The following is a 72,089-nucleotide window of genomic DNA, read 5'->3' as shown; positions in this document are numbered from 1 at the left end:
GGTACCAGAGTCTCATTTTTTTTCGAGTTGTAAACTTAAAAGAAATTAGACTAAGGTGAACTTGAAGGTCCTTTCCAGTTCCAAATCTATGATGCTATAAAAATCCTCTTCTGCTTCCTAGTTGAACAGAAAAATCTCATCTGGATATGACAAGAGTGAGAGCACCAGAGGTTGCTATCTACTGATTGATTAGACCAAAAAAAGTATTTATCCAATACAATGGTAGGGAGTTTGTTTTTTTTAATGAGTAAGGAATTGTTTGCACCAGATTATCAAAATAATTGGTGCTGAAATCTTGGATCACTATTTGAACACTGGAAATTTTAATTAAACAATTTTGTGATGTTTGTTTTTATTGTACTTTTTTTCTCCATCCTAGAGAGCCTAATGTGGCATAGGTAGTTAAAAAAAAGCAGGAGGAAGGGGAAACGGGACAGGGAATAAATATTTATCTAGCATCTACTAACTTTATAAATATTATTTCATTTGAATTTCATTGTAATCCTATAATAAATAATACTACTATTATCATCTCATTTTATAATTAAAGAATATATAGTTAAGGAAACTAAAGTTAAGGGATTTGTCAAAGGTCTCAAAGATAGTAAGTGTCTGAAAGCAGATTTGAATTCAGGTCTTTGTAACTCAGGGACAAGGTCTCTATTCACTCTCAAAGATGCCAAGGTTGTCCACTGCATCCTGAGCCATTACCAGTCATCTTGACTTTTGTCCTGCAACTGGATTTCAATGATTGGAAGAGAGAGTGAAGCTGAAGACTGCACAACTCTGTCTCACTTAAATCCAATTCATGAAAGTCATCATCCCATGATGTCATTGGTCCTCTTCAAAAACAAAGGATGAACAACAGCTTCCTCAAGCTGCCATTGTTCCAATATTTGTTGTTACTCACTTGCTACTCAGCACTAGCCTAATGTGCTGAGGAGGTAATAGGGGAAGTAGTTGAGATGGTATTGAACTCCAAGAAGCTTATGATATAGTTAGAGGGGACAGATTAAGGCTTGTATGTGTGTGTGTGTGTGTGTGTATGTGTGTGTGTGTATGTGTATATAGCACATAATACTAAACCTTCCATAATTGAGTGAAAACTTGTGTGGTAAAGATTACAAACATTGCAATTTTAATAGAATTGAAAAAGACACTGTGGGCTCCCTGTGGATAAGGCTGAAGTATAAGAGATAAAAAGACCAGAGTTTTTCTAAGGATCATCTAATTCAATAACCTTTCACTTTATGAAGAAAGTGAAGCATAGAGAGATTAAATGACAAAGTTCAATTAGGTAACAATTGTAAGAGGTAATATTAGAACTCAAGTCTTCTGAATCTTTTTTTACAGAATCAGCAATTCTTAATGGAAACTTTAGGGGTGTCCTCTAAGATAATTTCAGGGAATTTATGAAATCAAAAATATTTTCTTAATAATACTAAGACATTTTAATTTCTAACAAAAAACAAAAGTTCTTGGTGGAAGCACAAAGATTTTGAAGAGTATAAAGGGGTCCTAAGACCAAAAAGTCAAAGAACTGCTATACAGTAACATACTACACTTTTCTGTTCTGTACTGTTTGTATACAGTAGGATTGGGAACACACACACACACACACACACACACACACACACACACACACACACACACACACATATATACTAGTTGGATATTAGGAGATGGAGACTTTTTTTACTGTTCCTCTTAATTGAGCTGCCCTGAATTGTTGATTAACCACGCCTTTCATTTATGCTGCTCTGTGGATAGACAGGAGAATCCCATTTAATTAAGGGGAATGTAGGGGATTTCTTGATCACTGGGTGAAAAGAAAGGAAACTTGATTGGCATCACTGAGGTTCCTGGAAGATAATGACAAAGTAGGAGAGAAGAAGAATGAAAAAATTGAGGGGACAGACAAGAATAAATATTTTTATTGGGGGGGGGGTGATTTTCTGCTTTATAATCAAACATTGATCAATCAGTGGGTCTACATGAGTATAAAAGAAAGTATAGGTAAATTGAATTGTCTATTAAATTTTAAAACCTGTTTAGTTTGGATTAAAAAAATAATTCAAGCTCATGCTTGGGTTTGAGATCATAGCACTTATTGTGCTATGCAGAGACAATTCTTTGTTTATTGATCCTGTACAACTCTTTATAACCCTTTTTGTGTTTTTTTGGCACAGTGGTTTCCATTCCTTCTCTGGGTCATTTGACAGAAGAGGAAACTGAGGAAACAGAGTTAAGTGACAGAGTCACAAGCTAGTAACTAACTATCTGAGGCCGGATGTGAGTTCAGGTTTGCCTGAATCCACTATGCCACTTTCATGTACTGTTTTATTGATACCAATTATCATTCTCAAACACATTGTCTTTCAGATTGTTGAAATAAGTCTTGCATTTTAGAGAACCATTGCCTAATGTAATTTTATAAACTTCAGGTATGCCTGCAGATGTCCCTTAAAGATGCCCTTTAAGGTCCTTTTTAGTTCCAAAATTCAGCTCATGAAACACATTTAGCATTAGAAATACTTGTGGTCCAATCCTGTCCCTGACCAACTGTGGAATTTGTGGGCAAACCATTTCAGTCCTCTGAGCTCAGTTTGTTCATCCATAAACTGGGAACAATAACATTAGTTGTTACTACCCCAGGCAGAGTTGTTTGTGAAGGTCAAATGAAAACTTACAAAAAGGTTTTTGGGAGCTTTAAAGCCTTAGATGATTGATAAATTATTTTGGAGTCCAACTCTCTTATTTTTAAAATGAGAAAATTTAGTCCAGAGAAATTAAACAATTTGCCAAAGTCACACTGTTGGCATTTTATCTTCAATTTGTGCATTCACTTTCAACTCAACTCAATTTAGCCAGCATTTGCCAGCTAGGGAAAGGCTTGGAGGTAGAAGTGAATACAAAGACAAAAACTGCTCCTTCCAAGGAGCATGTATTCTTCTAGGGGATATACCATTTGCACGGATAGGCAAAGGCAAGATAATCTGAAGATAATTTGAGTAATAATACAGGGGAAAACTCAACAACTGAGTCGAGACTTGAAGGTCATGACATATAGTAGAAAGAACCTTTACTCTGGAGTCAAGAGACTTGTGTTCAGATCCCTCCTGTAGTGTTTATTACTTATATGATCTTGGGTCAGTCCCTTAATTTCCTTGGACCTCAGTTTCCTTATCTGTAAAATGAGAGAGGTGAAGTAGATTGCTTCTGAGTTCCCCTGTATCTAAAAAACTAAGCAGAAATGAGGAGGTAATGCTTTCCACACATTCAAATCCCAAGAGCATTTTGGGGGACCTAGAAATGCTCAAGTGTCATTGAGAAATCTTAAACCTTTAACACTGAGTGAATTCTCTTACTTTTTCAGGTGGTTTTTCAAATTCTGCTTATACAGGGATGCTTACACAGATGTTCCAGATTCTAATGGGGAAGAAAAACCACCTTCAGATGACCCAATTTCAGGGTTAATAGCCTCAACAAGACTACTTCAAAACACTTCAACTTGACCAGTTCCTGAATGACCCTGCTAGGTTGTTGGGAGCTAAGTTTTTTTTTTTCAAGGCAAATGGATTTAAGTGGCTTTCCCAAGGCCACACAGCTAGGTAATTATTATTAAGTGTCTGAGCCTGGACTTGAACCCAGGTACTCCTGACTCCAAGGCCGGTGCTTTATCCACTACTCCACCTAGCCGCCCCCTAGGAGCTAAGTTTTTAGAACCTAAAGCAATACTTTTAAAAATATTATTCTAGTGCTTAATCTATTTGTTGACACGGTTCATGTAATGCTCATGAGATATCCTTATTAGGCCAAATAGACACTCACTAGACTCTAATTGGTGGGTACCAATAAGTCATGGTAGAAGTAGACAAGTAGGGAGTGAAATTCTTCTTTTCACTCACTGGATATTTGAATATTATAGGTTCAGTAACAGCAACAGCAGAAGAAGATATTACATAAGCATCGATGAACTGAAATCTAAATGACCTGCCAAAACTGCCTTCTATAAGACTGGGACCCAGTCATTCAATCCACTATTCCATGCTGTATCTCTTATTTCAAAGTCTCTTCATTTATGAACACAAAAAGCCATTTAATTCTTTTTTGAAGTAGGAGTTGTTAAATTGCTACTGAGAGTATTCTTAGAATTGGTCAATAAACTGTTTAACAGATAAGTAAAGTGAGGCATAGAAAGGTTGTGCAAGGTCACATAGGTAAAGCCAGAGTCAGGACTTTGAATTCAGGTTGGATGACTAAAAACCCACTAATCTCTTCATTATACCAAGCTTCTGACTCTTACGATGATTTTCCCAGTTGCTATGTACAATATATTCTAAAAGTCTTAGGGAAGTTTTAGTCATTAAGAGTTTAATAATAACAAATAATAAGGGCACACCTCAGAACTACAATATAAGAGTTGATTTAGTTTAGTCTGGAGTTGTGTTTGTGTGTGTGTGTGTGTGTGTGTGTGTGTGTGTGTGTGTCTGTGCATGTCATGGTTGATTTGGCATATTAATTGGCCTAGCTCAGACCATTTTCTTGGGTTTCTCCTACCCCCCCCCCAAAAAAAAGACATGGACTTGTGACTTCCTTCCAAAAAGTTCCATTCTTTAAGGACATCAAAAAGAAGATAGGATTCAGACAGACTTCACTGACTCACACAACTAGGTGAGGAACTAGCTCCTTGTGATGCTGTGGAAATCTCAACTGTAGAACATATTTTTAATTTAGCAACAGCTTTCCCTATTGAAGTTGAGACAAGAAACCAGATCAAGTTTCCATCCATCAGCTTCTTGCCTACCATGAGGAGAGGAAGCATCAAGTGTTGCTTAATCTCCCCCAGCAGATTAATGACAGTTGATCATTCATTCAGCACTCAGTTGCTTATTCCTTCCCCTAAAGTTTTACTTTCTGTGGAGAGTCTCCTCTTCTAAGCATGTATGTAGATTCTCCTGAAGGCATAAGATCTTGTTTCAATAGTCACCTTTACCATTCTCAGCAGCTTCTCCTCTGCTGATAAGGTCTAAGGAGTAGGGATTGAGTGGAGTGGTAGTGAAAGTGGAGACCCAGCAAAATTTTTAAAAAAATTCAATTCCTTGATTTTAGTGAACTCTCAGTAGAGATGTTTACTTTACCATTGCAGATTAGCATTTGCTTTCCAATTTAGAATCTTAGAGCCTGCCTGGGAGATGGAAAATAAGTTAACATTGCTCAATGTTTCATAATCAGCATGCATCAAAGATGTCATCATTGGAACTTGAACTAAGTCTTAACTCTAAGAGGCTAGTTACTTGAAGGAAAATATATGCAGGAAAATGTATGCTTACACCCCAAGTTATCAGCTTCTTGGATAAGAACTTAGTATTTGATAAAAAATTTGTTGGGAAAACTGGAAAATAGTATGGCAAAAACTAGGTAGAGACCCACATCTCATACCCTATACCACATATGTGTGTATGTGCATGTAATCCATCAACCATCATCCATCAGTAGGCACCATGCTAAGGGCTGGCACATAGTTGGGTAGTTCTTTAGCACTGTCATATTTTCCACTCACTCTTCTAAAGTGACTATTCAAGATAAAACTCTACTTTTTATTCTCAAATTCACAAAATGATTCTTTGCAGCAGCTAATTCACTACCAGAAACTAGAAACTCTGGAACTTGCCTTGTTGGAGTTCAATTAAATCTCTTGTTAATCTCAGGATGTAGTGAGATAACTCTTAGTTCTTGCCCATGCTATGGGCATGAGGGGTAAGATTCATAAACTTAGACCTAAAAAGAACTTAGAAATCTTTCAAGCCCAACCTGGTCATTCTACATAGAGCTGAGGGGTCTTAAAGGCCGCCCAGCCCAACTGTAACATTTGAAAAATCAGGACCATTGAAGCACAGAGGGATAAAGGGCCATGTCCAGGGTTACATAGACAGGAAAAAGGAGAGGTAAGTTTTGAAATTTGATCTTCTGGTTCCAGCAGGCAAGTCCACCAAGTTGTCTCTCTTCCACTACTTCAAGATGCCTCCTGACTTCCAAGATTTTACTTTTGGGATATGATCACATCGTTCCTCAATGGACTGATTTGTAGAATGTCCCAAAAGTCTTCCTGCAATTTAAAGTTTTGATAATTTTTAATAAGCTTAAATCTACAAACAGACTTTCGGCATACTCTTTAGAAAGACTTTACTTTTGGGCATATTTTATATCCAGAAATGGCAATTTATGTTATTTAAAATGTCAGATCTTGCTCAGCCTTGTGCTTGTGACAAAACACAAAAGGAGTAAAAATCCTTCCTACTAAACTAGGCAAAGTCATCACTTTTTAGCCATCATTAATTTTGTGGTCCTTAATATTCAATGTTGATAGTATTGATGATAACTATATTGATCTCTATTTGTCTTCTCTGTCTGTCTGTCTGTCTGTCTGTCTCTCTCTCTCTGTCTCTCTGTCTCTTATCTCTCTTCTCTCCCTTTCTGCCTTCCTCCTTTCCTCCCTTCCTCCCTCATTCCTTCTTTCTCTTCTCTTCTCTCTCTGTCTCTTTCTGTCTCTGTCTCTCTGGAACAGGGATGGGGAATAGGTGATTTGGGTTGACAAGACCAGTACTATAGGATAATGTTTTATAAATCTTGGAGAGGGGAAGGAATTGGTAAATCTAGTCCCAAGAGGAGTCAGAGAATGTCTTCTTCCCCCTGTAGTCAGAGATGTTGCAGATGTTTGAGCTTTCCCTTGGGGGATGGCCTGCCAAGGAGATCTTGCTTTGTTGATGAATTATGTTTCTGGATTGCTGTCTATGGTGTTTGTTACATTCATAGTGGACTTTCTCCAGAAGATTTTCTCTTCTTCTGCAATTTATATTATTGAGCTCTCAAAGAAACGCAGTTGGGGATTTTCTAACTGGCTTCCAGACTCATATTTAATTTGGCTTTATACAAGATGTTTGACAATCCTCTTACAGCACAATACAACTCCTGGCTGCTCTGGCTGCTTGGTGTGGCTAAGGGCAGGAATTCATAGTTTGTTAGAGCTGGAGGTTATGGTGCAGGACAGTGGTGTCAAACTCAAACAGAAATGAGATCACTATTCCATACATATAGATCCCTGCAGGCTGCATACAGACTTGGTTATAAAATGTAATATTATCTATGTTTCATTTTATTTTTATTCATTTTGTTAAATATTTTCCAATTATATTTTCTGACCACACTTGGGAATATTATAGACATATGTGACCTGGGGTCAGGTATTTGATCCCTCTGGTAATGGAGAGAATATTGTGTTTGCAATCAGCAGAGCAACATGAAAATCTTTCCTTAGAGACTAACTTTGTGCTAACAGGTCAATCACTTAGGATGCTGGGATCATGGACTCAGGACTGAAAGAGGCCTCTGAGGCCTTTATGTTAGAGAGGAGACAACTGAGTCCCACAGAGGTTAAGTGACATTTTCCTAATGTCCTAAATGCCAGGTGGGATTTGGTTCTTTCTGAACCTCAGTTTCCTTATTTGCAAATTAGAAACAATAACAACTGCACTATTTGCTTCATATAGTTGTGAGGAAAGGGCTATATAAATGGGAATTTTTATTATTAGCTAGTTCTATGTAAAAGAAAACATATTAGATAGGAAATGGTAATATTCATATGATTTCATAAATAACATGAATATCATATATAAAATATTATAAATTACAACATATCACTTTATTAATGGATTATTTTACAAATGAAGGAAAAGAGGCCCAGAAAGATTTCTGACTTGCCTGAGGCTATATAGATGAGTAGTAGTGGAGTCCATACTCAAAGCCAATTCTCCAGATTCTCAGAACTGCCTTCTTTTTTGTGTTGTTCCAGGTGTTCAAATGATTTGTCCAAATGAACAACTCATGTATAAGATCACCTTTAGCTGAGATTAGATAAGATTCCATTTGCTCTCATATTCAATATGTTTTTCTTGCTGCTTTCTTCTCATCTCTGTTACCTAGTATCTCATTTTTCTTTTTGGGTCTAGGACTTTTAAGATTATAGGTGGAGAGAAAAGATTAGGAAACATGTTTTTTATTTTCCTAATGAGAAAGCAGATCCATCAAAAATTAATTATGTTATCTTTTTATGTATTTTATTTATTGAATATTAAATTAAATAAATAGTATTAATATAACTGTTAGAGTATTTCTCTTATAGAAAATGCCAAATCTATTCCAAGAATTTTTTCCTATTCTTTTTGAGTAGAATTTTTTTTTTTAGTTATCATATTACCCCTGAATAGGCAAAGGACAAACATTATTCAACTGGGAATTAGTTATGGATCATATTTCTATACTTTGATAACTTGAAACACGCTCCCCAAATATTTAAAATTTATTCCTAGATTGACATGAGATGTAAATGTTTGAGTTTATAGGTAGAAATTTTACTACTACTACTATAAACCAATATTTCTGGTAAGTTTATAGGTTATTTATCTGAGTGATACTAGAAAGTGGCAAAGACGTTACAGGTAGACCCAAGACTAGTTTGAGAAATGGTAGCAAATAGGAAGAAGTTATCAGAAGAGAGCTATACCCAGCTCCCTGTCTCCACTTTTGCTCTGAGCATGACTTTCCATTGGTGTGATTCCTAAGCATTAACATCCCAGTCCATTCACTTCAGTCCTATGGTCCTTATTTTCCATTTTCATTGTCTTCCTTGATACCATTTCTAAGTACTTTTAGCTGGAGATTAGTATTTCTCTGAGTAAGTGAGGATGTGGAACATTGTATTGTTATCAGTACTTTTTCTTATACCCTTTCAGGGTACAACAATTTGTAAAGATTTTTATTACATGAAATATTCCATGTAATCCAGATTCCCTTTTGACATCTCCTCCTCCCTGCCCATGCCCAGATTCAGGTTGCTGTTTGGATTGACTTCTCTTTGTACTTATAGTTTTGATTCACTCCCTGATGTTTCTCCCTACTAAGTCACATGGCCCATGAATTCAAAGCAGATATTTAATTAAAATAGAATGGCGAGATAGTCACAAGGAATTGGATGGAGTATGAAATTCTCTCAAGTACCAGGGCCAAATGGCTGACACTCCACAAATGAGGTCTAAGTAGTCATCTCCCAAACAACCCTTCACACTCCCCAGGACAGGAGAAGTACAAATATTTCTTCTCTTATGGGGCCAGGCATTAAGGACTAATGTGTGGGAGCTGGCTCTATTTACTATGCTTTCTCCAATGCCAGAGCAGTAGTTTTGGGAATGCTGTCTTCTTGGCTAAAGAATTAGAGAATATTACTTGTCCTAGTAAAGCAGCTAGCGAGTGTTGACCTCTCAGCAAACAAAGCTTAAGATGTCCAGGTCACTCCATAACCTCTGCCTCTTCCTGTGCTGACAAGTTTCTACAGCAAGCTTCCACCCCTCAGCATGGTCTAGATGTAGCTGCCGTTTTGTCCCTTTTTTCATCGCATTGCCTGTTTGACTCGGTTATCATAACCATGCCATGAGACTCCCATAGCTTCTTTTGAGTGTCCTTCCAATAGTATTCCACACTGGGTGACATCACCTTGTGGTAACCTTAATGTACAGTCTTCTTGGAAATGTAATCCAGAGAATTTCCTCCAATGAAACCCAAGATGATGCTCTTCTTCCATCTTCACAGTCTGCTGTTGTATGCTTATCTTATTCACCTCCCCTGAAGCATTCTGGGAGTAATCCATGAAAACATGGCTCAGAGCTGGCACACCTAGTTCCTCAGGTTTCATATATTTTAGTCCTTGGAGATCATTTAACCCAGGGAATTCTTACTCTATTTTTTTTTTTTTTTTGTGTTTGTAACATGGACCCCTTTGGCAATCCCATGAAGCATATTCACCCCTTCTCAGAAAATGTTTTAAATAAATAAATAAAATTCAAAGAACAACAAAAAACCCAATTTATATTGAAATATGGTCATAGTAACATTCATATACAATTATTCAATATATGTATGCATGTGTATCTATTTCTATGCACATGCGCATATACATGTGAATACATGTATATTCCTCAACCTAGAGTTGGTGTGTAAATATACATATATATTAATTTACTCTAGTTTTAAAGCCTTTAATTTAGTCCAGCAATCTTATTTTATGGATAAAGAAACCAAGGCATGTAGGAATTTCCTTGCTCTAGATCCCACTGACAGTAAACTGAGACTCTAATTTAACTCCCAATCTAGTTCTCTTATTTAGCCCTTGCCTCCCCTTTCAGGGAACTGCAAGAATACTGGCCAAAGTCTTCTTACAAGGTAACTATACCTTGATCATGAGTTGACTGCAGAGGCATTTTTTTTACCTGATACCTCTATGTTTGATCTCCTGTACTACCTCTTAATGTCCAAGAACACCTTTAATCTTTAGCATGAAAGTCAGACTTCAAAACCAGTAGAACTTTCAAGTGTCTTCTTCCTCCTACATTGTGCATATTTTATTGTTTTTCCAAGTGAAATCTAGTAAGGCATGCTGGTTAACTAGCAGACAAAGGCAAGGTTCATTTGCATTAAACTAGACCAGCAAAGATTTCTGTTTCTCTTCAATCTTTTTAATAAAGTATTATTTTTAAAAAGCAACTTTAAATTTACTATATATTTTTGGTGTTCTTTGCTTTTTTAATTTTGAGTCCTAAATTCTTCCCCCCCCCCCCACCGTCACTGAAAAGGCAAGCAATGTACTGTTCTAGAGGTTAGAAGACATCATGATATAGTTTGAGGAATATTAGCTGGGACTTAGAGAACTGAATTCTACTTAAGGATCTGATATAAAGTAGCAGTTTTAATTTTGGTAATTCACTTAACCCCTCTGATTTGTTTCCTAACCTTTAATAAAGAGATAAAAATTCTTGTCTTGCCTCTTAGCAAGTATTGTTGTGAAGGTCAAATGAGATAAATGTGTGAAAACTCTTGAAAAATTGCAAAATGTTACACAAATGTCCTTTCTGTTCCCTTTATTAATTTCTTCACCTATGCATAGTCATTTATTAAGTGCCTATCTAGGGCAAAGCATTGCATATTATTAACACTGCCCCAGGTCCAAATATTATTTCTTTGTCTAATCCTTTGAAATGACAATTTTTCCTTCCTATGTCAATACCACTGGTTTTCTATGCATCAAATAAATTACATGCACACTATATCTGCTCTTCTCTCCTTCAAAATTCATTTTCTTACTATCTTTTCTTAAAAAGTAATTGAACCTTTGATTCATTAGTATTTCAAATTCCTGATGAGGGTTTCCCTCTGCCAATGCAAGTTGACACCTTTGCATCATAGAATCTTTGTTAGATAGACCAAATGAGAAGTTGAATGACATACTTAGGGTCACACACTGCAGTAGGAACAATCTCTGCAATCTAGAGTAGTTAAAGCTCTTTTCCTTCAACTCATCTCCCCACAAAAGGCAGGAAAGTTGTCCCCGAGACCTGATTGGTACAAAGGACTGAGGTTTGGCCTACTGAGTGACTTTCTGGTTGCTTGTGGAATGAAAGGACAGCTCTTAACTTTTTAGTTTTGGCGGATGTCCCAACTCAACAGGCATTTATTATTCACCAACTATTAACTGTTCTTGTAGTCACTCTATCTGACACTCTTTCTTGATGGTTAGATATGATTCTGCAAAGCGATGATATAGGTTATGCTTATTTGAATCAGGGCTGTATATTTGCTGAATGGTCCTTTCATGCTATAGCAAACAACTTTTTGAACCCCTGTAAGAGTCTATTTTTTCCCCCACATTTGAACTTGAAAGTACCAACGTGGCCTGGATTGGTGTCTTTTCAGCTGCATCTTTTTGTTTTGTCTTGAGGAATTTGGTCTCATGAGAGTTATTCCTAAGAGAATGTGTTAAATAAATATCTGAATTCTAATTAGTCAATTAATCAATGCTTTATGTTAAGTGCCTACTTTGTGCCAGAACCATGATGGGGATTGAAATGTAGAGAGAATAAAAATAAGCCCTACTCTCAAAGGACTTTCATCCTAAGTTGGGGGAAGGGTAGGGTTGAAAAACAAAAGTACATAAATTAATATAATTAATAAAGGCAAAGTAGTTAAATGGAAGATAGTTTGGGAAGGAGGACACTAATATTTTAGGGATTATGATTAATTCAAAATTCTCCCTATTGATTTATTTATAACTGAACAGGAGCTTATAGATATTATTTAATTCATCATTTTCCCTATTGAGTCAGTGAGGAATTAGATAATTGATTTGATTAACTTCAAATCAAAACAGCAATTTTTAATTGTGCACTTTGTTCAAGGCACTGAGAATTCAGACAAAAAAGTGATTCCTGCCCTCAAGAGGCTTGCACTTAAGTTATAAAAGATCATTATATAAAATGCTGACAGAAGTAGGGCCAGACTTCAGAATGATTGCTAAAGCAGACTCTTCTTAAAGTAGCATTGTAAGAGTCTGTTTTCCATGCCTTTGTTTCTCAACCACGACTTCAGAGATTTTAACTGAGAACAAGTGAATGAATGAAATTGCTGATCTCAAAGCAGACAAGAGAGAGGTAAACCTTTGTGGGGGGGAATAGGGAGCTTGGGAGTTTGAAACTGGCCTGTTTCTGTGTCAGACCTATTGCTGCTGCTCTGGGTAATGTCTTTGTTGGAAACCATGCACTTCAGGATCTGTAAATAAATCATGGAGATTATTTATTCCTGCTGTGTTGATGTGCTCATTTTTCTCCCACCATAAGGAAGAGAGAGGAACCCATTCCTGAGCAAAATTTTTGTAACCTAATCATGTCTTACTTAACAAGATGGCTTTGCCACTTAAATTAAAAAAAAATCAAAACCCAGTATTCCTTTTCATGTAAATTACTGTTGGGATAATCTTGTGCTTTGTAATTTTCTTTCCCCAATGACACTTCACAGTAGATAAACAAAGGGACTGCAAGTCCCAAGCCAGGAAGAACTTCTCCTGTTAAGGGGATGTTAGCCGATGGCAAAAATAAGGAAGGTAATTTGCCCTGATGATAGTACTTGAGTAACATCATTCCCTTTTTAACTTGCCTAGCCTTCCTTTCCCTTTCCTTCTCTCTTTTCCAGCTTGGAGAAGTTAGCACCATGTGTAAATAAATGTGACACCCCAGTAACTGTGAGCAAGAGAAAAATATTCAAAATTTAGTCAGAGGAGATCAGGGCTTATTTTCTTCCCCTTCCCATATCAGTGTTGCTTTTGAGATAGGGAAAACAGAGGAGAGAAGGTGTTGTTTTGACTACCTTAGTGATTAAGACTTTATAAATGCCCACCTTGTCTTTTTTTCTCATTGCCAGGATGTCTTTTGGGAAATTTCCTTCTTATGGCACTTCAAGTTTAGACACTCACTTTCAGAAACAAAACTGAACATATGATGCTAATGTATTTTTCTGTCAGACCACAAGCTTGCTCTTTTCTGATACTGTTTGGTCTCACAAACTTAACTAGGCTGATATAGGAGTCTTCGAGGTTGATCCAGAAATGGGTAGTATCTTTGGAGTTCTGAACCTACTTGCTCTTTAGTTAATTTTCTCAAATGTGAGTGTGTGGCTAGTTCTCTGGGGATGGCTTCACAATTTGCTTCTATCATCACAGACTCTATATCCCTCAGCCCAGGGATCCAGCTTGGAAATATGACACTTGAGTGGAGGATAACTCAACTGCCGTTGAGTCCTGTATTTAAATCCTTACCCAGACTCTGAATAGCTGTGTGATCATAAATAAGTCACTCAAGCTCTTCGAGCCTCAGCCTCCTCACCTGTAAAATGGAACTAATAATATAAGCTCTGACTACCTCAAAGGATTATCTGTGATGAAAAGTTAGATGTAAATGCATAATATTATTAATTAGTTATATGCTTGACCAATTTCCTCTTGTAGTTTCCATGGGTAAACAATTAGTGTTCTAACAACTTACCTCCAAACTTCATTTCAACCATAAAGATAGATATTTGTTTATAAAGCAGTTAGAGATTATAGGAACTACATAAACAGAGATCAGTGTTGTAAGGTCCACCACTGAGGACTTGGAAGCTAACCTTCCATAGCTCCATAGAATGTGAGCACTGAATTTTAGTGGCTAATATTCAGGCAAAAGCTATTATCTTGCCAATTTGGCATGGTCCAAGAAACTTGGGTTCCAAACTGCAGGCTGTTGAAGGTACATAAAACAGCATTTACATCTCAAGGATTCCCAGTGGTGCTTATCTGAGTGAGGAATTGTGTCTCTGTGTGTGTGTGTGTGTGTGTGTGTGTGTGTGTGTGTGTATGTGTGTGTGTAATTCCTGTTGGGAGGCTGGCTTTTTTGAACCAGTTAACCGAGCCAGATTACAAATTGACTCTGGTTAGTGTGAACATCATCTCCGTTCAGCTGCAAGACTCCCAAGTCACTTTTCTGGGTGAGTGCCAAAATTATCAGATAATTTTTTTTTCTAGTTGCAACTGGCTACTGGGTAATTCACCTTTTGGCTTCCAAGTTGGAAGCTAGTAACATAGGCAGCCTCCAAAATAACTGTTTTAAGTTCATGAGGAAAGTAGGAGAGTTGACATGGTGGAGATTCTTCCCAGAAATAATCCCATGTATCCAAAGAACAAGGAGCACCTGAAAGAAATGAATTGCTTGGATTCTGATTTTTATATTTTTGTCACTGTGGCTGGAACTTCTTTAGTTAATACCCAGTGAAAACTACTTATTTTTTTCTGTTTGAACAAAGTTCCTTTTACATTTGATTTTTACTATGAATTAAATATCAGTCCTTCACCATGAAGAGTTTAATGATTTTTTTTTTTTGGCAAGCATAGGCATAAGGTTTATTTCTTTGTCTGGGTTATTCATTTTGTGTCATCACAGAAGGTAGCTTAGTTTTATTTTGAGATTGGTTTATTTTCCCTGGACATTTGGGATGAATAGCTCAGCATAACAAATTATTCTATATGCTCTAGTTTCAATCGTTTAAAGTGGAATCCAAGTTTTTGCATCAGGAACCAATTAAATGATAGTTAGATCTGACTGAAAAATTAATGGTCCAGAACAGAAACTGTGTAGATTTTTTTTTTGGAGTTCCTATTTGCAGTATTTCTGTTTTGAATAAAAACCTGGATGGTTCCCAATAAAAGACAAAGTCATCATTTTTTAAAAACCAGTTGGACATAAATGGAGCCCCACCCAACCTTGAATAATCATTTAATGAGAATTATTTTCTCTGCTTTCTACTTGACCACAGAGGTGTTTATTAATGTCCAGGGACTGTGAAGTTTTGGAATGTAAAAAGTCATGGTTGGTGGTATAAGGAACTTTACTAATATTCTTCTTTTTTTTTTTTTGGTTTGGAGAAATTTTGGATGTTTGTATGTATGGAGAAATTTTAAAATGTTTATAATTATGTCATCAAGTCCGATTGCAAAAGCAGGTCTTGTCTCTACACTCATCAATCACATGTTAGTATTCTGTATTAATGATGAAATAATCAGTATAGAAAAATGCTAATGTTGATTTCTCTGATTTGAATCTTGTTAAAATACTCTGAGAGAAGGCAGTGGTTGAAGATTATATGGGAGTGGAGGAATTCACGCTTGATAATTAGACTGATGCTTCAAAATCCAGGCATGATACCTTTAATCTGACTATAATTCAGACATATCAGTAATCACTTTCCCTGCTCTGTGAATTCCATCATGCTTTTTTTTTGCCAAAAAAAAGATTTCATGGTTAAGAGTATCAGATATATTTTTATAATCAAATTATTATCATTTTACTGGAAAAACTTACAATTGCAAAGATTAACTTTGTTCTCATCATTCTGCAAATTGGCTGCTGATTCTGAGGGCATTATGGGCTCAGTCTTTATATAAAGTTACAAAATTTGAGGTTTCAGAGATCTTTGAGATCATCCACAACAATAGATTTAGAGCTAAAAACACTTTAGAGATCATTTAGTCCAAAAAGAGGAAAAATCTGAGGCACAAAAAAATGGAAGACATTAGGATCATAAAACCAGAGCTGGAAGGAATCTCAGAGGCTGTCTGCTATAATCTCTTCATGTTAAAGATGAGGAGACTAAGGAGGACATGGATCGTAACTGAATTAGGAAGCATAGGAGGCAGGATTGGAACCCATTTCCTTTGATTCTGCAGTCTGCTATACTATGTTGCCTTTCAGGGTCCTGCATATAGGAAATGGAGCCAAGATTTAATCTAAGTTGTTCTGATGCCAAGTCTATTGACATTATGCCACATTATAGTACACTGCCATCCTGGCTTAGTTGCCACAATATTTATTTTAATTTGATTATTCCAGTCCTCATTCCAAAAGTAGTTATAGTCTCTATATTAGGGCAGAAGTAATTTTTATCATTAATTAAGTTTGTCATTAATTATTGCATGATATGAATTGGTTAGATAGACTCATATTTGGAAAAATCACCTAATTTCAGTGTTCTTATCTACAAAATGAGACCGACTGTTTGCAAACTGTTGCCACTATGGGGTTATGGGAAAGCACCGTGGTGAACCTGGAAATTGTGTACAAATATGAGTCATAGTTTTATTGCAATTTAGAAATTCAAATGGCAATTAGGTCATATTTTGTAAACTTGTTTGACAAAAAAGATTTGGGGAATTATCAATTATAGAATCAGAGATTTTTGAACTGTAAAGGACCTTAGATAGACAGCAGGGAATCTAACCCCTTCATTTTACAAATAAGAAAAATAAGACCCAGAGAAATTAAATGAATTGCTCCAAGTAGTATCTAAGCAGAATTTAAAGGCATTTCTTTTTGACTCAACATTTGACATTCTAGCTACTCTTTCAAAATTTTTTAAGCCTCTGTTGTTTTTACTGTTTTGTTAATTGGTTGTGTCTGATTCTTTCTGACATAATTTTATTTTTTTATTTTTTGGCAAACTTACTAGAACGGTTTGCTATTTCCTTCTCCGACATATTTTTTCAGAGGAAGAAACTGAGATAAACAAGATTAAATGACTTCCTGCTAATTATCTGAGGTTGAATTTGAACTCACATCCTTTTGACTCTGGAGCTAGCATTTTATTTAACTGTGTTTACCTAATTGCCTCTAGGGAGATTCAAACTCATAGTCACCACTTTATAATACCAGACACTTAACCCCTGCACCTTAGTGCTTTTTCAACTTGAAAACACCTTTCTAGTACAATGTACATATTGTTTAATTAACCCCCCCCAACAGAATTAAAAAATATAGTTGCATAATGAATGGATAAATAGATGTAGAGAAAAACTCATGTAATATTGAGATAATTTTTTTTGGGGGGGCAATTTGTACTTCATTGAGGTATGAAGTGTTTCAGTATGCAAAGTACTTTTACCAATGCAGATTAGTTTTAGAGAGTCACGTGGGTTAATGGAGATTAAATGTAATTGATAGAGTAGTGTGTTGATTCCATTGGCTGCTCCAGGAAGCAATAGTGACACATTTTCCTTGCCCCGTTATTTAAGTCAAATAGGTCCCATTTTTAAGACTATGCTGTAGCCTATTCCTTAAGTTTTCAGTGTGAGCTTTTTACTTCAGAAATTGGAAAACAACATAAATCAGAGAGGGATTTATTGTTTTGTGAATTGTTAAGGCTTAAGAAAGAAATGGAAAAAATATTAACAATGCAGATCAATTTAAAAAATATTTTGTTTGTACGCTTTTTTCCCTTCAGAGATCTGATTGTTCAAGATTTATCAGCTAACTATTGATTGGTTTTCTTTTTTTCGTTATTGAATCTCCAGAATTTGGTAGACTGCTTTGTAAATGCCTAATGTAGGTGCAGTGTTCTTGGAATCAGGAAGATCTGAGTGCAAATATGACCTCTGACACTTGCTAGCTGTGTAACCCTGAGCAAGTCATCCCCTCTTTGCCTCATTTCCTCATCTATAAAATGAAAGGATACACTAAAGAAGGAAATAGAACCCACTGCAGTATCTTTTCCAAGAAAACTCCATGGATAAAGTTGTGAAGAATTAAGCAACTGAATAACGATAATGTAGGTGCAAGTGCCCAGTTATGCCACCAATGTTTAATAGAGGGGGAAACTCCAGCCCAGGTCTTCTTTCCTTTGAGGCTGTCATTCTAATCACAATGACATATATTATAATATATATTATTATTTCAGCAACTGGGACCTTTCCTTTTTATTGTATTTCTATTCTATTTTGCCAAGAAAAGACTATGGCTAGTATTTCCCTTATCAGTCTCTGTGATGGGCACCTATTACTTTTTTTTTAGGTTTTTTTTTTTTTTGCAAGGCAATGGGGTTAAGTGGCTTGCCCAAGGCCACACAGGAAGGTGATTATTAAGTGTCTGAGGCCAGATTTGAACTCAGGTACTCCTGACTCCAGGGCCGGCGCTCTATCCACTGCACCACCTCGCTGCTCCACACCTATTACTTTTCAAAGCTTATTTGTTTCAAAAAAATGAAAGGAGATAAAATCATGTGTCCTAGTTATTGTATGTCAAACTAGGCTCCCTCTAGACTTGGGGAAACTTCAAAAGCATGCTTTTAAATAGAATTCAGAACAGGAAAACTGGACTGAGGTCACACTTGGTCCCAATACTTCTGGCTCACAGAAATACAAGATTTAAACCATGCTGTCTAGAAACTTGATAGCTGGACTTCAGCCATCACATTCATTAATAATAATAATAATAATAATATAATAATAACAATAGCATTAAGGAGCATTTAAGGTTATTAAAACTCTTTCCTCACAAGAATCTTGCAAAGTCTGAGGATCACCATTTTCTTTTCTTTTTTTAAAATTTTTTTAAGGCAACGAGGTTACATGACTTGCCCAAGGTCACACAGCTAGTCTGAATCTGGATTTGAACTCAGGTCCTCCTGACTCCAGGGCTGGTGCTTTATCCACTGTGTCACCTAGCTGCATTCATTTTCTTTTTAAGAATGCAGAAACTGAGCTACAGAGAGATCAGAGAGATGCTTTGTTTGGGACCAAATAGCTAGTCAGGGTCAGAATCAAGATTTGAATCCATATCTTTAGACTGTCAGATCAGTGCCCTCTTAACTCTGATATGGATAAGAATTCATGCTCTAGATCTTTAACCTTGGAGAGCCTATCGCAGCTTGGAAGTACAAAGGCAAAAACTGAAAAACCTAGGAGTTTACTGAAAGCAGGGATGAGATTAAAGGTTGTTGAGATTTGTCTAAAGATTGATTGAATGCCTACTTCCACAGCATATAGAGTGTAAAGAGTGTGGGGCTTTTTCAATTATGTGCTTTTAGGACTTCATTTGCTCTTCACTCGCTCTATTCCTTAATTAACATCTTAAAATTATGAGATTGCATTATGTGGGACAGTGGATAGAATGCTGGGGGGATTTGAAGTTGGGAAGACTCATCTTCTTGAGTTCAAATCTGGCATCAGACCTTTACTAGCTGTGTGACTCTGGGCAAGTCATTTAACCCTATTTGCCTTAGGTTCTTCATTTGTAAAATTAGCTGGCGGAGATGGCAAACCACTCCAGTGTTTGCTAAGGAAACTTCAAATGCAGACATGAAAGGTCAGTGGTACTTGACTGAAATAATTATATGAAAAGTCTTGTCCCTTTTTGAGTAAGTCCAAAAATTAAATCAAACTTGTACAGATTCTTATTCTCTTATCTCTACACAAGCTTTGAAATTTTCATTGACTTCAAAGGATGCTTCACTTTAGGATAATATTTCTGCAGGACTAGAAGAAGGGATCTTGGTTGACAGAATTAGAAAAATGGATCCAACTTCTTACCAAGCTTATAATTCAGATCCACCAGAGTCACTAGATTTTCTGGGATCCCTGAGAATAAGGATTTTCATCATGGATCCCTGTCCTTAGATCATCACATTGATTTTGGAAGCAATGGATCTGTTGCCCATTTTTTTTTTTTTTTTTGGAGACCACTGTAATGGTGTGGCACACATTCAATTAGGAAAGGATGAGGTTTCAGATGGAAATTGTTGTTTCCTTTCTGGATCCCATGTTTTGTCAGGAAACTAACACAGCCATGGGGAGTAAACAATGACCTGTTTCAGGATACCACCAAGAAAATGAATTGTTGCAAGGCCTCAATGATATTCTAGTGATCTGAAAAAATTAATATTTTCAGATTGTTACTTCCATAGGTAGTTTATATACCCTGGATCAGAGCAGTATCTGGAGGGTTTAAATTATGCTATAGGTGAAAGCATTCTTAATGGTAATAGTTTTGGACTGGGTGGGTCTTTGGAATGCTGGCTTCCATTCACAGTGCCATATATGTGATTCAATCTACATTTTAACATATTAATGTCTTTACAGTCATTCTTATCTGGACAACCATTTTTTAAGAATGGATGGAAGGGGCGGCTGGCTAGGTGGTACAGTGGATAGAGCACTGGCTCTGAAGTCAGGAGTACCTGAGTTCAAATCCGACCTCAGACACTTAATAATTACCTAGCTGTGTGGCCTTGGGCAAGCCACTTAACTCCATTGCCTTGCAAAAAAAAAAAACAACCTAAAAAAATGGATGGATACCATGAATCATTACTTCCTTTTCTGAAGACCAAAATATTTTCTTGGACTTACATCCAACTAAAATTGATTAGTTTCAGACAGATCATGGGTCCTCCACAGGACAGGAATGCATCATTGTAATTGGCACACAAGCTCTATTTTAATATCTTTCAAACTATAATCCATCCATATGTATGCATCCATCTCTCTTTGTCTCTGTCTCTGTCTCTCTGTCTCTTTGTCTCTCTCTCTCTCTCTCTCTCTCTCTCTCTCTCTCTCTCTCCCTCCATCTATCATTTTCAAGAAATGTCTATTCTTCCAACTTTTTTCCCTAGGAAGATCCTTTGAATTCATATTGCTTCTTGGTCTATAAACTATTGAAAGATATCTCCACTAAAGTCAAGGTAACACAGTGTATAAAGCTAGGGCTAGAGTTAGGAAGACTTAAACTCTAACACAGACTCAGACACTTATTAGCTTTTGTGAACCCAGGTAAACTATTTTCAATTAAGAAATAGAGATAATAATAGCATCTACCTTCTAGGGATGTTATGAGACTCAAATAAGGTAATATTTGTAAAGATTAAGCACATTTAGCTGATGTTTATTCCCTTCATTACTTTCCAACTTAGTCAATTCTAGACTCCTTCCCCATCTCAGTAATTATTGTGAGAACTCTCTCTCTAACCAAATAGAAATGAAAATGATGCCAAGATTGTCACATTTACCCAAAGAGTGGATAAGAGCCTCCTGAAAGGAAAGGAAAATGAAGAATTTAAGTTACTGTGACCAGACATACCATATCTTGAATACTGTGTTCACTTTTGGGGTGTCATAATTTATTGAACACATTGACAAACTGTGAATATGTCTATTAGAGGGTGAAGGGTGACTAGGATGGGGATGGTACTGAATCAGCAGGATTGATTGAAAGAAACAAACATGTTTAGAGAAGAGACTACTTGGGAGGGTTCTGATATGGTAGGTGTTTTCAAGTAATACATAAGTTCTATTTATGTAGAAGAGGTAAACTCTGTTTGATTCCAGGAGAACACAAATAGGAGCAAAACTTAGTTTACAAAAGTAGTTTTTGGTTTGTTGAATGACTTTTCCAGGGATGTTTGAGAAAGATTTTTGCTTTGTTGTCAATGTAGTTTAATGAAGAGCTGGTTCTGGGTTTAAACCCTGCCTTTGAAACATACTGCCTAGTACTGTGGCTAAAGTTGTGTACCTGATCAACTCTCTAGGCCTTTGGGGTGCAGAGAAAGTGCTGATCTGTACTACTAGAGGAAATTTTCTCATTGAGAGATTCTTATATTAATGAAATAGCAAATGTTATCTAAAAATTGGGGTCAAACCAGTTGACCCCTGAACTTCCTTCCCTCTCAACTCCTCTTCTTGGTTCTGAACTTTTGGAATGCTGAGTATTCCTTTGTGACTCGGTGGGTGCAGGACCATCTCTATGTCACTGTATTTAAGTGCAAAGGGAGAAAAAAAGTAGAGGCTAAAGAATTCATGAGAGAAGCAGAGACAATTATCATCATAATAAAAGCAAATATGATCATCACACTGACTTCTACAATAAATAAATAAATGAATCACATTTTCCCTCCTGTTAGGTGTTACTAACAATTATGTCATCATTTTGAACAACAGACACTATTTATTGCATTGGAATATAAAATGTAAGGTCAATAAAGACTGGGAATTGGTTTTCCTTTTTGTCTTTGGATTTCTTGAACCTGGCAGAATGGGTTTACCATAGTAGGTATTAAATACATTGAATTCTCAACTTGACTTGCTCTTCTGGGTGGAATTGGGTGATTGAATTTGATATTATAGCAAAGTTAGTAGAAAGTGATCAAAAATTGTCTTAGAACCCAAGATCTTCATAGCTCTTTAGGTGAAAGGGAAAACTAGTTTCTTTGACAGGTAAAAAAACAAGTCTTTGGCCTCTACATTATTTTATTATTTTATATTATTATATATTATGTATGTAATAATATATAATAATATGTTATATATTATGTATATGTAATAGTATATATTATTATTACAGCAACTGGGACCTTTCTTTTTTTTATTACAGTACTTCTATTCTATTTTGACAAGAGAAGACTATGGCTAGCAATTCCCTCATCAGTCTCTATGATGGGCACCTATTATGCATTCAATTCATTCAATAAAAGCTCTTCACTGAGAATAAGTGCTATTATATTATAATGAATTTCCCTATCTACTGACCCTACCTGGATTTTGGAGGGCGAGCTAGGTATGAAAGACTCAATACCCCCTTTATATATCTCCTGAGCCAGGAATAATTTGTTCAAATTTATTTAATGCTCTTTACCACATTTTTTGGAAATGCCATCTAGAAGGCAACATTTGTGAATAATGGGAATCTAGTAGGGTTACCTAAGCTATGTCTTTTAACTAAAAATTATAGATAGTTGAATTGAAAGCACATAAATGCAAACTTTCTGTCTTTATATCAGCAGGTTATAGGGGGCTCAAATCAAAATTGAGTATTCCAAATTTGATCCCGAAGCAAATTTTTATGGTTGCATGATAAGCTCCTGAAAAAAAGGGGTTTACGATGAAAATGTTGAAAGACCCTCAACTTTAGGACAAGGCACAGTTATAATTTTCTAGGCATTAGGCACCTAAAATAACTTTGTATGAAGATTACTCTGGGATTTATCCCCAGGTTTGTAGAAAAATGCTTAATGTTGAACTATATTTTATGCACACAAAAAGACTTATTTCATAAGCTAAGGAGCTCAGAGATTCAAATTCCAATATTCAACAACACTATTACTAAAGGGCTGACTCCTTTCAATCTCATAATAGTTATCTTGAGTTTATATATATATATATATATATGCATATATATATGCATAAATGTGCATATACACACAAATATATAATTAAAAGTATTTCACCAGACTTTATTTTGAAGATGGCTTATAATCAAACAATTCTTAATAATTCAAAGAGAATACATGCTCTCCATGTATTTAATGACATGGAGTAGAAAACTCATGGAAAATATGAACTATTAAAAACCCTTAGAAGTTTTTTGTGTCCATTTGTCTTTGACCAAGTATCCTTTAAAGTAATAGACTTTTTTGCTTGTTGCAAGATTTTTGATCTGATCACTAGATCTGTATTTTTTTTTTTAGGTTTTTGCAAGACAATGGGGTTAAGTGACTTGCCTAAGGCCACACAGCTGTTATTAAGTGTCTGAGGTCAAATTTGAACTCAGGTACTCCTGCCAGGGCTGGTGCTCTATCCACTGTTCCACCTAGCCACCCCTGACAGCTTCTTTTTTGATGAAAGGGACCCAAAGAAAACTTCCCTTCCAAATGAAACAAAACAAATTTTTAAAAATCCCAGAAAACTTCCAGGTCTTTTTCTATATAGTAACCTAAGGGAATAAATAATTTCTTCTTTGGTAGCCACTTCCTTTATGGCCCTCTTCAATATAAAGTGTTGCTTAAATTATAGAGCTATTTTTATTATAACCTGAATAAATCTTGGTCTATAAATTGACTGTGAGCAGTTGGGTTCTAGGTATGCAGCTGGGTGTAATGGAAAACTGGTTGAACTTCAAGTCAGAAGACCCAGGGTTGAATCTCAGCCCTGATACTTTCTTACTGGGGATCTTCAGTTTTCGTAATTATAAAATGGATATAATGATGCTCATCTATGGAATGTACTTCATAAAATAATATATGTATATAAACTATTATTTAAACTGGAGGCAGTGCAATATTGACTTCAGACTCAAGAGGACCTGATTCCAATCCTACCTCTGACTCATTCTGGCATACATGACCCTGAGAAGATAATTGGTGTCTCAAGCAATTCCAAGACTATAAGTTCTGGGGAAGATGCCTCAGGTAGAATTGGGAGGTTGGACTTCCTGATTGCAATTCTCTGGGGCAAAGAAATCACAAGACTTGTCTTCCTTATCTAACCCCTCCCCTAATTAAAAACTATGTCCTGATTCACTGAAACTTATTAATCAACTTTTTAATTTATTCTGTGTTTCACTCCCAAAACAGTCAGCTCACTCCTTTCATGAGAATGAGAGTTGTAAGGCATATTTGAAATATGGTCCAACTTTTTAATTTATAATATGAGGAAACATGTCTGGTAAAATACCTTGCAGAAGCATAAACACGCCCTCAGTTTCTCAAGTAAGACCAAGAATCCTCTCTAGAGAGCCTTATTGGTTCTCAAGGAGGCTGGCAAAAGTGAAATTCCAGGGGTGAAGTTTTACTTTGATGCAGTGGATAGAGCACCAGACCTGAGGTCAGGAACAACTGAATTCAAATCCAATCTTAGATACTTATTGGCTGTGTGACCCTGGGCAAATCACTTAACCCTGCTTACCTCACTTTCCTTATCTGTAAAATGAGCTGGAGAAGTATATGGTAAACCACTCCAGGATCTTTGCCAAGAAAACTCCAAATGGGGTCACGAAGAGTTAGGCAGACTGAAACAACTGAGCAGCTATCTCTTCTCTCTTCCTCCTTTCTGTCATTCTCTGACAGTACCTTAGTATTAACTGACCATCAACACATCTCCCTTTAGGTAGAATATTTTCTCTTGACCTCAGTTTCCTCCACTGTAATGTGTGGAGCCAGACTAGATGACTCCTGATGATCCTGTGAATTTTGAGGTAAATGCTACCTTCCTCATTTTACAGAGAAATTGAGGCTGAAGAGAAGCTTGGGTAAACTTCCCAGAATCACATCTTTAGCAACTAAACTGATGTTAGGAAGACATCAAGTTTTATCGTCATGACTCTAGGTCTTGTAATTCAATCAGTATATTCTTTGCATTCTTTAGGTCACTATCTAATCACATTTATATAATAATAGCTATTATTTGTATAGTGCTACCTGTGCACCAAATACTAGGCTTCTTTCTTGATTCTTATAACAACTGTATGCTTACCCCCATTTTATAGATGGGGAAACTGAGGCAGACAGAAATTGGATGATTTGCCCAGTGTCACACAGCTAGAAAATGTCTGCTAACAAAATTTGCAGACAAAGAGGAGTTGTCCTGATTCCTAATCCAGGGTTCCCTGCCCTATGGAGCCACTCAGCTGGATTTTAGGGTTTTAAAAGGCAGGTAATGCAAGATGTGTTCTATCCCCATTTTATAAATGAGGTAACTGAGGTTGTCCCAAGTTGAAACTCAGAAGTTCAAAACTATATTGCATCATACATCATACAACTAGTGTAAGTTAAATGATAGGGATAAAGGTGCCATATGTTCTCATAATAGCTATTCAAGAGAAAATTTCTAAAGGCAAATATAATCATGAAAATTGAAACTACCTTTTTATTCTCAAAGAAATGAATTGACAATGAAAAATTTGGGGAAAGAGAGAAAGTAAGAATATTTGTAATTATCTGTGAAATTTTAGTCTGGGGTCAGAACATTGAATTTTGTTTGTAACATCTAAACCAAAATGAGTAGAACAGAGGATATTTCAGTTTCTGGATAAAATGGAACAGGAAAGAACAACCTAACTACCCAGTAACGTTAATTTGAATGTACTCAGGGATATACTAGAGCCAGCTTGTATAGACTCTTAATTATTAAATTTTTGGTAAATTTTAATTTGTCTTGGAAATCAGCAAACACTACAAATCGGATCTTGTTTTTATTAATTGTATAAACTTAAGAAAGAAAATGTTACTGAGGCAGATTAAACTTTAAATTGTTTCCTGTGCATTTTTTGGGGGTGGGGAGGGAGGAGATGTGGTTGTTAAATATTTACTAGCATATGCCTGCATGTACTATAAGAGTGATATCAAGTGCCTATACTTACTATCTCATGCAGAAATTTAATCTGATGGGAATGTATTTGGAAGAGGGTGGTAGGGGTAAGAAATTATCTAAAATCATATTAAGTAGGTGGATGGTTCCTGCTTTCTATGCCTAAGGTTATGCCCAAATATTAATTGTTACAAAGAAATTGTAACAGTGAATCAATTGTAGTACCCTTGAGATATGATATACTCTTATTTTAGAAGAGCAGTAATTTCTGTGACAGGTTACAAACTATAATATCTTTTCAAACTGGAGAATTATATCCATTAAATGTGATAGAGGAAGAATTTCCATATTCACACCATACATATAATTCCTATTGATTGAATAGTGTTATTAAAAGAAGTCTATGGTCAAGTTATCATATGCTTATTACCACAAAGTTGCTTGAATCAAAATATTTACAAAGAAACAGCAGAAATTTCTCCCCAGTTGCCTACCCATTTCCATACCTTCAGAGATTTCAGAAGATTCTTTTCTTCTTTGTTTTTTGATGGGGGGGATTAATGATCATGGGATCATATGAATATAGAGATGAGAGGTACCTTATGGGAAACCTAGTTCATTTGGTAGTTGAGATGAGACTTGGGTGATTGTTCAAGGTCACATAGCTAGTTAGTGGTAGAACTGGGATATCCCACTTGGTCCATTTTATAATTTTAGTGTTTTCTAATAAAAGTTAGTGGTAGGGAATATTTTATTTCCTAGTATGAAAGGATCATAGTGGTGGAATTAGAAGGAATTGTTTGAGTTGTTCAATTCTCTTTTTTTTTTAATTGATGGAAAATTCAAGACACATAAGCAGCAGTTAAATTATGATCTAAGACCATCTAACACCAGATCTAATACTTTTCCTATGACAAACATGTGATTAAATTTCCATTGCAATTTACAGATTTTGTTGAATATTTAAAAAAAATTTCTTTAGTTGAGCTCTTATTATAGGTTAACATGAGTTATGTCTAAACTGGGATGGAATAATGCTTGTCTGCTTTTCTCATATGAAAGACTATTTGACAAATTTCTAAGTATGGTTGCATTTTTAGTCATATAGAGAGGGGTAAGCATAGAATAGTAGGAGTACATTTAAATTTCAGGTTCTAAAACAAACATGGAGGCATACTGTTTCAGAGCTTCCTTGACTTTTCTGCTTTAATTCTGAGAAGACGGGTATTGGCTCAGACCATACACACAAAGATTAGTAAATTTCTTAAAATTAGTAAAATTCTTAAAATTCTATTCATCCTTTGTAATGACCTGAACTTTCTCTTTTCAAAGACATTTCTTTTTTTTTTTTACATTTTTTTTTGCAAGGCAAATGGGGTTAAGTGGCTTGCCCAAGGCCACACAGATAGGTAATTATTAAGTGTCTGAGACTGGATTTGAACCCAGGTACTCCTGACTCCAAGGCTGGTGCTTTATCCACTATGCCACCTAGCCGCCCCTTCAAAGACATTTCTGATGGGCATAACTGGATCTGAAAGCTGGGTCAACTTGAGTTCTTCAGCAGAGCTATCTCCCTTCTTGGATACTGATGGTTTTCTTGGGGGAGAGGATTTGGAACAATATTCTATCAACCATTGCACACTTGCCTGGAAGGACTCTGTAGACATATTTCACTGATGAAGGTCTCCAGAGTTACAAATGATCCTTGCTACTTTTCACATAAACCAGATTCATTTAGTTATTCCAAGCTATTTCCCCCAAAGCACAAACTTTGGTGTAGTATCAATATTCCAGACAGTAAGTTATGCCACAATTTCCTGGATGGAGATAGGTGGGAGAGGTGGGGCAATTGATTCATTGATCTTTTTTTTTGCTTCCTTGGTCTTTTTTTCTCATTTTTCTGATTGGTTGGTTAAATCACATATCAGTTGATCTTTCCCAGATCTCTGTGGAAATGAGACTTCAGAATCATGCCATTTTGGCTGGATGCCATGGCCACTTAGAGCCCTCTTCATAGGCACCATGAGCCAAAAGGACTGTCCTTTGTTAATTACCATGCTGACAGAGAGCAGCAGAGTGCCTGGCATTGGTAGACACTTAATAAATTCTTGACTGATTGATTGCTTAATTGATTAGCCAGACAGGGCTGCTTTGGAGACACAATTCAAAAACAAGATTTCTCCAAACTTCCAGAAAATTCAACCATAGATATTGAAAACAGCATCAAAATTAACCAATATGAAAGATTGGAAAGAGAGGAAATCTCTGAAAATGCATGGTATAGTATTTATATAAAATATATTACATGTATATATTGTTTCTCTGGTAATTAACCTATTGAAAATTTCTATATGATCTATCTTCCTGTTTCTATACGGATGATATTGAGTTCAATTCAACAAACATTAAGTACCAAACATGTTCCAGACACTGTGTTAATCGATGGGAATACAAAAAAAGAGATAAAGTACAGTTCTTGCCTTCATCAATGTAGGTGAAGACTAAGTGGAGTTTGGGGCAATAATGATTAAGAAAAATGGGGTAGTTGTGACAATGGTCTGGAAGGGAGAGTTAAATGCATCCTCTTTTCCTACCTTCTCATTTGATGTTCAGGTATGCTTCAAGTCGTGTAATGGCCTCCACTTTGGAGACTACTGGCAGAATGGATAGAATGAGGGACTTGGAGTCAGGGAGATATAGATGTAAGGACTGCCAAAGTCTGGGCTGTCTAACCTTAGGTTATTATAGGGTTGCATTAAAATAAAACAATTATCCAAGGGCCACATCCAGAATAAAAAAATTACAGTACACTAATATAATAATTAATTTGTAGTCTTACCCTAGTTAAGTTTTATAACAAGTGCTACAAAAGTCATGGTACTTTCAATTTCTTCGAAAGTGGGGGAATGTGGGTCATTAATGGGACAGGGGAAGGCACAAAGCATGAAAGCAAACAGAAAACAACAACAATGCAACAGTATAAAGGTAGGTGCATACTGACCAGTCTGCATCATACAGACTTCAACAGATTGAAAATTCTTTGTGTTATGTTTTAATTGTAAGATTGCTTAAAAAAACAAAGAAAATTACTATCAAGGAGATTATTAATGATGATATTCAAAATTCTAATATGCATTCTATGCAAATTATTATTATTTTTTTGCTTGTGAAAATTAAAACTCACAGGCAGGGTGCACTGCAGGTCACCTTGTCCACAGGCCATATATTGGACAGCCCTGGCCTGGTATGATCAAATGCAAATTTTTTTTGTTTTTGTTTTTGTTTTTGTTTTTGTTTTGCAAGACAATGAGGCTAAGTGATTGGCCCAAAGTTACACAGCTAAGGAAGTATTAAGTGTCTGAGGTCACATTTGAACTCGTCCTTCTGACTCCAGAGCCAGGGCTCTATCCTAAGGGCATCTAAGTTGCCTCTCAAATGCAAATTTAAAAAAATTTTTCTGAACTTCTAACCTTTAGCCTCAGTTAAGATTTATTTATCCATTTATATATGGGCTGCAAACTGTATATGATCTACCAACAAAATCATAATTATGGTGAGAAGAAACCAAAACCCTCATGCTGAAATTTAAGATCTTATTTTATGCACATCAAAAAGAGGAAAAAGATATAATGATTTTCAAGAGCTTTAATGATTTCTTTTCCTTTAGCCTTGTCTTGATAAAATATCACTATTTGCTTGTTATTTAGATATTTTTTATGACAGACTTCTTAACTCTTTCCACATTCTTTATGCTTCTCTGGGACCTTAAGATTGTGTTTTTTTTCCCCTGTCAAATCTGTTCCTTTCAATTTTTCCCATTTAATTGAAAATATTTCTAATGTTAGCTTAATACAGCCAAATAGTATGCACACTCTTCTGTTTAGTGCACTTGTAAGTTTAATGAACATATTTTAGCTGTAGCATTATTCAATTTATTTATTTATTTATCTACCATCCCTTTACGTTTCTGTGGGAATTTACCTATGATCTGAGAGTTTTGGACACAATTTTTTTAAACAAGCATAATTATTGATGTTGATAAATGTTTCAGATTCATATTCCTTTAACTTGATATAATAGGTAAGAGAAAATGAAAATAGGACTTTATAAATTAAATAGTGACTTAAATAGGAAGCAAAGTTTGTGAAGATTTGATTAAAATGATTAGAAGAATAGAAATTGGATTTAAAACACCTCAAAGGGGGCCTTAAAATACCACAGTTAAAAATGAGATTTAGATATGGACTGATGATTTTTGTCTCGTGTGTGTGTGTGTGTGTGTGTGTGTGTGTGTGTGTGTATGTGTGTATTCAATAGCACAACCCTCAGTATTTAATTGTGTAACTTCTAAAATGTACTTTTTGACTGTTTCCATGGTCCATCCTAAGTCTCTCAGAGGCAATTGAATGGGAAAACCAAGTGCTGGAGACTAAGAAGAAATGAAGGTTTTTCTCTGTGGTCATGTTATCATGTCTGTATTAAATGGTAGATGCAAAGCTAATTACTTCCTCCACAGTGGTGTGCTGGATTTTAGTAAAAGCCTGTACTAGAAACCTTTTAAAATTTGTTGGGAAAGACCTCAAGACCATTGAAATATGGCAGTCTAAATTTTATAGTCTTTATTCAGGCAAACTTCTACTGAATTGTTAGGTATTTAGACTTGCAGTTACTTGAAATGGCTTCTTTATAAACATGTGCTAGCAAGAAATCTTTCATATAATCAAGATCTAATAACCCCTGATAGAATAACTCTAATAGCACCTGAACTTTGGGGTGGTCTAGATTAAGACCTCACAATTCCTGTGAATGAATGTTGCCTAAAAGGGACATTGACTTGTTAGATGCTCTGTGGTCCTCTGTGTCTTATGAAGAAACTCACAAATTTTTAATGAGTGGACAAATATAGATATGGTCTACATAATTGACAAGATATGTAAATCAGTCATCGATTCAAAATATCATTCAAGCTTTCCATGTTGTAAAAAGAAAATTAACCATTGCATAAATGGCAACCATTACTGTTCAGTTGTGTAGAAAACAGTGTAGTTAGTTATTAGAGAATAAGAGCATAACTGAGGTATAAAGAAAGATAGAAACTTGCTTTACTACTACTTGGAAAATCTATTTGAAAAATTTACTTGAAGATTTCTGTTGATAGGGAACTCATTATCTCTTTTCCATTATTAGGCAACTTTAATTATTAGGAATTTTTTTCTTGTACAGAAGTGAAATCGTTGCTGCTGTTTCTTACATTGCTCCTTATTGCGTACTCTGAATTAAGCAGAGCAATTCTAATTCATTCCACAATAGAAGAATTAATGTCATTAATATGGCTCTCCTAAGTATTGTTTTCTCTAGGCTAGACATTCTTGGGTTCTTCTTTGATTCTCATATTGCATAATCTTGAAGTGCTTTACCATGTTTTTCAACTTTCTTTGGAAGATTTTTAGATCATTAGTGTCATTTCTAAAATATGGCAACCCAAACTGAACCTAACCCCAGACTCAACCAGGCCATCTTAGAAGCTTCCAGTAAAAAGGGAGAGATTGAGGATAAGAGGGAGAATTAGGATGCTAGTGGGAGCAATTTTTTATGGAGAAATTGGAAGGATGGGACTAAGGGCATACACACACACACACACACACACACACACACACACACACACACACACACACACATATATGTGTGTGTTTCCCTTTGCAAAGAGAAAAGCCATCTCTTCAGGTAAGACAGGAATGAAGGAAGAGAGATCACTGGATGACATAAAATAAGGAAGAGAAAAGAGGGAACTCTCAAATAGTGGTCAATTCTTTCAATGAATTATTAGGTAAGATCGTTAGTTAAAAGTATAGAGGAAAGAAGCATTTTGAGAGGCTTGAAAAAAGAATGAGAAAGAAAATAGTTTCTGAGGACAGAATTCAAATCAATTATTGAAGAATGTGATATATGACTCACTGTAGTGAAAACCCATTTTGTATTGCATTACATAAACCTAAAGTGGGTCTTGTCAGTGTAGTTTCATGATTTTCTCTAACTGCATTCAACAACATATAAAGAAGACAAAGCAGGCAGATAGTGGAGCAATTCAGTGTTGAAGTTGAGGTTATTAATAGGAAAAAAGAGCAAAGGAATTGAGGGTAGAAAATGGTGTAGAATTAAGCTAATTTGGCAAATGGATAAGAGAGGCAAGTATATTCAATAGTGGAATATTGGTCTGGGAAAGAACTGAGGGGTAGCTGGACTGGGGGGGATCATGAACAAGTTTAAGAGTAAAAAAGTATAGGAAAGATGTAGTGATAAAAGAGTATAATCAGATAAAGGAATTTCAGGGTAATTGAACAAAGGAGTAGAACAGTTGTGGTGTAAGGATATGACTATATATATATATATATATATATATATATATATTGAAAAAGAGTGGAGAAAATGAGCAGATTGAGGAATTGAGAAACTTGGGCATTAGAAAGGGTAGCAATATGACTCTAGGAAGTTTATGTATAGTGATCAAGAAAACTCCTTAATCTAGAATAAAATATATTTCTTATTAATTAGTGAGGAATTATGTTATATTTTCCTAAAACCAATATTTCAATATTATAAGGATATTGATATGCTATTCCCTCTTTGATAATTGGAATAGAACATAAAGATAATGTAGATTTTATCCTAGTGGTTATAATCTACCTCATGTACCTAAACATGCAAGTTCCAGTTCTGATTCTGCCTGGCACTATCTGGAAAAAGATGTCAGATTGAAACTTCATGGATTATCATAAATTTTATGAATATATAGATGCATTTTTGACTTTTGTTTAATTCATATTTATTAGTATGAATAGAAATGAAATAGAGATGTTGGAATAATTATGTAATTATATTCTGATGAAAATGTTATTTATTCACAAAATTGTTGTATATACACCTTTTTTCCAATCTTCACTTGGTGTTAGATGAAGATCCTTACTTGATTTTTTCTTGGGTGGGGAGTTGTAAATGTTTCTGACTCTTGCCTGTAGTTTATTACTAATCTATTTGATTTAAAAATTATTTTTTAAGGTTCTGAACTCTCCATGTAAAACCATTTCATTCATATTTCTATTTATCAGTTCTTTCTCTGAAGTGGATAGCTTTTCCTTTATAGGTTCTTTGTAGTTGCTTTCAATATTTATAATATTCAGAATAGCTTAGTTATTCACATTCTCTGGATGATATTGCTGTTACTGGATACAATGTTCTCTTGGTTCTGCTCATTTCACTCTTCATTATTTTACACAAGTTTTTCCATGTTTTTCTAAAATCAACTTACTTATCATTTATTACTGCATAATATTATTTCATCACAATCATAAAGCACAAGTTGCTCAGCTACTTCCCAATTGATGGACATCCCCTCAATTTTTAATTTTTTTTGCTACCACAAAGAGAGCTGCTATAAATATTTTAAAACACATAAATTCTTTTTTGCTTTTCTCTGATCACCTTGGGAAGCAGATCTAATAGTGATATTGATGGATCAAAGGGTATCTAGAGTTTCATAATTTTGTAAGGGTATTTCTAGATTGGTCTTCAAAATGTTTGGCTCAATTCACAATTCTAAAAAGATTATATTAGCATCTCAAAATTTCCATATTTCCTCCAATATTTGTCATTTTCAACTTCTATCATCTTTTTGTTTTTTTTTTCTTCAAGGCAATGGGGGAGTTAAGTAATTTGTCCAAGATCACACAGCTAGTATTACCAGGTGTCTGAGGTTGGATATGGACTCAGACCCTCTTGACTCCAGGGCCAGTGCTCTATCCACTGTGCCACCTAGGTGCCACCCCCCCCCCCAGCTTCTATCATTTTAGTTAATATGATGAGTGTGAGATGATATCTCAAAGTTGTTTTAATTTGCATTTTTCTAACAGTACTCATTTGGAGTATTTTCTTTCATATGATTATATATATAAAACTGTTATTTCTTCATTGAAAAATTGCCTGATTATATCCCTTGATCTAATCCATTTTAGAGGGAATATCAGGTAGACAGTGAGTCTTATTAAATTAAGTCTTCCTGCTGAATATTAAATATAATTTTTTTATTCAGGTACTCCTTGATAAGTTGTAAGCCCTTCTTTCCTTTCTTCTCTATCTTTTCATAGTGTATTTTTCTTTACAAAATACATCAAATTCTCAATAATGTTGTGTATATTCCCTACTAACCAATTTAAAATATTCAATTATCATCATCATTTTCCCACTGAAGATGTTTTTGTCTTGTCTCTATAGTTGAGCTGAAAGTTGCTTGAAGATTGCAATTTTTTTTTGCAAGGCAATGGGGTTAAGTGGCTTGCCCAAGGTCATACAGCTAGGTAATTATTAAGTGTCTGAGGTGGCATTTGAACTCAGGTACTCCTGACTCCAGGGCCGGTGCTCTATCCACTGTGCTACCTAGCTGCCCAAGATTGAAAATTTTAATATGAATAAGCAATTTTATAGTGTTGGAAAGTTTACAAAGTGCTTTACAAATATGAACTCACTAGAGTTTCACAACAATCTTAGGAGGTAACCCCATTTAATAGATGAAGGAACTGAGATAGAAAGAGATTAATTTGTTGACCTAAAATGAATGATGCAGAATTCAAACCCAGTCCTTCCTGATTCTAGGTCCAACTCTCTGTCCATTCTGCTATGGAGCTGTCTATAATTTAATTTTTATGACCATCTTAATCAGAGCACAATTATTCAATTTTCCAGCAAAATGAATCTATTTAAGGCTGTCTCTCTCTTTCAGTCACACACTAAATAACTCCAACAATTCATTTTTATAATCATCAAGTGTTTATTGAGTGTTATGATGTACGAGGCATAAAGCAATTCAAATCAGCAAGCATTTATTAAGCAGTTATTATTTACTGGTCACTGCAGTACATGTGGGAGGTGTAAGTAGAAGAAAAAAGAGAAATAGTCCTTATCCTCAAGGAACTTACATTTTAATTAAGGAAGACAGTACATAAAAGGAAGCAGAAAAGTGAGGGAGAGGGGAAGTACTTATATTGGGGCATGATGTCAAAATCTTGAAAGTCAAAAGAAAAGCCAGGAGAAGACGAAAGATGGCAAGATTGAGCAAGTCCTGGGGCATCTAGGTGGCACAATGAATAGAACACCGGTCCTGGAGTCAGGAGGACCTGAGTTTAAATTCAAGCTCAGACACTTAATAATTGCCTAGCTGTGTGACCTTTGGCAAGTCACTTAACCCCATTGCCTTGTAAAAACCTAAAAAAAAGACTGAACTCTTCTTCAAATTCTATGTTCTAGGAGAAATTCACCATTGTCAGAAGGGAACCACAAGATAGAGAGATATTTCAAGGTGAGAAGATCACAGGTATAAGGAACTATCATGATGAGAAGGTAGCTGACACATCCGATTATTTGGTATATTTATTTCTAGCTACACATCTTTTGTATTTGTTCCCTTCTCATTCTCACCCATATCACCAAAGCACAAAGCTAGTTTCTGGTTGACTACCTGTTTCATTTCAATCAAGTAAGTTAGCATTTCCTTACTTTTCTCCTTTACTGAATGAAGTTTAGTTTGCTCCAAAATGAGCTCTCATCTGTAAAATGATCATATTATATGTTGATGGTCAAATGGCTTGTATGCACACGTTCATGTATTGTGATCTAGGAAAAAACCCTGAGGAAAAAACCCTCAAAAAAGCATAGATATTTGAGCAGTGTCCACAGGGGGGCACACTAATTTTCAACTTATAGTTATTTTGAGTTCTGTAATAAATTATTGGATCTTATGTTATAAACTCACATCTAAATTAGTTTTTGACTGTTTTAAGGACCATTGCAGAGAGGGACATTAATGCCACTCCAAAGGGAGACCAAAAGTTAGAAGTGATTTCCATGATGGAATAGTCAATAACGAAATCTTACTATGGCATGTGTGGTCCTCTAGAGTGTGTAACTACACTATTAGGCAGAGTCTAACAATATTCTTTCTTTAACATCTGTTCAGATTCTTTCCTTTTTAGAACTCCCAGAGGGAAAAGAAAGTGAAGCTTGCTGTAGGGTTAGGGAAGTACTTTGCCTGACCTTTTCTTTCATTTCTGGCCAAGTTTCTATGTAAAATTATTTGAAAGGATTGCTGGTATTGCTGGAGGCTTGTTTAAATTTTTCTTGATGCTGGTAAAGGAATTGTTTCTTTGCAACATGCCAAGAAACGTGTTGAGCCAGATTTTATTGGTCCCCAAGCCACTCCCTCATTCTGAATTGGCCCCATTCAGAAGCTGCATTAATTCTTCTATTTCACTAGAACGTGATTAAGGAAGTTATAGTTGACATCCCACCCTTTCTATTGATTGCATGATGGCAGAAAATTCTTCATATCTTTGTTCTATAAAGAAGTGAGAGATCACATCTATTTTCTGAAAGGAGACAGAAACCTTGCAAAGTAGACTCTGGTTCATTGAGAGGATTTTCCTTCAGGTACTTCATGTGAAATTTCATGTCCAAGTGGAAGAAGTTACAGATATCATCTTTTACAGGCTCCACATACTAGGTGAGGACATTGTTTCCTGTAGTGGGGACAAAGGTATTGCCTTCTATTGTTTTCCTTTTCCATCTAAATGCTCAGTTTTGCAATTGTTTTGGATCTACTGGAATCAAAAGACTTTGGTACTTTGATACTATGGCAAAACACAGCCAATGAATTCCAACAGATTTCCACATACAGGAATTAAATGCATGAAGCATCTGTTGAAATCTACCCATGTAGAGATTTGGGAACATTAAAAAAGTCTTTATTCAGCTCAATGATTAGGGTGTGCTTCTAATGTTTTGCTTAATTTGCAGTTTTTCATTCAGGGATTTTAGGATTCTACTCAAACACGATCTTATTGCATTATGCAACTAACTTTGAGATGATGGGATCAACATTCCCTTTATGAGGATCTCTGTGGTAGTAACAAGTTACAGGCTTTGTGGATATATCTCTAAGTACTATGATGTCCATTCACACCAAGCAAGATAATTTGGGTAATGGTGATTGGATGTTGAGATGAAAAACTTAGCTTGTAAATTGGGAAGAGCTGAACCACTAAAAGAGTAATGAAAAACAGGAAAGTTGAATCAAAGTGTTCAGATACTTTATCCACACTGGTCACTGGCACAGGCTGGTATACTTTATCCAAGGTGTGACCAGCTGACTTCAGGGTGGCATTTTCTCTGTGTTCTCTGCTTGCCTGGCATAGTAGATTTAGCTCTAAATAGATTATTCCAGTATTGAGGGAGGGGGAATCTCTGGGATTTATTGAGAAGAAGGTGTGGCCTATAGGTTTTTCCCCACTATTGGCATGAGATGAGTTGGTTAAAGATGAAAACAATGGAAGGAATTGTGAACCAAAAGAGATGCTGCCAGAAGGAAATGTTAGTTCTCCCATTATTAGACTTTTCTGGGCAAGCCCTTGAGTTTCATATTATCGTCCTATGGGGCAACAAGGGAAAGAGTCATTACCCCATTTTAAACAGATTGGCAATGTAGGTGAAAGAAAGGTAAGACTTGTTTTAGGATCATAATTGCCTAGTCAGAATTAGAACCCATAATTCCTCAGGATCACTATTTGGAAATTCCACTTCATGGAAGTTCTTTAGCCTCTCCTCCCTTCCATAAAGAACTCCCAAAATAAGAAAAGGAAAAAAAAGAAAAACTCAACATCATGGCACTTAAATAAGATCTATTTCAGGCAGAGTAGTTAATCCAACCCTGAGGTGGAAAAATAGCTTCTCAGCTTCCTTCTCTGATGTGTAGCTGATATGGAACTGAGTGCCAACATATGTTTGTACAAATATATTGAGGAATTATAAGCAGCCTACTGCTAATTACTACACCCAAAGCCTCATGTGAAGTTTTAAAACTGCCTGAAGGAATTTACTTCCATGAAAAAAATAATGCTAGAAAAAAGTAAAGTTACTTCTTTGTGGTTGAAACTGGATTAAATTCAAATATTAATTTATCTACTCAAAATTTTCCAATAGTTTAATTATTCAAGAATTGGAGATTATGCTTGATAGAAAATATTAAAATAAAAAATTTTAAAAACATTGTATAGAAAAAGAAGACCAAATAAGAAACACATCTCCAATTGTTCTTCTCTGGATTAATTTTCTGAATGAAAATTAGAAGAATACTTTGCTTAGACTGTATCCATGGGAAATTCAAATGGAAATTTCAAAATGGAAAATTCAAATAATCATTTTGAAGTGGAGTTCTTAATCTAGGGTCAATAAACTTAAAAAAAATTTATAATTGTATTTCAGTTCCAGTATTTCTTTATAATCTTTTGTATCACTGAGAGATGATCCATAGATTTTTTGCCAGTTCTTAAAAAAAGGCTCCATGACACAAGAGGATCAAGGGAAAATGTCACATTTTTCTCAGTTATCTGTGCATGTGAGACTAAAGATTTTGGTCTGAATTATCTGTATGATTTCTCTAATTCTCCTGGTCATTTTGCATGCCTGAAGAAAAGATGTAATTGATTACAAATTAGATTTTCCTATCTAGTAGAGAACATTATGGAGCCATTTAATGTGTAATATATGTGACTTCCATTCCAAATACAGACATATTGCCATGAAATTTAATTTTCATAAATGAAAAGATTAGCCATTTGGTCCATATCTTGAAAAATCTAGTGGATTGATATGGTTATAGGAAAAATGGAAGAAAAAACGATAGAGAACATATGACCTTTTTATCTCAAGCAGTTAATGTGAACAGAGAATACTGATTCCTTGGGGCATAGTGTTTTAATGGTTTGTTTGCAGCTGATTTCAATTCTAAAAATTCTGTTACCTTATAATTAGCTTAAAACTTGTTTGGTGGTAGTGGATAGAATACTAACTAGTCTTAGAGTCAAGAATATCCAAGTTTGAAATTCCTCAAACACTTGCTAGCTATGTGACAAGTCAGTTTGCCTCTTTATAAGCAGCCCATTTGTATCATGGAGGATAATAATAATAGTAGCTTTCAACCCTCTGGGTTGTTAGGACAGTAAGTAATTTGTAAACTTTAAAATGCTCACTATTAATGTTACATTAAACCTCCAGGGTGGCCTAAATTGGTTTTAAAGGACTAAAATATCTGAATTACAGATTTTTATAAAAATTGCAATTTTGTTGCTTTCAAATATAAATAATGGAGGTAAACAAAGTTCAATCATTCATTTGTTCATTTATGTATTTATTCATCCATCCATGCACCTATGCATCCATGCATCCATCCATCCATCCATCCATGCACTTGCTTCTGATTTAAAAAATGCTTAAGGGCCCCATTTTAATGAATAAGAAAATTGGGTGTGTAATTAGAGTATAAACTGTTAGTATGTAAACAGATGTTTCTTAAGTGCTTGATGGTACTTGAATATAGTTTGTTTTCTAAGTATTTTAAACATTCACTTGTGATTGTGTTTACATCATTAATTTTTACTATGTATGAAGAAGGGTTTTCTAAACAATGAAATAATGCATGTAAAATGCTTTGCAAATTGGAAGCCTCATTCTCAATGTAAGTATTATTAGGATCACTATTATTACTAAATAGACATTAAATTTGAACTATACCCTTGTCCATTACTCATAATTCTGAATTTTGAAAGAAATCACAGAGTTTCAGTGTTGGAAGTGACTTCAGTTGTCTTTGAGTCTAGCTCTTGTTCAAACAAGAATCTCTTCCTTAATACATTTGTTAAGTGGTCATCCAACCTTTCTTCAAAAAAGTAAGAGAACATCTTATACTACTGACTCAGTTAATTCTATTTTCAGAGAGCTCTGTGTTAGAACTGAAATATGTATCTTTATAATTTTCACCCATTGCTATGCCCTATGGGGCCAAATAGAACAAGTCTAATCCCCTTCTTCAGTGACTTGAACAACTTTTATCTACCCTCTAAGTTTCTTTTGTTTCTAAAGTAATCTTTAGTAACATATATGTTCCTGAGGTCATAGTGGTCACCACCCTCTGGACACTTTCCAGATTTTCTTTTACTTCCTTAAATTTAGCTCACTAAGCTGAATGCAATACTCCTGATGTGAAATGATGAGTGTAGGATGCGGTAGGAAAGATTATCTCTGTCAGTCTGAATACTATATTTCCTTTTGTGTAGCCTCTCATAGTAACAGTTGCTTATTTAAATTGAGCTTGTTCACTAAACTTTTCACTAAAGCTTTTAAAGACAAATTGCTATCTAGACATCTTTTACTTTTTTTATCCCAATGTTGGCTTTTTGATCCCAAATGTAGAACTTTATAGTTATGTCTCATAAATTTCATCTTTCCACTTGAAGTTTTACATTCCAGCCTGTTGTGATATTTTGATATTTTGATTTTGCATTAAATGTAACAATGTCTTCTAGTTTTGTATCATAAAGAGATTTGATAAGCATGTCATCTCAACTTTCTATCCAAGTAATTGAGAAAAATTTTAAAAAAGATGGGGCTAGGGAAAGTTTGCGAGAACATTTTACTGGATCTCAACTTTAGTTTGATATTGTCCCATTAATGATACCCGTTTGAATCATAGCATTTAGCCATTTCCAAATCCACCTAAATATTGCATAGCTTGCTTTCTTTTCATTGTGGCCACAAGGCTATTTTGTACTCTTTAAAGGAGTTATGATTCCCTTTTTGTCACTGTATTCCCAGGATCTAGGCTCCTAGTACAGTGCCTAAAACATAGAAGTATTTACTTAATGCTTGTTGGTTGACTGATTAAAGTGATTATCTTAAAGTCTTTGATGAAATGATCAATGCATTGCATTTTTGTGGCTATACCTGTCTAGTAAACTTGTCAAAAAAGGACAAGAAGTTATTCAGGAATGATTTGTTTTTGATGGAGTGTGACCATCATGTCCTTTTCTATATAAATATTTATGAGACACTGCTTTTAACAATGCATTCTAGAATTTTGCCAAGAAATGAAATCAGGTTCAGTGGCTTTCAGTATTTGTGCTTCATTCTTCTCCTTTTTGATAATCAAGACAATATTGTCCCTTTTTTGTAGCAACTCTAATATTTTCAGTCTTCAAGAAATCACTCATATATTGAGTCATATTTTGATCAGTTCTCTCATTATCCTGTTATGTAGTTTGTCTCACAACTTGAACTTATTCCAAACACATCCCCTTTTTGTCTTTCAGCTGCCTGTTAAAAATTTTTCATTTAATTTCCTGTCTGAAGATCAGTTTTTTATTATTATTGTCCTATATGACAAATGCTGTGATCTATCCTTCCTTCTCTGATCCTTAACAAAAACTTAAAACACCAACATTTTTGTTATTGTTGTCCTCATCATTAAGTCTCAGTATCATTTGCTGAAATTATTTTTATAAGACTATGCCACTTTTCTGAATTCATCTAACCTCTACTTTATTTTTCTAGACCTCTTTTTCATCCAGATCTTTAGCAAATAATGAATCCTTCTCATATGTAGAATTTTGGGGTGGAAGAGAGTTGGGCTAAGTAATCTTGGTAAGTCTCATTCACAACTTCTAAAATAACCTTATTGTTGTTCAGAGTTTGTCTGACTCATTTGTTTTCCAAGTTAGACTTTCCATATATTAGGTCTCCTAAAATATGACTAAGCAAAGTTGAATGTTACACCCTAGTTTAAACCCATTTGGAAGATGTCATGCATTGAGTGGTATCTTAACCTGAAAGAAGTGATATTACTACTTGAGGGACACAAATATTCTGTAGTCATATTCCAGGAGAATTTGCCTCAAGATATATCATCTCTGTGTGTTTACAAACATAACTTGAAGACTCTGAAAGCTTATTGTGCTTTGTTCCTTCTTCTGGTTCAGGAGTTGACTTAATTCTTACCATGACAGCCATAATATTTTATAACTTGGTGAAAGCTTAAATATCTAGTTCAATCCCTCAATTTGGAGATGGGAAAACTGAAGGTGAGTGCCCTGACCAAGGCCAGCTAACTTGGTAGTAGCAGAAGTGAGAATGGAATCTATTGCTTGTGAATGAATAGTGGAGTTCAACGTTTATTCCAATACACTATACTGCTCATTTCCAGCAAAGGAAGACAGAGATTTTGTTCTTTGAACATGTGGCATTGATGCCATGGAAGAGATTTTATATATATATATATATATATATATATATATATAGATGTGTGTGTAAAATATTTGCTAATATAACATTATATAAATAATAGTCATATATTATAAATGTTAATACAAGCAAAGTCAGTGTTCCTAAAATTAAAAGAACTTATGTGGATTGGGGCAATATTCATATTAAACATCTCTGAAAAATGTCTGACTTCTGGAATTTATAGGGTGTTGTAGACAATTGCTCAAAAATATGATTAAGCAGTAATTATAAATAGGACTAAGATTTATCAATAGCCATTTGGAACACTGTTGGCAATCACAAATAATCTGGTAATGTAATGTAAATAATTTAAAATTATGACATAGCAACTCATATTCATCAAATTAGTAGTGATGCTAAAAATGAGATTCATTGGTGATATAGAAAGATAAAAAAATTAATTCAGTGCTGGTGAAATTGTAAATTTATCTAACTCTTATGGAGAGCAATATGAGAAAAGTTACTACACTGTTAATATCATTGATCCAGAGATCCCGCTACTGGGATTATATCCAAGGAGCAATGATAATAATAATTATCATTCATTTAATTCTTTAAGATTTGCAAAATCTCTACAAATGCTACCTCATTTTATCCTTTACAAAAACCCTAAGGATTAAGTATTATTATTAATCCCTATTTTACAGTTTAGGTAAAATAAAAGACTCATTTGCACATAAATATTGCTAGAAGATGATAGGGACCTCTCCTCATTACACAATGTTCATGAGACTATTGCCTCTATTTCTATCATATGAAAACCTTCCTTCATCAATGAAGAAACCATTGGTTTTGGTACCAGAATATTGATTCATTTCTTGCCTTTGTCCCTCATTGTTCTGCAGTAATATCTTGACTCGTCCATGGTGATAATCCAGTATGTGGTGGATGACCTTGGTGTCTGATATCTGACCAAACTCTAAGCCCTCCAGAGAGTCTGCTTCAGGTACCTTCAGGGACCTTTGCAACAAATCATTCCCATCCACTAGTTCTTCTGGGGAAAGGCTTCACATGTTTAGAGTAGTCATTCTCCTAAATCAAGACAGGATTTGAGACTTATCAGTTATCCTCAGCCTGTATTAGCCTGTGTACTGAGCCCAGGACATAGCTACTGCACATGCCACAGCTTCTTGAAGCTACAGGTCAGGGTTGAGTGCCAGCTGAACATTGAAGGTGGATGAGCAACCTGAAAAAGGGTGGGTGGGGCAAGCCCTCATGCCAGAGGTGCTAGTCCTTCCTGAACAACACACACACTTCTTCTGTCACTAATTTACCAACTGTAAAGCATGCTTTCTGTATCGAGACCATAATTTCCAATTCTTCCCCATCATCAATTTGGACTCTATCTTTGGGTCTTCAGTTCAGATAAAGCTTTTGTCTTAACCTTGCTAGTGTCTAGGTCTCTACACCTTGTCCCAATCAGGTACACATCATAATAGTCTACCAGCTCTCCCATCTACTTAATATCTTGTCTTTTTTTTTATTAGAATTTCAACTCTTTGAGAGCAGGAGTTATATTGCTTTCTATTTAGCTTTTCAGTACCTGTCATATTGTAATCATTCAATAAATGTCTATCTGTCTGCCTGTCTATCTGCCTATCTATCTATTATCTATGTATCTGTTATTTCCTACTTTTGTATATCTGCATGTATCTATGTATAAATATATTTATATCTATCTAGTATCTTTGTATGTTTACAGCTATCATGTAGCCTTGTATGTCTGCAAGTCTATATATATGTATCTGTTATAAACTATACATGTGACCTTGGGTAAGTTATTTGCTATCTGGGCTCCCAGTCTCATGAACTGTAAAATAATATTAGGCTAGATGGTTTCCAATATTTTTCATAGCTGCATTTGCATGGTTTTATGTGTCCATGGAGTTAGGGAATAGTTGAACAAATAACAATATATGAATGTAATAGATTATTATAGGGGGAACATGGGAAAATGAATGAAGTACAGAGTAAATAAAGCAGATTCCAAAAAACAGTAGTTAAAGTGACTACTACAGTATAAGTAAAAAGAACACCAAGAGGCAACATAACTAAGGGGATAATTTTGTTAGCATACTATCAGAGTTAAAACATTCATCCTTTTTTTCTGCATTTGTAAAAAGGAAACAGAAAGTGACATATTACTAGTTATAGTTATGCTGTTATAGGATTTTTTCCCTAATTATATTGCAGTTTTTTTAGTTTTTTTTTTTTGCAAAGCAAATGGGGTCAAGTGGCTTGCACAAGGCCACACAGCTAGGTAATTATTAAGTGTCTGAGACTGGATTTGAACCCAGGCACTCCTGACTCCAGGGTGGGTGCTTTATCCACTGTGCCACCTAGCCACCCATGTTGCAGCTTTTTGATGATGTATTTTGTCAAGAGGACAATTTGTGGATTGTTTGAGAAATGTTTATTGTGATAAAAATAAAATGAAAAAATTATGAGAAGCTCTTTCCCAGAAGAAGAAAGGGGAAGAAGAGAAAGGAGAAATGAATGAGAAGAAAGATGGGGAGAAAGATGAGGAGGTGAGAAAACTTGGTAAAAATCAGAATGAGTCCAGCTAACTTTACCACTTGTCCGAAGTCTTTTGTCTACCTTTGGATCTGCTCTCTCTTTCTTTTAGAGAAGGAATGGTGACCTCACTCTAGTCTCATCTCCCTTTCAAAGTTATTGGAAGAGTTGGTTTATAAATCTCAAAGCATGACAGAATTATAGATTTAGAACTGGATATGTCTTTACTCATTTGATCTAAGCTATCATTTTACAAGTGAGGCAACTGAAAGTTGATGAATAAATAAATGATAGACCCAATGTGATGTACATTGGAAGTGAAGGACCAAATTTAAAAGCAAATTCTTTTCCCTTCAAATCTAGTTCAGTTTATACTCTCCTTGTTCCCCAACAATGTAAATGAGAATTGCAGCAAAGTTCCCTTGCTTAAATCATGCGTATTCCAAAAGATAGAAAAAAGAATGTAGTACAAACAGGGAAATGTTACAGGTCAAGCACATCAAGCACATTCCCAGTAAGTACTAGAGGAGGCTAATGCAAATGAGAATTACATATGTATTAGAATGTGCTTACCAGAGTGTTAAAAGGGGGTTTGCTTTAACTGAATAGAATCTAGAATTTCCATTCAGCCACATTGAAGTCCAACTTAATATAATTGGATCTTTTACTTTCTTATTTAAGTTTTGATAAAAAGAACCTAGATTTGGATTGTGTGCTGTGTCACCCACCCACCTACATAAACACACATACACACACACACACACTTTAAAAGAGTCCATGATAACTATCAGAAAGCTTTGCTATTTAACAAGAGTCAGAGAGCCCATAAATTAGTCCACTGGATGTCAATCGATAGAATGCATGAATAACCAATGAAAACTGTCAGCAGACAGCCAAAGGGGAAATCATTCAAGAATGAAATCAGTATAATAACAGATCTGCATCTTTCATCAAATACATGTAAAACAGATTAGATAGATGTCAATTCCCAGTGCTGACACGGGTGGTCTTCCAACTGCCTTCAAAAGGTCTAGTTTCACAAAGGTTAATATAATTTAACAACATGCAGTGTCAAGACTAAATCTTTAATTCATATATCTTAGGCTTTTTCCATCTTATTAGTTAAAATGGAAGATTTTAAGAACTATAATTGCAACTATTTATTCTGTCTATATTTAATCTCTTTTTATGTGAATAGACATACATATATGTGAATATAACTTCATATGTATAGTCATGGTGTAGTGGAATGAGCTCTGTACTGAGAGCTGAGTCATTGTGTGAGCTTGATGAAATCTCTGAAAAATCTGAGCCACAGTTTTTTTATTTGTAAAATGGGTTTAATACACGTGTATCCCAATCTGAAAGAACTTTGAAGAAAGCACCTGACAAACTGGAAGGCTGTACATATAGAAATGTGAAGAAATGATTAAGAAACTATTTTCAGGCTTATAGCCAGCAAAGGAATTTCAAGTCATCATTTCCTCTTTTTTTCATTTCTTGCTGCTACCTTCACCTAGTTTGCTAGTTTTCTTGGTGGTTGCTATTTAATTCCACAGAGAATAATTTATATTGCATTGCATATTCTTAGTCCCCTTCCCCCCCCGCCCCAGAATTGACTTTTCAGAAAAATAGTTTAAGGCATGCATGTCTTATGGACTTCTAAAGATAGTCCTGGAGGCAGCTAGGTGGCTCAGAGGGTAGAGCACTGGATCTGGAAAGAAAGTTGTCATTCAATCATTTTTAGTTGTGTCTAACTCTCCATGACCCCATTTAGGGTTTTCTTGGCAAAGATACTGATGTGGTTTACCATTTCTCTAGCTCATTTTGCAGATAAGGGAACTGGGGTTAATGATCTGACTAGGGTTACACAGTTAGAAAGTGTCTGAGCCTGGATTTGAACTCAGTAAGATGAGAATTAGGAAGACCTGAGATGGGTCTTAAGGGACAATTAGATGGAATAGGGGATAATGTGCTGATCCTGGATACAGGAAGACTTATCTTCAAGATATCTGTTTTGCAAAAGTTATTAAGCATTTTAGTTATTCCTCACATTTAATTGAATATATCTATTTGTACACAGCCTTTTCAGAAGAATATTCTATAGTAAAATATTCCATAGAATATTCTATAATAAAAGAGAGGCAAGACTGAAGGAGAATTTCTATCCTATCTATGGGGGAAGCAACAAACTCCCACTGAAATCTCTCCTTTAAAAGATAATGGACCTTTTATAAAGTAAACCTAAAGGTTTATTTGTCCCAGGAAATCTGTCTTCTTGGTCATTTACATATATAAAAGATAGACTGACACAGAACTATCAGTTCTTCAACTTTGACTCATGATCCTGCTGACTCGGGTCATCTTGCCAAATAAGGAGGCAGGGGAGATGCACACAAATGAAACAAGGCTGTATCTTTGCTGCAAATCCTTTTTGTGTTGTTTAAATGAGTTTCCTTTTATTAAAAAGGATGGCCTATGAATTTTATATTTCATTACAATGTGGAACCCGGACCATCAGACTGGTCAGACTCAGGTCCAGACCAGAACACTATCTCTGAGGTACTTTTCAGTTTTAGACTCATATAATTCTATGATTTCTACATCAGAGGTGATATTTTGTATAGCAGCACAAACAATAAAAAATGATATCTTCTAGGTATGGTTTCTAAAACTGTTTGTACAGAACTTATGAGGGCAGGGGATACAAAGAGAAAAAAATAGCATGGTCACTGTCCTCAAGGATTATATAATTTATTTGGAATGGAGAAGAACATATATATAGATAAAGATAGTCACTGTTTGGATGTGATGGAGGAAAGGAAAGAACCAGCCAAAGAGCTCTCGATGATGGCGTCTAAACTGGGACTTCAAGATTGACATGGATGGCAACTTATGAAGATAAGGACTCAATGTCTTATAGGCATGAGAGATAGAGCATGTAAACTCATGGAAGTGGGAAATGACAACATGAGATCTATATCGATAATGACTTCATTTGGCTAAGGCGTATGAAAAAGAATAGCAGGAAAAAAATTCCTGGCAAGGTAGGCTAGATTTAAATTGGAAAGGGACCTACTTTAGTACTCGAATATAGAGCCTGCATTTCATTCCACACACCACTGAGATTTGTGGAAGGTATTTAAGTTATATGATCATACCTACGCACCAAAATTACTTTGGCAGTTATGTGAAGAATGTATTGGAAAGGTAAAAGACTAACAATAATAACCGACAATTATAAAATTGCTAAATATCATCTCACTTAAAAGTCACAGTGACACTTTTGAAGTATCTAATACAGAAACCATCTCCTTTCTTTTTTAAATGAGAAAACTAAAGCTGAAAATGAATCATTGATCTCCTGTTACATGGTTAGCAAGTAAGGCAAGATTAAAACTCAGGTATTTGTTAAATACTGAATCCTTAACCAAATAAAGCTACCCAATTCCTACTGAAAGGTGAGGGATTAGATACACAGAAAGAGACATACATTTTTGAACATAGTCAATATGGGCATTTGAACAGGGAGGTAGGACAGTGCTAGGTCTGGAGTCAGGAAGATTCATCAGCCTGAGTTCAAATTTGCTTTCAGATACTTACTAGCTGTGTGACTCTGGACAAGTCACTTAACCCTGTTTCCTCAGTTCCTCATTTGGAAAATGAGATGGAGTAAGACCTGGCAAACCACTTCAATATCTTACCCATGGTAACTCCAAATGGGGTCATGAAAAGTTGGATACAATTAAAATGCCTGAACAACAAATGTGGAAATATATTTTACTTGACCATGTATATTTGTTATGAAATATTTGTTTTTCTTTCTTTCTCTCCTTTCTGCTCCACCCAGGGAGCTTGGGGAGATTAGAGGAAGAGGAAATAAATGATAATTAATCAGAAATTAATAAAACAAAAAAGCAAAAACCTTAGATCTTTGTGACTTCATGTAATAACATTTTTTTCTCTCTCTTTAGAAGTAGAAAGTAAGAACAAATTAAGGACCTGAAGAACTGAACAATAGGAAAGGAGGTGATCTTTATCTCTTTTGAGATATTGGGAGAAGAAAAATGAAGGGGCAGGATTTAGTCTCCATTGTTTTTAGTGAAGATAAAAACCCTATATTGTCATCATCATCATCATCACCATCACCATCACCATCATCATCTTGTTTTCATCATTATCACTTCCATTATTATCATCATCATTGTTATCAAAATGATTGTGGAATTCTTGTCCTCCAAACAGATGGTACTGAAAGTAGTGAAAGTTCCAGAAATGTGTGAGGCAAAGAAAAAAAATTTCTGTATTTAGAGAGAGAGGAACTGGGATAGACACCTAGTTCTTGTTACCTGTGTGACCTTGGGCAAGTCATTTAACCTTTGTAGACTTTAGCTTTCTCAACTGTAAAATGAAGGAATGGGACTGCATGACCTCCAATGCTCCTTCTCACTCTAAATTCATACCTATGATTTCTTTACCATGGATGAATGCACTTATCTTTTGTCATAAATCCTATAATTGAAATGGCTCAATGAATGATCACTAGCTCTCAGAAGTGTATAAGCTTCCTTAATCTGGAAGGGTTTTTAAAGTAAGAAAATAAATCATGTTCATATACAGAAAATTAGGCTTTTTTTCCTAAAGGCCATTAATTATAAATTGTCATTCATAAAATGAAAAACTCTGATTAACTCCTTGGGATTGCGAGCCATGAAGATAATCGAGGGTAGCTGTAAGATACAGATGCCCCATGGCGTTGATCCTGCAGTCCCTGAACACACAAATCTGCATGAATAAGAGCTTTGGGATCAAAACCAAAATAAATACTATGAATTGAGAGGGTTCTTTTCACTGAGTGCTTTTTCTTTTCTTACTAAGAAAACAGATGATAACTAATTTATTGCATTTGCTCAAAATGAAGTTATTTTTAGTTCTAAAATCTTTGAGAATTCCTTTTGTTTTGGGATAGAGAGGTTTCTTGCTATGGTTAAAATATTTTTTGATAAAAAGAAAGTTAATATTTTTGTTAGTGGTGAGAATCTACTTGGGAAGTGCAATTCATTATAAGTCACAGAATAAGGTATGTATCTTTACCACTTTTCCCTGTAGAAGTGGACCTGGTATTTCCCCTTCTCTCAGTTTCCTTTTTGTAAAAAGAAGAATTATTGATACATTTTGCTTTAATAAGAGAAAATAATAACGAGTAATATTTTAACATTTAAAAATCCTTAACATATCTCACTCCATCCTCACAATAATCTTGAGAGGCAGGTGCTCTTATTTTCCCCAGTTTTGTTAATTGTTCAGTCATTTCACTCATGTCTGACTCCTTGTGACTCCCTCTTCCCATTCTTTTGGCATTATATAATCATACCATCTCTAATGTTTATTTTTTTTCCTTTTTGGAGCTGTTTCTTCTCTCACAACACATTCAATATTGATCTATGCATATCATGGATGCAAATGTGAAGACTATATCAGATTGCCATCTGTTGGGGGGGAGAGGGGAGGGAGAAAAAATTGTAAAATTCAAAACCTTGCAAAAAATGATTGCTAGAAACTACTATTGCATATAATTGGAAAACAAAATATTTATATAACAAAAAAAATCTAGATTCAAGTGTCCCTCAGATACCTGTGATATGACCAGGGTTAAGGCACTTGCTGGCCTCAGGTTCCTCCTAGGGAAAGGTCTGGACTTGATGCAATGTAAGATCCCTTCCACATAAAACTATAACTACAGCTTTCTACGTGAAGTAAAAGATTAGAGATACCAACAATGGACTTTCTCAGTCCAAGAGATGGCATTTGTTAAGGCATTGAAAGAGTTCTTGAAGAAGCATAGCAGAAAGTGTAATGACTAGAGTACTGGACAGAAAAGCACAGTCAGAAAGTTGTGAGTTCAAGTTCTACCTCTGGTATTTGCTGGGCAAATCATTGAACTCTGCTCGGTCTTCATTTCCTCATCTATAAAGTGGGGATAATAGCACTTATTTTTCAGAATTGTTTGAAAGGATTATGGAGCATACTACATATAAACTGTTTTGCAAACCTTTAAGTGTTGTTAGTATCTTTTATGTTTGAAAATGATGTGCTCACCAACATGGTCTGAGAAGGCAGTTCATGAGTGATATTTTTATACCTTAGTCTTGGGGGTTATCTTGTGAGTTAATCCTATGTTCAAGAGTTTCTAATTTCTAGAATTCCAACACAGATCTTCCTTGAAAAAAGGAGATTTTCATATTCATCTTCGACAGTATCTGTTTGGGGTAAGAATACAGTGTTAAAAAAGATCACAATATGACCCTTGGGCCGAAGAACTAAAGGTCTGTCATTCTTAGAGGGCTGCAAGATGGTATAGTATGAGATTTCAATCAGCAAACATTAAAAAGGGTTTAATACATTCCAGTCACCACCTATCATTACTGGGAATTATAGGGGAGTTATAGGGCCAAAGGAATGTTGCCATCTGGCATCTACCCAAAGTGTGCTTCTTTTCCAGGGTAATCAAAATTTCTAAGAGGGTTTTTGTGGGGTTAAAGGGGTACTTTTTGGTATTGAACATTTTCTAAGGTTTTTAATTAAATTAATTATTTTTTCTATCTGAGTCCTTTGTGTCTTTTTCATTTTCTATAAGATGAAATAAAGGTGGTCCTACTGAATATACTCAAAGATTTTTTAATTGAGGGCTTACAAAGAAGATATAAACCACATTTACTCACATTTTGGGGGGCAATCTAGATATAAGGTATATATATGAGTTTTATTTGAGACATTTTCCTGGATTAAACCCCAAGACTTAATGAGTCAAAGAGAGGAAATAATTCTTTGGAACAGTCCTTAGGATTAGATCCAAGAGAAATGGTGTGAACTTGGGTTATGAGCTACATCTATATTATATAATATGAGTATCTAATTTACATGTTAAAGTATAAATTATTATTAATTTATTTTATTTCTTGTTTTTGATCATTTATTTTAAAAATATTTTATTTATTTTTCCAACTACATGCAACAATAGTTTTCAACAATCCTTTTTTGCAAGATTTTTGCAGTATATTTCTCCTTCCCTGCCCTCTCCTTCCCCTTGACAGAAAGAAATCTATTCATATTAATTATGTTTAGAGAGAAAAAATGATATATAGCAACTTTTAAAAATCTAAGATAGTAAGCTTTAGTCTGCGATTAAATTCCATAATTCTTTCTCTGGCTATGGATGATCTTTTCCATTATCTTTTAGAATTATCTTTGATTATTGTACTGCTGAAATGAACAAATCCATCATAGATGATCATCACTCAATGTTGCTATTACTGTGTACAATATTCTGATTCTACTCACTTTATTCAGCATTGGTTCCTGCAAGTGTAAAGTATAATTTAGAGGCAGCTAGGTGACTCCGTGGATAGAGTGACCTGAGGTTGCGAAGTCCTGAGTTCAAATTTGGCTTCAAATACTTACTAGCTGTTTGATGCTGGGCAGTGACTTAACTAACCCCTGCTTGCCTTAGTCCACTGGAGAAGAAAAGGAAAACGACTCCAATATCTTTGTCAAGAAAACCTCATAGACAATACTGGCATACTATGGTTAATGGGGTCACAAAAGATTGGACAGACTGAATAAAAGCATTTATAATTTAGCAGTAGGAGGAAATATGCTCAGAAAGGAGGAATTATCCATGGACCTGGGAGAATGTTTAGTCAAAATATTATTGATGTTTTTGAACAGACAGAATAAAGTTTTTTGAAGGCAGTTAATCTACAGACTTCATTGCAACTATGCTATTTAGATTTTGACTGGTCATGAGCTGAGAATGAGTAAGCAGGATTCCAAACAAAGTCCAAATGCCATGATCTAGAGAACAATTGTAAATGTAGAAGGCAAGAAAACACTCAGGCACTTAATTTATTAGCATTAGGAGAATATCATCACCAGGTGGGACAAAAACAAAGTGCTGATGTTACTTAAGCTCAATGACTGTATAACATTACCATTGTACTTTTACAGCTAGTTTGGCTTGAGCTGAAAGACCACTAGCTGAGAAGGTCAGAGATATCACGGAGACCGACCCAAGAAGCAGTGACCCAAGTCTATTAAAGAAACTCGTTCATGTTTGTAGAAGTCTGCTGAGTATGTTTTTCCACAACCACACAGGAAATAGCACAGGTGCAATGTCATCATTGGATTCAAAGGGTACTACTATATATAATTCTGATTGTACCTGAAAATCTGCATTTGCTGTGAAGTAACCCTAAATAATGGTCATCTTCCATCACACCCATTTTCCAGTCTTCACTACAAGGTATCTAGTCCAGACTGTTTCACACAAATATTCTGGGTTTACACTTGGATTCAAAATTCTCTCATTACGTCCCTTTTACATTTGCACTTGATATGCAGGCTCTAGGCATTTCTCTAATAATCTCAGTTGCAGATTCATTGCAATGCAAGTGCCGTTGATAGAAGATGTTTCTTTAGCTGGGGGAGATCCCTCATCAATAAAGTCACAGGATGAAACCTTATGTCTTCATAATACTGAAAAATATTAAGTCAAAAACTGCTTTAAGATTTGCAAAGTGCTTTACAGAGAAAATATATAATAAAACATGACAACACAATATAACATACCATTCTATACTAAAATACATACATACTAGAATAAAGTATGCATAATATAATATGGTATTGAGTTCTAAATATAGAATGCAAACTATTATACAAATACATATTAGATATACCAGTATAGAAACACAATATATACTACATGTAATATATATCACATGTATATATTTATACATTAGGCATGTTAATATATATATATCTACTAGACATATCAGTGTATATTGTAAAGTTGCTATACTTATGTTATATATGTGATATTTATATAATGCTGTAATTATTTATATATTTATGCATACTATAAAATGTATATACATATATTATAAAAATAAAAACATAGGTTAGACCACATATAAAATAGCATGCATACTAGTATAGTGGTATACTATTATACACACATACATTAAACATATCATATTTGTATAGATACCATATATATATTATATCATGTGCATACATATGTGAGTATCTATACTAAACAGACCTCTTTGTGTGTAAATTTTTACTAGGCATACCAATATATAGTATAAATATTGTAGTGTAATAATTATGCTATATATATAATTTATACAATATTTACACTATACTATAAAAATATAGGTCTAGGTTTGAACTTTCCCTGAATTTCAACTCTAATCCTTCTAGTAATCCTATTCTAATTTAAGGAACTGTGTATGCAGAGTATAAACTATGGAAGGCTTAAGATGTGGGAAAGATTCAAATACACCTTGGCAAAAGACTATATCTGTTTTTCAAAGGATTAACCTAAATAGGGGGAATATCAGTTCCAAAAAGTTGACTACTTGATGACTTTTTTTGTTATGGCTACCTATACTAAACATAAATGACAACCAAAGGCATCACAGATTTAGAATATAAATGACTTATAAAATAAAGTATAGAAGGACAATAGAAGAATATGTTATGTATTATTTTATGAACCAATAAGAATAGGAAAGAGTTTTCTGAATGCTTGGAAAAATTATTCCAAAGGTATAAGAGTGAAATTAGAAGGATGACCATGAACCACTCCAAAATGGAAGAGATGTGTAATGATTCCTATGATCAACTCTTCTCCATATATGGCAGTAAACCTTTTGGGTTCTAATATAAAAATTCTTAAGATGTTGCACAAGGGATTAGAAATAACACAAAAGCCAAGAAGAGCAACCGAACAAAACCAACTACAAACAGAGGATATCCATGCAAAATGTCATACAATTATGAGGGTGTTGATGATCAATATTCAGGACATGTAAAAAGAGGAGAGGATTTGAAATGCTTCCCAAAAAAATCAAGGATGTTATTGTTATTCAAAGAAGGAAATCAAGAAAGTATGGATAACTATTGACTCATACATCTACTATCACATCACTACAAAATCCATATGAGAATGATCTATACAAACTTTGTGAAGTTAGCAATAAAGAATAGACCAACTTTTGCAAATATTATTACATAGCATGTGAGTTAAACTTTTCTAGAAAGAGGTAGAGACAATGTCTTTACATTCAACGTTTCCTATTTTTCAGAATTAGGAGTGTGTTTAAATTGATTCTGTCAGAGTTGTAATTAGATGTACTATTTCTTATCTTTATCCATTTTTCTATTTCTATATTTCTTCTATCCATTTTTTATCTTTGCTTTAAACCAGTTACAAATTTTATTTGTCTTATTTTTCATTGTGCTCATTGACTTCTCAATGTATTTTTTAATAAAATTACTTTTATTATGGGATTAATACCAGTAAAAATGCACATTTTGAGGATTTTCCATCAAACTGTCAACTTTTTGAATGCATTTTAAGAAGTGTATTAAATATTAGTAATGAAACTGCCCTGTTTGTCTGGATCATTTTCCAATTCCTTCTGTTTTCTTTTGAGTAGTACTTAGTGCTTAGTGATATTTTTCTTTCTTTTTGTTTTACTATCACACTCATCAACTTTCTCCTAGAACAAGAATCCATCTCTTCAACAAATATGGTAGAAATTGATAAATAAAACAAATTGATGTACCAACTCTCTTTTATAACTAAATACCCAAGTGGAACGTAGATATCTGTGCATGTTCATGACCACTGATTTCCTCCCACAAATTTCTAGTCATTTGACCATGAAAGAGAGAGTTTTGGATGATTTGAGTTGGTAGAAGGATCAAAGAAAATGTCTTTATGGATAGAGGAGATCTACTCATGATTTTAATTAGTAAGTAAGCTAATAGATAAGGGAAAGTAGAAGATGAAAAAGAGGGGAAGGTGATGATTGAAGGGGTCAGGATGGGACAGGCTAAACTTAGTCCAGTTGTCCAAGAACAAAAGAGTTGATACATTCACAGAAGAAAATCACCAATATCTTGGTGATCATACTTTAAAAAAAATCATATATATATATATATATGTATATATATATGTTATAACTTAATGACAGAATGGCTTAAAGTTTTCATATATGATTAAGATTTCATATATGATTTGTTTTCATATCTTACTAGACCATCTTTATGAGTTTTTGTAGCAGAGGAAAAATAACTGATTAGGGACCCACTGCTATTCTCCCCAAACTTAGATTTAGTACTTGAACAATAGAAATGAAATCCAGGGTTTAAAACCTTTCCAACTTGATAGATATTACAACTTCAGTGGTAAAGTATCCATGAACCCAGTGCCATTAGTGTATCACCATGAAACCTTGGAGCAGGAAAGGTCAGAGATAATAGAAAAAATGTATAGCCAGATATAGATGACAGTACATTAAACTAGATAAGTTCTAAGTCAGTTTTCATGAAAAAGCCATTTTTTTAAGAAGGCTCAGTTTCCCAATAAAGTCAGATCATAACAAATACTTAGATACAATATGCAATGGGGGTAGCAAGATGGCCTCAGCTTAGGAAGTTGTGTTCACTACTGATACATGCTGATTATGTGACATAAATCGCTTTAGCTTCCCAAGGCTACAGAAAACTCTTAGATTTTAAAGAATAATTACCTCAATAAAATCAGTTTGCATCCCCCTTTATCTCCTTCCTCCCTCTCCCCCATCTACACAAACTAATTACACCCAAGTGAAAATTCTTGGCTAGTTTTTCAAAGCACTAAGATTTTAGAAAGTTAGACTCAGGAAAACAGAGGCTTTATGAAGTTTGTGATGGCTTGATGGGGACTTGGTGATGGAAGATTACTGAATGTCAAAAAGCATGATAGTATTTTAATATGCTTCTTAGAGTCTGTGCTTTCATAAACCACAATAATTTTATTTGAATACACAAAAGATCCATATTTCATTGGTATGGGGAACTATAAATGTGGGAAATCCTTCTACCAGAGTTGAGGTAACCCATCCATGGCTTAGGAGATAAATTTCAGAGAGTTGCCTAAGGCAAATATAGATTAAATGTTTTAGACAAGGTCACAATTAGTTAAGTAGCAAAGATTGGATTTGAATCCATAGCCCCCTGTTCTAAGCCTTTTTGCTACCGCAATATTATTAGGTGATGTTTATAGACTCCTTGATGGCTTACAAAGTGCTTTAATAAATATATTACATTCATATATATATTCACGAATCTATATGTCACATTGTTTTTACATGATCTAGTTTAATAGCACATCATTATGCACCACATACTGACAGCTGTAATTAAAGGTGCTAGAGCTCCACAGTCTTGTGAAAACATACCATTCCAGCATGACTAATAATGACAAATGGAAGCCAGATCCTGCGTATTTATGTAACTGCTAACCTCCTATTGAAGTCAATGGGAGGTTTGCTTGCGTAAGGGTTGCAAGTCTTAGCCATAAGAGATTAAAGTAAAAAAAAAAAAGAATCCTTAAACTGTTTCAACACTAATATTGCTTATGAGGAATCTAGCCACCACTAAGCCCCCATGCTTTTAAAGCCTAGTGAGGAGATGAGTAAACAGTAAACACCAGTTATTTTAAGCATGATCTAATCAGAGTTCAATTGGAAGCAATATCATATTTGATCTCAGAGGTATTAATAGCTTGTATATCACAATTAGACATTTTTATGTGGCCCATTATCCAAACAATGGCTTAAGACCTTGGTATTTAATAAATCAAGGTTCCATGGTTTGGGAGCTGAAAGTGGGGCCCAGGAGTCTCCGAGATCTCTTTCTCACTGTCTTTCAGGTGCAGTTCTGTGTTAATATAAGAGAAGTGTGGCCTTCCTTCTCATAGTACTAAAAGTGAGATAATCCCTGTGTAAGAAATCAGTAAGTATGGTCTGCTTAATCTAGTCCCAGTGTGAAACTGTTGACATTTGTTCTTTTTTTTTCCTATCATTATGTGACTGGGCCTGTTTTGTGTTGGATTAGACACAAATCTCCTATGGAGCACATTTGGCATGTTACTAGTAGTTTAACTTCATTAATAATGTATGAAGAAAATGTAATCCATGACAGGGAAGGAAAGAAAAGTATTTTTTTTCACTGCTACCAAATCCTCTGGAATGAGTAATTATTCTTCATTTGATGTTTGATGTTATATTTTACAATGAGCCTTCTCTAGGATCATTTAAAAAAATCTTGCTTAGATGCTTGCCAAAAAAAGAAAAAAATTACACCTTTTAATTTTCTAAATGAGGTGTACCAATGACTAGAACTTGTTAAACATTGTAAGAAATTAAATATTTATTCAGCTTATTTCATTTTCTGGACCACAAATGGTTTTTGTGAGTAACCTCTAATAACCAGAATTTTACCAGGAAAGCCATTAACTGGCATTCCCATTGGAGATAAGAGATAGCTAAATTTGGGTGAGATTGGATAAACAAATAGGAACATGCAACCCTAAACACTGTGAATGCAAATGGTAATTTCTGATGAAAATATCTGTAGGAAAATGGGACTGTCTGTAAGTAGCCCACAGATACTGGGGAAGGCAATGTCCAGCTTTTGCCTTTGAACTGCTTTAGGAGAGAAAATGGAATTCTCCCTAAAAGAATGCTTTCTCTTTTACATAGGATTGATACTTGGGGGCAAGTCACAAAGTGGCCTAAGGAAGCTAAGCTGGCCCCAAAGCAGTGGTCACTTACACAAGTAGTTTTTGTAGTCTGCACTCCCTGCACACTTGTGCGATCAGAGCAACAGCTGGGGAGACTTTTTCAACAAAGATGAGTGTCAGATAATCCTGTTGAGATTCCACATCCAACATCTTTTGTAATTATGTCACATTCAGCTGTAATGGAATAATTCAAGCTGAAAGGACAAGCTTTGATCCTTTCTTAAACCTTTCCCTGTGGACTGGCTATCTAAAAAGATTGAAAGATATTTCGGTTACAAGATCTAGTGTTTCCTCAGAGAAGTCATGCTTCTGAAGCTTCGTGATCTACAGAAGCAATATCAAGTTTGGCAAACACATTTTTGAAAGCATCTTTCTTTCATTCTTTTTTGGGGGTGTGCGTGTGTGAGGATTTAATGAAGTTATCAAATAATGATGTCCTTCCATTCTCAACTGGACCAGCAGAGTTCATTTCCATATTCTACCACCCAACTGGGCTGAGAGAATTTGTGATTTAAATACCATTTAGCAAGGCATCTTGGGAGATTTCTAACTAAGCATCCCTGTAAAAATGTATTTCAATCTCTATGTGTATTTATTAAACTATATTTTAATATGGTCTAGATTGCTCAGTGATCACCTTGATATGTTTGTTGCAGGATACTTAACAATTTCCAAGTGATTCAGAAACTATAATGATTTATTCAAGACTAAATTTAATTTGTAAGGATAAGGATGGTGTTCAAGAATTTCATGCTTTGTTTCTTTTTGTTTTCACATCCACCCTAATGAAAATCATGAATATACATATTTTGAAGTGACATGTTTACAGTAATTTACAGAAAAGTCTAGTAATTTCCCCTCTTCACATCTCCCATTTCCAGGTTCCCATCCCCCAAGACAATTATAGTGTAGGAAAGAAGAAAACATGAGCATTTAAGGGAAGTCAATTCCAATGTTGCTTTAAGACATTTATCACTGAAGTAAAAAGTACTATTCAAAATGTTGGGGAAAAGATCATTTTAGTATAGTTTAGAAGATAATTTAAAAAACTGAATTATTACATCTCTAAATCATGGAGATATGTCTGTTTCTTGGCTAATGGCATGCATATCTAATTGAACAGAGAAGAAATGCTCAACGCACGAACACTTCCAAATGAAAATAGTTTGGTTTGGTAGCTTTCCGAGTAGACAAGGTTGAAGGATTAGAGTGTAAATATTAAAAAGATTTTTCAAAAATATGTGAAATGACATTGAGAACATAGTGCATTGCTATGAAAAGTGAACTTTTTCTTTTACCTAAATATTTATATACCTATATACAAAATGGAATTATATTACAGAGAAGAAAATATTCACATTGCTCTTATCATGATTGAATTTTTATTAAATAGTGATTCTGAAATCTCTCTCTCTCTTTTTTAGGTTTTTTTTTTTTTTTGCAAGGCAAATGGGGTTAAGTGGCTTGCCCAGGGCCACACAGCTAGGTAATTATTAAGTGTCTGAGACCGGATTTGACTCCAGGGCCGGTGCTTTATCCACTGTGCCACCTAGCTGCCCCAATACGTCTCTTTTCTATGGACCAACTGAGCCATCTTTTTCCCCCTAGATTAAAGATTTTATTTATTTTGAGTTTTACAATCCCCTAATCTTACTTCCCTCCCCCACCCCCCACAGAAGGCATTTTGTCAGTCTTACATTGTTTCCATGGTATACATTGATCCAAATTGAGTGTGATGAGAGAGAAATTATATCCTTAAGGAAGAAACAAAGTATAAGAGATAGCAAGATCAGCCAATAAGATATCAGTTTTTTCCCCTAAATTTAAGGTAATAGTCCTTGGTCTTTGTTCAAACTCCACAGTTGTTTCTCTGGAAACAGATGGTATTCTTCTTTGCAGAGAGCCCCAAATTGTCCCTGATTGTTGCACTGATGGAATGATCAAGTCCATCAAGTTTGATCATTGCCCCCATGTTGCTATTAGGGTGTACAGTGTTTTTCTGGTTCTGCTCATCTCACTCAGCATCAGTTCATGCAAATCCCTCCAGGATTCCCTGAAATAGTGTCCCTCCTGGTTTCTAATATAACAATAGTGTTCCATGACATACATATACCACAGTTTGCTAAGCCATTCCCCAATTGAAGGACATTTACTTGATTTCCAATTCTTTGCCACCACAAACAGGGCTGCTATAAATATTTTTGTACAAGTGATGTTTTTACTCTTTTTCATCATCTCTTCATGGTATTGCTGGATCAAAGGGTATACACATTTTTGTTGCCCTTTGGGCATATGAGCCATTATTTTCTCTGAAATAGTACAATCTTCTACATACATTCTCTCCCCTCATAATTTAAGGATATCATGAGACCGACATATCACTCATTCAAGTTTTTAGCTGAAAGCTTGGAAGATGGAATTGGAAGAGAGAGGGAAGAGATAAGTAAATGACCTGGTTATGCCCCTGAAGAACAAAAGGCCCTTGCAGGATTTTTCTGGGCAAGAGTCACAAAGTGCTAATTTAATCTTTGATATTCTTTCCTTCCAAATCATGTAAAGTTAAATAACTCTGAGATCTGAACCCCCTAATAAGAACATAAGAAATTCTCCTCCTGACCAGTTGTCAATTTCTGAGAGTAAGACAAAATGATGCTTATTGAAATAATTAAAATAATAATGGATTTTAAATAATACTGTTAACATTTGTAAATCACTTTTCAAACAATATCTCATTTGATTCTCACAACAACTCTGCAAGATATGGACTGTCATTTTCCCTATTTTTTTTAAAATGAGGAAACTGAGACAGACAGAGACTAAGTGATTTGTTTAGGATCACATAATAAGTATCAGAGATAGGACTTGAACCCCAGGTCTTCCTGACTTGTAGACTAGAACTTTACCAATTATGCTGCCTTCCCTCTTACAACTGCTGACTTGTTCATCTGTTTAAGCTCATCGGACTTTGGTTAAGTGGGAATTATAAGAAAACCTGAAACCATGACCTCCTATACCATTAGGCATTTCTGATAGTATTTTGACACTGATTGAAAAGAGTGATATCATTAAACAGAGGTTTTTTTTGGGGGTAGTTAATGGAGTCTAAACATCTACTTGTACAATTTATGAGATTTCCTTAGCATGATAGTTCCCTCTAGGAACACATATCAGAACCTCAGAACCATAGGGGCACAGAATTTCAGACTTACTGTGACGTCTAGTCCAATCTATACTTGTAAAGAATCTGTTCTTTAACAGATCTGAACAAGAGTCACTCAGCTATTGCTTGAACGCTATCAATAGGAGGGAATTCTCTACCTTCTAATATGACTCTCTACCTTCTAATATAACTTATTCCATTCTGGGATTCCATTATCGGTATACTCTTTTTTTTTGGCAGTAAGGTTAGTTCTATTCTCTCAAGGGAAACAGAACAAATCTGATACCCCAAGCTCTGATAGGACAGTCATTTATAATAGTAGGAGGAAAGGATATTTATTAAACATTAGTAAATATTTTATTAAGTAAATTGTCAACTGTATAGACATTGTGCTAAGTAGATAAATATGGGGGAGGCAAGCAGTTATATTTGTTCTTGAGCATAGAGCTAATGAGTATCAGAGGTGAGATTTGAAGCCAGGTTGTCTAACTCTGGATTTGGCATACTGCTTTGCTTTACTTTCTCTCTCTCTGTCTCTCTCTCTCTCTATTTCTCTGTCTCTCTTTGTCTCTCTTTTCTGTCTCTCCCCCTGATCTCTGTCTTTCTCACTCTATGACTTTTTTTTTTTTTAGGATTTTGCAAGGCAGATGGGGCTAAGTGGCTAGCCCAAGCTGGGTAATTATTAAGTGTCTGAGGCTGGATTTGAACTCAGGTACTCCTGACTCCAGGGCCGGTGCTCTATCCACTGTGCCACCTAGCTGCCCTCATTCTATGAGGCAGGTAGGTATTGCAGTGCGTAGAATGTTAGACTTGGAGTCAGGAAGTTCAGTTCAAATCCTCTTCAGACATTTATTAGTGATGGGAAAGCTACTTCACTTCTGATTACTTCCGTTCCTCAAATTCAAATAGGAATAATTATATTACCCACCTTGCAGAATTGTAGATTTGTTGTGAGGATCAAATGAGATAACATTTGTAAAGAATTTAACTCTATATAAATGCTTAGTCCACCCTAACCCCTGGCTCTCCCAATTATGCTTAAGTTGAAAGTTCAGCGACCACTTATAGGCTGATCTCACATATTGCTTACATATTAGCATGGAAGCTTTGCCATATTCTATTTTGACTCACCCCTGCTTAAGCAGCCTGGTGGCCCCTGATCTTTGGAGTGGATTTAGAGAGGACACCCATTTGGCTTTAGTCTCATTGCAGCTTGGAACTCTGGAGCTTAGTGTCCCACCAATCTCAGCCTCTCAGTAGCAAGCACAGCAACAATTGGCATCTTGTTGTTAAGTCATACCCAACTCTTTATTACCCCATTTGAGGTTCTCTTGTCAGAGATAGTAGAGTTGGTTTTTCATTTTCTTCTCCAACTCATTTTATAAATAAGGAAGCTGAGATAAATAGAATTAAGTGACTTGCCCAGGGTCACACAGCTAGTAAGTATATGGGGACAGATTTGAATTCAGGGAGATGAGTTTTCCTGACTTCAGTCCAACACTTTATCTAGCTGCTCTGAACTGATATCTCTCCAAAATAATTTTTAGTTCTTACAACCCATTTGCTTTGAGTATTAGAACTAGAGATAAAGGTCATACCCTGGGTAGTTTTGTCAAGTCCATAGACAAAACTCCTGACATACTTTTCCTTTTCTTGAATATGTGCTCTATCATTCACTTTTCATAGATATTTTGACAGAAAGGGGATAGGGTTGTAGGTGAGATTTAAATAGCTTCTCTTATTTATATTATTTAACCAGTGTTTTCTTGACATATTGGGTCAATACCATTCTTTAATACAAATTGTTGGTCTTTGGATGTTTCAGTTCCTATTTTTATTTTTAAATTTTAGTTTTATTTTAAGTTTTGGAATAAAATAAGCATTTACATGACATTGTATAATTTTAATTATATTTTTAAATATATTTTTACACCTATTTTTAAATAGGTGATTGCACATGAAACTTCAAATCTATTATGTACAACTTGCTTTTCCTTCTACATATATAAAAAGTTATAATATAAATTTCTTTTCTTTCTTTTCTCACCACCACCCCTCTGAAATGGCTAACATTAGATGCAAATATGTGTGTGTGTGTGTGTGTGTGTGTGTGTGTGTGTGTGTGTAAAATCATTCTATACATATTTGAATCAGTTCTTTGGTTAAATATAGTATCTTTCTTCATATATCCTTTATAGTTAATTTGTATTTATAATAATCCAAATGATTTATTTGTTCCAAGTTGTTCTTAAAACAATATTGCTACTCTCTGGAATCTGCTCATTTGATTCCTTGTTATTCTTGCTAATCTATTCATGCAGGGTGACTAGGTGGTGCAGTCGGGGCGGCTAGGTGGCGCAGTGGATAAAGCACCGGCCCTGGAGTCAGGAGGACCTGGGTTCAAATCTGGTCTCAGACACTTAATAATTACCTAACTGTGTGGCCTTGGGCAAGCCACTTAACCCCATTTGCCTTGCAAAAACCTAAAAAAAATTCTATTCATGCCTTACTACGATCACAGAGCTCATTATTTCCTATAGCATTTCTATAGCATATTCCTATAGGAATTCCATTACAATCATATACTACAACTTGTCCAGCTATTCCTCAATGACAGTCATTCTTGCAATTTCCATTTCTTTGTCAACACAAAGAGAGCTATTCTAAATATTTTGGAACATTTCTTTTCCCTTAATAATCTTTTGGAAACTGACTATCTCCTCCCACAATTTTACCTCCTTTCCATCACCTATCCCACCCCCTCCCCAACCCCCTTCTCTCAATCCTTTCCTTTACTACTTTCCTCTAGAATAAAATAGATTTTTGCACTCAGTTGAGTGTATATGTCATTCCCTCTCTGAGTCACTTTCTTTGAGAGTAAGGTTCATTAACAGTTTTTCTTCCATTTTTTTATGTGAAGTAATTTGCTCCATTCTACCTCCCCTTTCCCTTTCTCCCACTACGTTTCTCTCTCACATCTTAGCTCCATCTTTTTAATAAATTGTCCTTTCATATTCAATTCTTACCTGTTCCCTGCCTCTATATGGTTCTTCTAACTGTTCTAATAAATGAGAAAATAAATATGAGTTATCAACATCATCTTATTATGCAGGAATATAAGTGATTCAACATCATTAAATTTGTTTTGATTTGTCTTTCCAGTTTACTTTTTTATGCTTCATTTGAGTCTCATATTTTTACAACAAAATTTTTCTTCAGCTCTGGTCTTTTCAATCAAGAAAGCTTGAAATACCCCTATTTCATTGAATGTCCATCTTTTCCTCTGAAACAGTATATTCAGTTTTGCTTGGTAATTGATTCTTAGCTGCAATCCAAGCTTTTTTAACCTTCAGAAGTTCATACAATCTTTTAATGTAGAGGCTGATAAATTTTGAATTTTCCTCACTGTAACTCCACAACAACTGAATTGTTTCTTTATGACTTCTTATATTTTTCTCCTTGACTGGGGTGTTTGGAAATTTGACTGTAGTATTCCTGACAGCTTTCATATTGGAATCTCTTTCAGGAGGTGATTGATGGATTCTTTCAATGTCTATTTTACCCTCTGCTTCTAAACATCAGAGTGGTTTTCCTTAATAATTTCTTGAAAAATGATGTCTAGGCTCTTTTTTTGGTCATAGCTTTCATGTGGAAGTAAAAGTGGAATGCTACATATAAGAACCTTAAGAAGATCAGTTTATCTAGACCAAATAATGCATGGAGGGGACTAATAAACTGGAAAAGTAGTTTGAAATCAGGTTGTGGAGCATTTTAACTCCACAATCTTTTTTTTGGTCATGGTTTTCAGGTAGGTCAATAGTTTTAAATTATCTCTTCTAGAACTGTTTTCCAGGTCAGTTATTTTTTTCCAATGAGTTATTTCCCATTTTCTTCTAGTTTTTCATTCTTTTGGTTTTGTTTTATTGTTCTTGATTTCTCACAATGTCATCAGCTCCCAGTTTCTGGTCTTCTGGGACCAGAGCTGCTATCAGTGCTAGTCTGTGCTCAAATCTCACCCAGGTGCAACAGACCTTTCCTGTTGACCTAAGATGTCTATGGAGGCTATGGGCTGTGAGGTCTGGAAACTATCACTACTGCCACTGATTAAGTCTTCTGAAGGCCTATTTCTAGTTTGCTGGGGGACAGAGCTGTGCTGGCATGACCTTGACTGGACTGTTCTCCTCTCTCATCCTAATGTAATAGTCATTTTCTAAGTCATTTTGGTTTGGAAAATTGTTTCACTTTGTCTTTTTGTGAATTCTGTTACTCTAGAATTTGTTTGGAGTCATTATTTAAAGGTTTTTGGAGGGTATGGGGGAGAGTAGGTGAATCCCTGCATTTATCTTCCATATTAGCTCTGCATCCATTTTCCTTCATTCTTGAAGTGTACACAAGTAAGGTTATATCAAAGTCATCAACCTCAGTCTCTCCTCTGGAACCATTTGGGTTCAGTGACAAGAAATGGGCCAGGAAAATTGGAGATGGTCCCACATTGGAGTTAATTTGTTTATGGGACATGGACAGAACTTCACTTTAGGAAGATCAGTACTGAAGTGGAGAAATACTTGAGGTAAGGAGATCAACTAGAAGAGATAGAGATTTCAATACTCCAAGACCAAAACAATGAGAGTCTGAAAAAGAAAGGAGGCAAAGTCAGAGAAGAAAAAGGGGCACATGTGAGGGATATTAAGAAGTTAAAGTCAATCAGAGAATGATGGTTCCTTTGACACAGATAGGAAAGACAAGTCATGTAAAGGTATGGACATGGAAAATTGAATGTCACATATGGGAATCTCAAGAAGATCAGCTTGGTTAGAACAAATAGTGAGTAGAGGACTCTAATAAACCTGGAAAAATAGTTTGTAAGCATTTTAGTTTGAAGCATTTTAACTCCCAAGTCTTTTAATCCTAGAAATTTTATCCTAGAACTACCAAGGAAGTCGCTAGAATGTCTATTTCAGATTTATTCAATGTTGCTTCTCATCTGGCTAGAGGATGAATGGGAGAAGAGAGAAATTTGAGTCAAGGTATTACAGTAGCCTAAACTAAGAAACCGCAATGGACTGGACAAGGGTATCAGATTGTGTGAAGGGAAAGAAAGGGAGACAGATGCAAGAGGTGTGGAGGTACAATTGAGAAGACTTAACAACTGACTTGATAGGTGAAGTGAGGGAAATTCAAGATGTTTCTTGAAAATGAGTTGAAAATGAAATATCCTTATCAAAATTAAAGGTGCTTGATACCAAATTAAAGGAGAAATTAATAAAATAGAAATATTGAACAAATAAATAAAACTGAGTCAGTTTTATGAAAAAAAACAATAAAATAGAAGAAACTCTGGTTAATTTGATTTAAAAAATAAAGAAAACTAAATTACTGGCTGGTATCAAAAATGAAAAAGGTGAATTCACCACCAATGAGGAAGAAATTAAAGTAATAATTAGGAGCTATATCAACCAACTATATACCAATAATTTTGACAATCTAAATGAAATGGATGAATATTTGCAAAAATACTGCCAGCCTTAAAAGAAGAGGAAATTAAATACTCAAATAATTCCATCTCAGAAAAAGAAATTGAACAAGTCATCAATGAACAAATAAGATCTCTAGGACCAGAGGGATTCACAAGTAAATTCCACCAAATTTTCAAGGAACAATCAATTCAAACTCTATATAAACTCTCTGAAAAAATAGAGGAGGAAGGAATTCTGTCCAATTTCTTCTGACACCAATATAGTACCTAAACCAGGAAGAGTCAAAAGAGAGAGAGAGGAAATTATAGACCAATTTCCCTAATGAATATGGTTGAAAAATTTTAAATAGGGGGGTGGCTGGGTGGCGCAGTGGATAAAGCACCGGCCCTGGAGTCAGGAGTACCTGGGTTCAAATCTGGTCTCAGACACTTAATAATTACCTAGCTGTGTGGCCTTGGTCAAGCCACTTAACCCCCTTGCCTAGCAAAAACCTAAAAAAAATTTTTTTAAATAAAACATCAGCAAAGTGATTACAGTCATTTGTCACTAGGATAATACACTATGATCAAATAGGATTTATATCAGGAATGAAGAGTTGGTTCAATATTAGGAAAACTATCAGCACAATTGAATGTATCAATAAGAAATCTCACAGAAATCATGGTTACTTCAATAGATGATGAAAAAACTTTTGACAAAATATAGGACCCATTTCTATTAAAAACACTAGAGAAAATAGGAATAAATGGAGTGTTCTTTAAAACAATAAACAGGATCTATCTAAAATCATCATGAAGCATTATATGTAATAGAAATAATCTAGAAACATTCCCAATAAGATCAGGGGTGAAACAAGGATGCCCATTATCACATTTTATTAGAAATGTTAGCTTTAGCAATAAGAGAAGAAAAAGAAATTGAAGGAATTAGAATAGCTATTGAAGAAACAAAATTCTCACTCTTTGCAGATATATGATGGTATACTTAGAGAGCCCTAGCAAATCATCTAAAAACTATTTGAAATAATTAGCTACTTTAGCAAATTTGCAGGAGATAAAAATAAACCCACCTAAATCGTCAGTATTTCGGTTATATTACTAATAAGATACAGCAGCAAGAAATGGAAAGACAAATTCCATGGAAAGTGACTGTAGACAACATAAAATCTTTGGGAGTGTGCCAAGGCAAACTCAGAAACTATATGAAAGCAACTATATAACACTTTTCACAGAAATAAAATCAGGTCTAAATAACTTGATAAATGTCAATTGCTCATGGGTTGACTGAGTTAAAATAATAAAAATGATTTCTACCTAAATTGAAAGACTTTTTCAGTGCCATATCAATCAAACTTCCAAAAAATTACTTTATTGAACTAGAAAAAAATAGTAAGTCATCAAAACTGTTTGGTAGTGCTAAGAATAGAGTGATAGATTAGTGGAATATTGCAAAAGATTCCAGTTACTTGGATCAAAATTAACTTTTTGATAAAAACTATTGGAAAAACTGGAAGGCAGTATGACAGAAACTAGACATAGACCAACATTTCACACCTTATATATACCAAGATAAAGTAGAAATAGATACAGCATTTAAAAATAAATGGTGATATCATAAGCCAATTAGGAGAACAAAGAATAGTTTACTTGTCAGATTCATGGAAAGGGGAGTTTATAAACAAAGAAGAGGTAGAAAATATTATAAAGTACAAAATGAATAATTTTGATTATTTTAAATTGAAAAGTTTTTGCACGAGTAAGACCAATGCAACCAAGATTAAAAGGAAGGAAGTAATTTGGGAAACAATTTTTACAATTAGTGTTTCTGACAAAGGACTCATTTCTAAAATATATAGAGAACTGAATCAAATTTATAAGAATACAGGTCATTTAAAAATTGATAAATGGACAAAGGATATGAACAATTCTCAGATGAAGAAATTGAAACTATCTTTAGTCATATAAAAATGCTCTAAATCATTATCAGTTGGAGAAATGAAAATCCAAAAAACTCTGAGGTACCACCTTACACCTATCGAATTGATCAACATAAAGTTGGAGGGGATGTAGGAAAACTGGAACATTAATGACTGTTAGTGGAGTTGTGAACTGATCTAACCTTTATGGAAAGCATTTGTTATAACTAAATGGCAATGAAACTGTGCATAACCCTTTGATCCAGGAATACCACTTCCAGGTTTGTATTTCAGAGATCATAAAAAAGGGTAAAAAACTTATAAGTGAAAAAACATTTATAGCAGTTCTTTTTGTAGTGGTAAAGAATGGGAAATTGAGGAGATGCCTATTAACTGGGGAATGGCATCTTTCTCTTCACCTGTAAAAATGGTTAAGATTACATTTGTAGGACTAACTCCAAAAAAATTGTTGTGGATTCACTTAACCCTGATTATCTCACATCCAGGGTCATCTCCAGTCATTCTGATTTGTATCTGGCCACTGGATCCAGAGGGCTCTGGAGGAGAAAGTGAGGACGGTGACTTAGCATAGCACCCTCTCACTCAAATTCAATTCACATGCTTGTCATGGCATCACCTCCTTGAAGTCATGAAGGACAAACTTTATTATTACAATACAACAAAGAGAGGCTTACTTGTTGTGGCTGCTGTTGTTGGTTAGGAAAAAAATAAAAACAAACAGCAGAGCCTATTGATAAATATCAAAGCTTTGGCAAAACTTCTTTGCCCCAAACTATTGTTGTACATAGCATTGTGACATGGCTTTGTTCACGCTTATAATATTTTTGTTCCTTCTATTATTTTCCCCTCTCCGCACAATTATTGCAGGACTCATAGCCTTCGGCCAAATCTAGAATGAAATATATCTTGACCTAAAAGGAATTGGAAAGTACAAGAACCACAGTCACGAGCATAAATCAAATGTGAATACTGACCCATATCTTTGGTCCCTCTTGGCTATGGTGATAGCCTAGGGGTAAAAGTCCTCCTAATGGAGATTATAAGAATTGGTTGTTGGCAATCACTTCACAAGACTTGAAAGCTTTGTGTGGTTGGTCTTATCTCTCTGTTATCAAACCTGTCCTGCCTCTTTGACCCTCTCTGCCTCCCCGCCATTACCATGTTGGCTCTGTTCACCTTCACAACCACCTGTTAAAGCTCAGCTGTTCTTTGTGAGTAGCAGTTTCCACAGCTAGAAAATTCCAGACATTCGCTTGCCATGGGGCAATGGAATAATTTTTTTGCTTACTCAAAGGAGTAAATTCTTAGTGAGTCCCCATTAAATACTGTTTATGAATATGCATTTAGGTCTTGTCTTCTGCTATAATAGCCACTGTTTTGGTCCTGGTAATATAAAACTCTTACAGTTATTGACCCCATTGACTCAACTGCATTTCCATAAACAATAGATCCTAAAGACCCCCCCCCCCAACAAATTGCATTTATTAAACTTCCCAGAACCTCCATTTAAGGAGGTTTCCTACCTAATTTCCCACCTCATTTCATTTCTGTCCTAGGAATGTCTTCATCCTGCAAATTCACTTCAACCTTGAACTCACATCTCTTAAGTAGCCTCTGCCCCTAGCCATTCTCCCTCCCTCAGATTTGAAGGCCTTTACCTCTCCTTCAAGAACCTCTGTTTGAAGGGGAAGACTGGCTCAATCATCTTTTCATTTTCTACTTGGCTGAACTCCTAAACTTCTCCATGATGCCTCTGCCTGCTTACGTCTTTTAACCAATCTTTTTCTTCTTCCTTTTGTATGTTGTTTCTCCACATTAGATGTAAACTCTTTGAGGGTGGGGAACTGTCTTTTGCTTTCCTTTTTTACATTGACATATAGTAGTTGTTTAATGAATGTTTTATTGACTATTTCAATTGACCTGTTGCTTGAAAGAGTAATCAATTCAGTGAATACAGAAGAACTTGTAGCAGATACAGATTCTTCATGGGATTGACACAGTACCTTTTTGAACAATGAAGTATTCATCCTTATATCTAAGTTTGTCCTGACCTGAGATTTCATTCTGTAGGGACCCCCCATGTAAAGATTTCTTCCACTAATGAAAGTCTGTAATTCATCAATTTCAGAGAGTTGCTATGGTTCCTGAGAGGATAAAGTACTTTCCTAAGGTCACATGGCCAGGAAGTATCTGGGGTAGGATTTAAATCAAAATTTTCCTGAATACAAAGTTAACCAACACTTTGCTAAAATCAGAATAATTCATAGATAGAAATATGGATATTAAAGCCAGGAAGTCCTGTGTCTATAAATTTCTCCAGTCCTGGGATTTCATTAGCAATGGGGATTGCTAATATGGAAAGATTGTTTTTTTTTATCAATGAAGAGATTAGTGACTCATCCATCACATATTCTTAGAGTGCGACTGAGGGATTAATGAATTTCATAGTCAAAGAGCATCTGAATCAATCAATCAATCAATCTGTTTGCCTGTCTATCTAATTTATGGTATATATATATATATATATATATATATATACATATTTATATTTATATTTATCTATCTCTCTATTCACACTTATTTTCAAATAAGCCTATTATTTCATGAATGTGGGTATTTTTCCTATAGAGATACTATAGGAACCCTACCTAATATGCTGGGGACTTTCTATGCTTTTTCTTGATTTCACAAAGATGCCAGTGGAATATAATGGGATTAGACATTTTCTTTTCTTTTCTTTTTCCTTTTTCTTTGGCTTGGTCAGACATTTCTGTGATCATCTTTTGTTTTAGGTTTTTTTTTGCAAGGTAATGGGGTTAAGTGAATTACCCAAGGCCAAACAGTTAGGTAATTAAGCCTGAATCTGGATTTGAACTCAGGTCCTCCTGACT

Source organism: Macrotis lagotis, chromosome 3 (assembly GCF_037893015.1).
Source record: "Macrotis lagotis isolate mMagLag1 chromosome 3, bilby.v1.9.chrom.fasta, whole genome shotgun sequence".
Lineage (NCBI taxonomy): Eukaryota > Metazoa > Chordata > Mammalia > Peramelemorphia > Peramelidae > Macrotis > Macrotis lagotis.
Note: the sequence above shows the minus strand (reverse complement) of the source record.